Genomic DNA, 72,089 nt, shown 5'->3' with positions numbered 1-72,089 from the left:
CGTAGTTGTTGCTTATTTCTCTAACAACCATTGACAAAGGCAACAATCCTGGTTTTTTTTGTATGTGTAATGTTACTTGCTGTATTGTATATCTGGATGCAATGAAGCTGCACAATACCAGTCGGTTGGTAGTTTGCTGTTTTTAAGACACACCCTTAATTTAATCGGCCACGCCCTTGTAATAGACACTCCAGTTTTTTCATCCCACTTACAGCTCTGGTTAGGGTCATGACAACACATCGAGCTCTGAAAACAGCCTCCCTGACACACCCCATGAGCGGGCATGCCAAAATGGATGCCCTTCAGGCACGTTGCTGCGCACGCGTCTCCGCGTGCGGGAAGAAAGTTGGCTGGAGCCCGAGTGCTGCACCTGCTTGGGGCAGGTCCCCAGCGAGATGATTTCTGTGCTCTCGGAAGATTACGGTTTCCATGGACGCAGCATTGGCAGGTGAACGACGACCTCTGCAAGGGAAGATGACACGAACATCCCTTCTCACACGGCATGAGCACAGTACCAGCCGGACAGAGCACCTTGGGTGCCGAGCCGTGACCCGGCCGGAGACGGACACCGAGGCCCTGGGGGAGACACCTAGAGAGATTACCGCTTCTTGAGGTGAGAGCCAATGAAAGGCGGGAGGATGAGACCACCCAGAGTTCTGCCAAAGTAACTCCATGCATCTTTAACATGTCACGATATGCAACTCCGACAGGACATAGAGACTTTGTTTAACCGCACAAGAAAGATGGGACAAAACTTCGGGCTCCGTTATCTGGGCCATGGATTCCGGTCTGTTAATCGTAGATACCACCATTTTAAAAGCGGAAAGTGTGAGATTAAAACTATATATATATATATCGGGGACTGAATTTTCTCCATTGACATATATTAAAGCAGAGACACATTTTTAGTCAGTAGAGTTAAAATAGACATTTTAGATTTATACGAATGTTTTGCTTTTGTATATGGAAAATTTACTTTCAATAAAAAATATTTTGAAAAAAAAAAAAAATAGAGAGTCTCCCGCCTGAATCGGGTCTATTGGCATGCATGGTTAACCCCCCATAGCCCCAAATGTACCAATACTAGAAGTACTGGTTACTCCAAAAGGGATTAAGCGGATTTTAAAGGGTTTAAAGTGGAAATCTTCGGTGTGCTTGAGAAATGAGGAGTTTCCAGGAATCAGTAAGGGCGTGTCCCTTGCCGCCAGTAATTCTTTATTTCCCCTTGAAATTTGAGACAGTGATATGGGCTTCTAAAACTAACTGAAATCTCTGGGTGAAATGTTTGAGGTCCGCAGTAAAGCCGACCTTGCTTGTCCAATGGGGCACTGACAGGAGTTACCAGCCTCATCAGAATTAACAAGCATTGGTAAATGCATTAGGTTTCGCCTATGTGATTAATAATGAGCTGTTTTTTCTTGTAAGTTGTAGCTTGCACATTAGTTGTGCAATATAAGCCACTGAAAGTCTGCTAAAGTGTTATGACTTGTTTATATACAAAAAAGGCAATATATTGTGCTGTTACTAGGGTCATAGTGCGGGTAATTAATAGCATTTTTTTAAAAAATGAAATGAAAGAGTGAAATAATAGAATGAACTGATGTAATGGCAATGTTTTGTGTTTAGAGGCGTTCTGACAACTTTTGGCCCCAGTGCCACTGCACCTGCTGCATCCTTCAAATCATGCCCCTAGTGCTGCAAGATAACGTCATTTGTGTCTGCCTGTTTAGTAGTAAAATATTAAAATATTTGGTGTTTAGAGGGGTTACTAGAGCTTTGGGCACCAGTGTCACTGCACCTGCTGCACCGTTGAAGACAACTTTTGGCCCCAGTGTCACTGCACTTGCTGCCTAATTAAAATCTTCACCCTAGTGTCTGCAAGGTAGCTGCACTTGTTACTGCTTATTTAGTAGTCAAATATAGCAATATGTGTTGTTTAGAGGCGTTCTGACAACTTTTGGCCCCGGTGCTCCTGCAGCACCATTGAAATCATGGCCCTAGTGCCTGCTAGATAACTGCACATGTGACTGTCTGTTTAGTATTAACATTTAACAATATGCTGTGTTTAGTGGGGTCCCTAGAGCTTTTGGCCCCAGTGCAGCTGCACCTAGTGTACCATTCAAATCAAGCCCCTTTTAACGGAAAGGTAACTACAATTGTGCCTGCCTCTATTATAATAAAATATAGCAATATTAGTTGTTTAGATGAGTTCTGAGAACTTTTCAGCCCTGTGCTACTGCACCTGCTGGACCATTCAAACCATGACCCTGTTGTTCTCAAGGCAACCCATTCCACTCTACCCCAATCTACCCTATTCCATTCTACCCCAATCTACCCTACTCCAAACGACCACACCCCACCCCACTCCACTAAATTTTAGCCCTGCTGAACAGCAGCCACAATGGCTAAAACACCTTGCCAAAGCCAATAGCTCATATCGTAGCTTGACCTTTGGCCGCCTGTGGCGGTCCCTGCGTTTGTCGTCCCACAGCGGCCGCATGTCAGGGTGGTGGGGGGAGCAGGCGATTCCTATGCTTGCCGCCCCGCGACGGCCACAGGTAAGAGCGTGGGAACCTGCTGCCCCCAAAACTCACGCCGTCCAGGTCAGACCGCCCCATTGCCTTCTCTACTTTACTATGTCACTACAATAGCACTAACAGAGAAGAGACATATTGCCTTTGCCAAAGCTTGTTTAATGGAGCGACTCAGAGACCGTATCAGTGCTCTGCATTCCTAACCATTGCATACTATTCCAGAATGTGTTTCCTCTGACAACTTTGCCAATGCACCTCAAGCCATACCTTGTACTGTTCTATTGTTGGGATCCGCAGGAAGATCCCGCAAGGCGTCTTACTCCTTCTCGATAGGCAACACAGTTATTTTAGTTCTGGGACTGACACATGGACGTACCAATGTGCCTCACTCTTGGCTTGAAGGCCCTCCGCCGGTCCAGCATTGAAGCCCACCCACAGCCTTGCCCGTGCACTTCATCCGTGCTCGGCTTCACCCCTGCTATTGCAGTACTGGGACCTACACATGGCTGTTACTGATTCAGCTCAGCCCTGAAATACAGCACCCCCGTGCTTAATCCGTGCCGGGACTCACACGCAGCTGTGCCAGTGCACCACAAACGTAAACTACAAACCCGCAGATACTCCACTAGCTAGCTGAGAAGAAAGCGGGTGTTTCGGCTCCTTTCCTGTTACTACGAAACAGTTTACGGTGCCCTGAGACTTCTGAGTAAAACACGCACTGAACAAAAATAACACGACGACTCCTGGGCTCAGAGCGGTTATGTGTTTGTGACAACCGATGGGAAGGAGGGGTATTCCCGTTCTTAATCTGTGAAGTGGTGTGTCTTTTCGCGTCTCCCTCTGGGGACGCCAGCTCAACGCACAGGCCTAGTCATTCACACAAGAAACTGCTCAAGGGACTGTGTTAAGTTCTGCGTATTGTTTGTGAAACCAGAACCCCATTGTATAAACTTTGGTCCAGGGGGGACATCAGCGAACTTACCTACCCCATTTATTCCCTGCTCTAGCTGTCAATCATAAGGCACAGACCCATAAAATTACAATTATGTGCAAAATCACAGTTGGCAAAACAACGCAGAACCGCTCGCAAAAAAACCTGCGACTCCTGCTGCCGGTGAATAATCCACTGAGCTGCAATAAAAGAATACTGTGACTTGCAGTTACTCCATACCCCTTAAACGAACGCATGGACCTTTCCCCTCTCTTTTTAGAATTCAAACCTGCAAACTACACATTGCTCTGCAGCCGATACATTAATTAACCACCTGGAGTCTGAATCCAACTGGCTGCACAAAGACCTCTGCAGAGGATTCCGTAATTCACACCGGTGTCTCATCAGCTGATAGATTCAGCAGGCAGATTCAACTGTCACGCTTGCTCAGCGGGTTGTTACTCTCACCTCTGGAAATCTGCGTGACCTACCAGCTGAACTTTTGGCCAGTCTAAGGCCCTCATTCCAAAAGGGCGGTAATTAGGGTGATATGTAATGCACCTGATAAAATTTTACTCTACCGAGTCAAAATAGATCGGGTGCGATAAACACCACCCAATTACACGTTTTTGGGGAAGAGCATACACATTATGGTGCTTACCACACTGAAATACGAATGTTACCATGAATATCAGGTATTGTTCCCTCGAACACTGTCAGCACGTTTGACCTGCGGATATTTATTTTGAAATTACAATTGTAATACGTGCAGAAGCAACAGTTATCGCACATATCGCAATTAAACAGGCTTCTTGTAAGGAGGACCTAAGAGTGATAAAATAAGCACCAGTGAATTGGGTAGTAACACTATTTGTTTATATTGATTGTAAACAGCAAGGCAGTGGTACCGAGCACCATGTAAAACAGGGACACAGCTATCAGTAATGCAGCAGGTGCAGTGGCGCAAGTGTAATCGCATTCCAGTAATGGCTGTTTTTTTACTAACAAATTAGGGGAAAGGTGGATATTTTCCTTGCTTGCATTAGGGCCCATGACAACCTTCCTCTGCAAAGTGTGCTGGTAAATGGTGTTTCAGTTTTACACATGCCAATGCACATACTCTGGATTTTGATTTTAACAAATGAGGTAATTCCGTCAACGGCCATCAGGGGCTCACAGCCCAGTCCCTGCAGCAGCGTTGGTCTAGCCTTAGACCCAGGGTTGTGAAGTGCTATTGGAGAGGGATGCTGCATTGTAGGAGTGGTGGGTGACAGGACACCAGCCATCAGATTAGCGGATGAGTTTTTTTCTTGAATATTCATGAAGATATTATTACAATTCCTAACTATACCACCACTTTAACATTTTTTTATCAGTGAGTGTGTGTGTATATATATATATATATATATATATATATATATATATATATATATATATATATACTAGCAGCATGTCCCGACGTTGTCCGGGTATGAATTGCTACCTGCCAGTAGTATATTGTTTTGTAGGATTTCGTTTTGATAGCCTTTCTTATCTGTGACAGGCCTGTGAAACACTCCGATTCACAGTGCACTGCTGATGCACTTAAGAGTGCGCGTTCAGTAGTGTGTGAACTCGAGTTTCCCTACTTTATTTTTCCTTGCAATATTATATAGCGTGAACTCGACAACATGGCATGAGCAAAATTTACATTACAGAAGAACACATTCATTTGTGGTAGGCACGGGGAGACAAAGCGATTTGCCTGGAATCACAGGATGTTGAGCTGATGCCGAGATTCAAACGTAGCTCCCCAGCTCTAAAGTTCGCAATTCTAGAACTTGTGGCAGGAGGTGTGTCTAAAAGTGTATGTCGGTGCTGGCCATCAATGAGAGAGACCTGTGCATTTTTCAAATGGGTGGTGAAAAAGTATGAGTATGTTGCTGGAGATGTGGCCCGCCGTGCCACCAATGTACTTAATGGGGGAGGGTAAACACCCATTATTCCGCAACTTTCTTTCCGCATACCATAACTCCGCATACTTTCATTACGAAAGTACCATGACTCCGCAATGCCATTATAACGCATGGCATTACATTTTATATGCTTTTACCATGCATACATTTACAACGAAATTCATTGTAAATGCATGAATGGTAAAAGCATGTTTTTTTTAATGTTTGGATAAGGTAAGTATGGGTATAGGGGTATATGTTTTGGGGTACTGAGGTATATCTTTTGGGGTGTTTGGGTATTTTAAGGGTTCAGATATAGTTTTGGGTTATGGGGTACAGGGGTAGTTTTAGGGTTTAGGGATAGGTATGGGTTTTGGGGTACAGGGGTATTTTTAGGGTTCAGGGCTCGGTTTGGGAGTATAGGGGTATTTTTGGGGTTTAGGGGTAGGTTTGGGTTTTGGGGTGCAGGGGTATTTTAAGGGTTCAGTGCTAGGTTCAGGTTTTGGGGTACAGGGGTATTTTTAGGGTTCAGGGATATGTTTGGGTTTTGGGGTACAGGGGTATTTTAGGGTTCAGGGGTAGGTTTGGGTTTTGGGGTACAGGGTTATTTTTAAGGGTCAGGCCTAGGTTTGGGTTTTGGGGTACAGGGGTATTTTTAGGGTTCAGGGGTAGGTTTGGGGTTTGGGGTACAGGGTTATTTTAAGGGTTCAGGGCTAGGTATAGGTTTTTGGGTACAGGGGTATTTTAGGGTTCAGGGGTAGGTTTGGGTTTTTGGGTACAGTGGTATTTTTAGGGTTCAGGGCTACGTTTGGATTTTGGGGTACAGGGGTATTTTTAGGGTTCAGGGATAGGTTTGGGTTTTGAGATACAGGGGTATTTATAGGGTTCAGGGCTAGGTTTGGGTTTTGGGGTACAGGGGTATTTTTAGGGTTTAGGGATAGGTTTAGGGATGGGGTACAGGGTATATTTATAGGGTTAAGATGGGTTAGTGTTTAAGGGTGTTGGGGTATTTTAAGGAGTACGGGTGGGTTATGATTATCGGGTACAGGGGTATTTAAAGGGAGCAGGGTGGTATTAGCACATGATATGAGACATGGCATGAATGGCGGAACGTACCACACGCCCCCAGCGTTTGTCACGCCCCCAGCACACGCCCACAGCACAACGCAGACACGCCCACAAGGGACTACTTTGCTGGCACAGTTCTTTTACCTTTTAAATGTATATGGTGGGCGTCTGCATAGCCTATGGCCTTCTGCTGCAACTGCCCTTTCCAACGCTGTATTGGGTGTTGTGATTGGTGTTGTGGTTCCTGAGATTACCCGCCTCAAAGGTTTGGGCTCTCTCTTTATTATGTTAGTATGGATATATATATATATATATATATATATATATATATATATATATATATATATATCGGCTGCAGAAGGTCGACTTGGGATCACCTGTATCTCGGCGATCGATCACAAAAAGACCAACGAATCCCAAATGGTGGCAAAAGGATATTTTATTCCTGACAGAAGTACAGCAGCGTGGCAGACGACGTGTTTCGGGCATTTGCCCTTGTTCACATCAGATATATTACCCATAATGCCCTCTTTTTAACTTAATTTGTATACACCATGTGACAAATGAAAACAAACAAATTACTAGTAGGTAAAAGTCACAATGAAAGCATCGGGGGTTTTCTTGCCATTCTCTACTTACTTGTAAATACATTGGTAATGTTAAACCTGTGTCGCAATATTTTTTGATATCTGCATAAATGCCTGTTTGAATAGACTGTTCTGAAATTGTATCTCTAAAGTGCATTGTAATAGTGCAGTTGCGCATGTGCAAAGTGCAAATAAATGCATTGCAATTTAGAAAATAGACCACTATAAATATACACATAAATGTAAGAAATTCAATAAATATGTATATAAAATCTAAATCATTTCTTGGTTAAAAAAGTAATATTATACATACTTAAAACCAATATAAAAAAATATATTATTTCATTGGATTTCATCATTATAGTAGTTCCATTTTAAATGTGCAATACAATCGCAATGTAAACTTCACTTGCAAATGTACAACTTGGCGCAAAAGATTAAAGTTCTTTCCAGAACTCTATGTTAAAAACCAAAACCTTCATATTTCATGTATTTACAAAATACCCAACATTGGGGACATCGAATTATGATGGCAACCCCTCTAAAAGGACTAATATAACCTACCCAGAGTACATGTGTAAAGTGCAACCTATGTGATGCAGGAGAATCATGGATCCATCACTGCAAAAATGTTATTAAAGAAAAAGAGAACGAAAAAAGTCAATTTTGGGTGTAGGACAGAGACTGTATATAAATAGAACGTATAAATGGATGGCTTAAGTAGAAGCACTATACAGAATTTTGCTTTGGGTCTAGGGTATGCTGGCTGTAAAATGACTTCGGTGCCTGTATTTAAAGAAAGTTGATTGTTTACAGGAAATGGTACAGGTCTTCCGTAGTGTTCAGCCCGTTAGGTACCTTGGAATCTAGTTCTAATATCATTTTAGATTCCAATTGCCGTAGCATCCTATCCCGGTCACCTCCCCTTCTAGATGTTGGGACTGAGGAGAGGACATAATAGCTGAGACATTGGAGGTTATTCCCATGTACACTTTTAAAGTGTCTAGCTACTGGGTAGGAGCTATCATTGTTAATGATTGCCCAAATATGCTGCAATATCCTGGCACCGGAAGCCTGGTACTACCCACCTACCTCAGGCCGCAGGTACACGCCAGGACATAAACAGCATACTCCGTCTTGCAACCGTAATTGCCTTTAATTGGCAATGGTGTAGGGCTGAATGGAGTATTGTAATGTTGGGTGTTAACTCCAAATTTACAGGCCCTGCAACTGGTACATTTGTAAAACCTCAGCCGGGGTGGGAACCAAATTTTCTTTTTTTTTTTTGGACAGTTCTGGGCAAGCATTAGAGATATGTGTACGTAAGGAGGGTCCCCTCCGAAACGTAATATTCGGTAGAGCAGGTAAATGTTGAGACAACACCGTGTCAGTTTTAAATATAGGCCAACTTTTAGTTAGAATGGACCGAATCTTTCTGTCCTGGCAACTATATGCAGTGATGAACCTGATGGTAGATTCAACCGAATCTTCCCTGGTATCTGTATCTGAGGTCACTGGTTTAAACAGTGTTTCTCTAGGTTTTAGTTTCATTTTATTTACCGCTCTTTTTAATATTTTATCTTTATATCCTCGCTCCCAAAATCTGTCCAATGCTACAGTAGTGCAAACCGCCAACTCCTCATCTCTACTACATATTCTTTTCAACCGAAGTAGTTCTCCATAGGGGATATTGTCTATGACATGGCGGGGATGGGCACTTGTGGCATGCAGGGTCGTGTTTCCAGACGTATCCTTTCTATGGAGGGTGGTGGCTAATTTACCTGCTTTGTGAAAGACTTTGACATCTAAGAAGTCCACTGCTTTGTTGCTAATGTTATGCGTGAACCTGAGATTTTCCTCATTATTATTAAGTGTCTTAATGAATTCTTTCACACTTTCTTCATCCCCTCTCCAAATTAAAAACACATCGTCTATAAAACGAACCCACATAACCACATTTGTTGTGAACATCGCATGGTGTGTCTCCATGAGGACCTGCTTCTCCCACCAGCCAACGTGAAGACACGCGTAGCTGGGAGAGAAGCAGGCCCCCATGGCCACACCCCTTTTCAGCACGTAGACATCATTACCAAACAAAAAATAGTTTTGATATAAACACCAACTCACAAATTCAACAAGAATCTTATTGTGGTTGTAACAGTGCACTGGTCTTGTACTCAGGAAATATTCCAGTGCTTTAAGCCCTTTGTGATGGTCTATACTAGTATAGAGGACGTCGATGTCTAACGTGACAAGTAAACAATCATCTGTCCATGCAATGTTCTTTAACTTTTGCAAAAAGTGTCCTGTGTCCCTTATGTATGTCGGCAGATTTGTAACCAGGGATTGTAAGAAATAGTCATTGTATTGTGCTAGGTGTTCCGCTACACTGTCTATGGCTGAGATAATTGGTCTTCCTGGAACAGGAAACCTGCCTTTATATATTTTGGGAATCAAATAAAATCTGGGCAAAACTGGTTGTTCCACGTGAAGAAATTTGAATTCCTCGCTAAAGATCAATCCTTCCCTCCTATACCTGAAAAGGAGTTTCTTCAGTTGTTCTCTAGCCAGATCATACTGTTTTATACTTGTCTTTTCATAACAGACAATGTCAGAAAGTTGTCTGTTCGCTTCTTCAATGTATTGTGCTTGGGGCCAGATGACAATGTTGCCTCCCTTGTCAGAACTGCACACAATAATTTGATGGTCATTTTTCAATTTATTAACTAACATATATATACAAATCACTTCCACACTCCAATCCCTTGTGTCACAAGGTAAGCATGAAAAGCACGAACTCCAGAATTGCATCAAATAAGTTTTATTTGACGGACTTCACGGCAACAAAGTAAATACTCGACGCGTTTCGGGAAACACCCTTGGTCACGAGTCAAGATGTGAATATTTGATTGGTTTAAATAACAAAACATGTGATCACAGTGCAACCTAAACAAAAACAACAGACTAGTCAGAGTGTGCCTTTACAATTTCATTTTGCGTATGAATTTCTGCCGGAATGATTAGTCCGAAGGAAATAATAAATCAGAAAATCAATTACATTGCAAAATCGATTTAGGTAAATTGATGTATATACATTTTTGTTTCCAAAGTAACGGTGCCAAAACATTTATTCAACTTCCGTTAAGCCTGCTCGATTATTGCTCGAGTGGGCAGAAAAAGCTTCAATAAAGATTAAAAAATTAAAATCCATAAATTGTCCAGTGCTGCCCAAGTGGGCAAAGCGCTTACAAATTATAAAGCATTTCAAAAGAAAACACCTGTTACTAAAATAGTATTACAATGTAAACTAACATCGAAAACCTTCTTAGTCATAATTATCACCACAATCCAGCCCAAGTGGGCATAAATCTCAATGTAATCCTCTTGGTCATCCAATGAAATAGTAGTGCAGTATTGCATTCAGGGCACATTCTCTGAAATAAAACCAAAATAATATGTATAAATCACATAATTCATCCAAAATTACATAAAACCACACAAACTTGATATTCAAACAGAGTTAAAAAAGACTACATACGGGTACATCTATTGTTATCAGATTAGGGTTCTCAAGTTGGGAACAAGTGCAGGGCTCCATAGGGGAGAAGGACAAGTAAAAAATTCATTATTCATAAAATGCTCAGCCTGGGCTATTCAACCTAAATGTACTTCCAATTCCTCATCATTGTTGTGTCCTAACGGGGTCATTGTTCTGTATTGTATTATGATTTTGGACTCTAATCTTCTCAAACATTGCATTCTATTGCCCCCTCTTTCATTTGTTTGATGGTATCGAGGACACAGAAGCTTAAAAGATTAGAATTTTGATCATGGTGACTTTGGAAGTGTCTAGCAATTGGATAGGTTTTGTCCACATTTTTAATCGCCCTTAGGTGTTCTAGAATACGCGATTTCGCTTTTTTAATTGTGCTGCCAATGTATGTCTTCTTACATGGACAGAACAATGCATAAGCAGCGTAATCCGTGTTACAAGACGTCCGTTCATGTATAACAAATGGTTGAGCAGTAGGTGATAGAATGGCTATTTTCATATTGCGTCAGTTTGTAGTATGGGCCAAAATGTATTCAAGCTCTTTCTTAACAAGAAAGCCTTACTACTGTAAGTAGTAATACATCTGGTTTTCATATCTTTCTCGGCTTCTTGTTCAGTTTCAGGTTGTAATGTCAGCAGTGACTCTCTCGTTCTTAATGCCACTGCTTTCTGTGCATTAGTGATCGTTTTGGGAGAATAACCTGTAGCAAACTGACCCAGACATCACGAGTAGTGTAGAAACATCTCCCCAAGTAACTTTTAGGAGAGCAAGATCCCTGAAAGATCATTTATGCAGGGCAACAGAACCTAACAAAACTATCATGCCTAAAGTGGAAGGTTTTTACACTTGCAGGAATTGCAAAGCCTGCAAAAATAGTCGCAATATGAAAATAGCCATCACCTACTGCTCAACCATTTGTTATACATGAACGGACGTCTTGTAACATGGAATACGCTGTTTATGCATTGTTCTGTCCATGTAAGAAGACATGCATTTCGGCACTCCAGCCTTCCTCAGCGCCCAACACTGTTCGTATTCCATTGCAGAACAGCATGTCCCAGTGTAGTGTAGTTCCTATTTTCCCAATAGGCTCTGCGCATTGGAATAACATAAACAGCAGTGTAGACGTAGGACTGAGGTCATCTAGGTCTGTACTGACTATGTTAGACTTAATTTAGGTTTGCCAGCCAGCTCAGAGGTCACTAGAAACTTTCTCGAATGAATAGAGAGGGGTTAACTTCCCTGATTTAGACAAGAAGGGATTCAGCTTCTGACAACCGGATAAACATGACAACTTTGCTCCCTCAGATAAAAGAGTTTATCTCTAGAGTCGTGTGAAAACAATAGACGGCTATTTCACTCAGTCAATCGTGCATGCTTAATTTCACCAGAGTGCAGAGAAATAGAGAGACGGGCGCTTTCAATAAAAGGTGTTATTTTATTGAGCAATCTTCTTTCTCATGCAAGAGAAATGAATTGCCACAATTGCAATACTTATCATAAAGTAAAGTGCGTACAGTAAAAGTAGTATTATGAAATAATACTGTAAAAGCATTGATACGGTTGCTTAGCCATATGATACTTTAAAATGGATAAAATATATACATACATAAAAACATTGACTAACAAATTCAACTGGTGTTTTCTAGATACGCCTACCCCAGTGTACCTGACCCAAACCTAATACGTGGGAAGGAGTAAGTGAGTTTGCAGTTTTTAAGTTAAGTTAAGTTTTGCCAAGTATCGGAATCAAGAATTCTCTCTAAGGTTTTAATCAGCTCCGTACCTTGGTTCTAGAATGAAGGAGGTCTTGTATCTCGCTTCTCAGGACTCGATCTCCCAGCAAACCGTGAGGGTGACTTGGGAACACCAGAGCTGGATTTTCTCGGCGTGAGAAAAGGCAGCTTCTCCAGCGCGTCAAAGGGGAGGGGCGGCTTCCTCTGGCTCTCGCATCAGCTGGGCTCCGGATAAGTAGATATCCGCTCTGCTCCACACCACCGTGTGTTTGCTTAAGGCAACGTTGGTATATTTATACCTGAAAGGTGCCGGGTTTGACGTAAAGTTGGACATAAGACGTCACTAAGAACTAACAGTTCTTTCTGGACTCCAGGAGTTCTTGTGAAAATCAAAACAAGAGCAGGGGGGATTCCCGGGCTGCTGGAGGCTTGGTTTGTTTAAAGAACGCAGTGTACTTTCTAGGAGTCTATGGGAGTAGCCTTGCCGTGCTTTGAACTGCATGGGCTATTACTAAATATGGATATGATTCTTATGCCTTTATAAGGATACTATTTATTATAACCACATAAGGGCTTAAATCGGAAATATCGAATTAGGGTCCTAGATAGAAACACAACACCCACGCCACGTATTAATGTCCATCATTACTAAAAACGAAGCAATATTAAAACATATAACGATGCATGTGTGTTTTCCAACCCACTCCAAAATACATAATAGCATTTGAAATGGTGTATAGTCTATACACGAAAATGAGTATTGGTACTGTACGCTTTTCAAGCAGGGTTATCATTAAGTTAATTGCATATATATATCAGCTGAATGAATTGCGAAAATTACACATGCAATAGCTCTGTATACAGAAAAGAAGGTCTAGACCATTTCATCAAATATTAATACGATATTGTACATGTGCTAGAGGCTGAGGCAAATATTGTCTCTAACGTCTCTAAAAATAGAAGCTCTGTTCTCTAAGAATAGTTCTACTTTAAGCAGAGTACCATGTGCCAAAAAAATTGTAAATATTTTTGAAGTGAAAGAAAAATAATTTCGCTTTCAGGGGAAGGGTGAAAAAAATAGTCCCAAATGTTTTCAGTAGCATTGTTTAACAAAACTGAAGGCCGAATTCAGAGTACAGGGAACGCTGTGTGATCATTGTTTTTAATTGTTATTCTCGTTGTTAGGAGAGAACATCATATCAGACAGACTCCCAAAAAATTGGTCTACAACATCAGGTGAAAGTTCGACCAAGTTTGAAAACAGTGCAACTGTGCAATTCTCTGCGTGATTGCTATCATCGATGTTTGGATCAGCAATGCTCACAGAAGGTTGTACCTGTTTGGTGCTGCTTCCCTCTCGTACTTCACCGCCACCTACTCGTAATGGTGAAGTCTCAACGAATGCCGTCATCAGAATAGGTAGCCGCTGGGGACAACACGTTGCATGAGTCGTTACAGGACAAAGCAAAGCGTCGATATCCATTGGTACTGCTGATGGTAGTGTAAGACAAACATCCAACACGCATTCTTCTCCGCATAGCAGACATCGAAGCACAGGTAAGATGCAATCTTGCCAGATAGGTCTGAATGAAAGAAACCAGGTTGTACTCAGATCTCTTAGCCGGGCCAATCCGAGGACCTTTGTGATACGGTCTCGGTATCGTATTGTGATACGGTCTCGGTATCGTATTGCTAGGATCGTTTCTTCCATCGTTGCTGGAGTCTTGTCTGTGGATTGGCTTGCCATATCGGAGCAGAAGGAACAAGAATTTAATTCCTGCCACGAGTCCCAAGATTAAGGATAGGCTGCCAAAGACAGAATGGACCAAATTCGGGAAGATGCACAGAACTGTTTCAAACAGTACTAACAGTCCCGAAAAAATTGTCTTAAATACATGTGCGATGCCACTGGTATCATTTAAAAGGGACAAGGGCACCCAAGGCGCAATATGCTAAGGACCATGGGTAGGTACTATATTGTAAAGAACAAGGGTCCTTAGAGCAACAAACCAATGAAGTGAAAGATAAATATAAACCAAATGGAAATATATTTGGGGGAATTGTCCAGCCGGACGATTTATTTCCCTGATACAAAAGTAATTCTAAAACCAATAGAACACTAGGTGTGATAGAAGCGGGACACCGTCCGGTGTCCGACTAACACACTGAGAAGACATACAACATACAAAATGACAGGCAATAGCAGGACATCTGATTAGAATAAGACATAAACCAGACAATCTAAAGTATACACATATGCAAGAAAAATTATATATACATTTTATGCATTTAGTGTAATGTGTCGACGACGTTTCGAACCATACTTAATAAAGGTTCATCCTCAGGACAGAGGGTAATTGCCTTAAAGTTAGACATTTGCAAATGGAACACGTTTTAGAATGCCCTCGGTGGTAGGGTCCGAAAAACGATGGTCAAGGTACCCTGGTCTGGTATTACAGATAGCAAGACCACAATGGGGATTCTTGCTTGCACCGGGAATCAGCGCGGCGTCCCTATTCAATGCGGGACGCGATGTAGAATACTCTACATCGCGTCCCGCATTGAATAGGGACGCCGCGCTGATTCCCGGTGCAAGCAAGAATCCCCATTGTGGTCTTGCTATCTGTAATACCAGACCAGGGTACCTTGACCATCGTTTTTCGGACCCTACCACCGAGGGCATTCTAAAACGTGTTCCATTTGCAAATGTGTAACTTTAAGGCAATTACCCTCTGTCCTGAGGATGAACCTTTATTAAGTATGGTTCGAAACGTCGTCGACACATTACACTAAATGCATAAAATGTATATATAATTTTTCTTGCATATGTGTATACTTTAGATTGTCTGGTTTATGTCTTATTCTAATCAGATGTCCTGCTATTGCCTGTCATTTTGTATGTTGTATGTCTTCTCAGTGTGTTAGTCGGACACCGGACGGTGTCCCGCTTCTATCACACCTAGTGTTCTATTGGTTTTAGAATTACTTTTGTATCAGGGAAATAAATCGTCCGGCTGGACAATTCCCCCAAATATATTTCCATTTGGTTTATATTTATCTTTCACGCCACTGGTATCAGACATGTTTAAAATTTACTTAACATTTCATACGAAATGTATGGGGCAATTTGTTGATAAAAGGGTATGTATCTCTGATGTTGTCCTTGCAACTTGCAGATCATACGTTTCTTTGGACGACGTCAGAGGCACAGTAGTCTGTAAAAGAATAGACTTCATTCTGCTTAAAGCATCAATTAAAATAGAAGAGATATTCACATGAGGCCATATTGCCGCCTCCATGTCTGGGTTGCTGTTTGGATACAATACTTGCATACAGCAAACGACCCTGGAAGTTACAGTAACGAGATAACATTCTCCTGGCACCATTCCACAACAGCTGTGGTCATTTATTAAAACGTAGCTTTGGTTGGAGAGTTGTCTGAAGAATGGCTCTATCTGTTTTGCAGGAGTGCCTTGCAGGTGATATGAAAGGTTATTTGAAGACCCTTCGCAGGCTCCATGCTAGTTAATACCTTGACACAGAAGTGTACCGCCTAGTGATTTTTTACAATTATTGCCACTAAGGAATACCTCCTTTTTGGCTTCACTATAACGTTTGTGTGTGTAAAGTAAATCCCAGGTTGATTTGATGTATCCTTTACCCAACCTTTCATACTGGCCTGCTGGTATATATTCTTGGCAATTTTTAAACTGGAAAGTTGTTATCGGAATTGTAATGGTTCCGTGTATTATCCATTGAATGACAGGTCTCTCTGACATTGTCAATGGTAATCTCTCAAGTTTTTCAATGCTTAGAATCGTATAATCTGCTCCTTTTTGTGCCAAACTGATTTGTTTATCAGTAAGGTTAAAGATAGAAAATAATGACGTTACGTTGATTAGACGCCATGGCATATAGCCTGAACATAGGTTTTGCAACGTCCAGCCAAGCTGTACAATAGAACGTAATTGAGACTGACCATGTTGTAACATTAGCAAGTCTTGCTCTATTATATCAAAGACAGATGACACAATACTGTCCAGTGAATATATTCTGGAAGAAAGAGTCGTTAACCCATTGTCCACAACAGAAAGTGATTTTTCCAAATTTATACGATCAATTTCTCGTATTTTTTCTGCTGTTTCAATTTGCATTACTTTCCAAGCTTCGTTGTATGCAGCGTATATACAGGCCGCTATGAAACATTTTTGCCGCTGTTTGCGAGGTCCCATTATGAAATCTCGCAAGTCAGCACCTTCCTTAAGTAAATTCAAGTGTTGCTTAATTTCAGCCAGTGTGGATTTCTGTAGCCACTCAAGGCATGATTTCCCTACACTGTATGTTGTAACTATCCCTGGATGTTGTCTCTGGGAGTATCTTGGGTCTGGCCTGGTCATTTTTAACCCCTGTTTTTTTTTTGTTCAGGAACCTATCTTGACAGTTGTTTGTGTCTGTGAGCCAGATCAACCATTTTTTCCAATCAGGATGTGTTCTGTTTTGGTGAAAAATATGGGATACGTCTATTTGCACATCTGTAGTGCTATTATTATCAGGTATGGGCTTCCGAATAGACGGATTGTTTAAGTCTTTTATCTTAGCTAGGCCAAGACAAGTAGTTTGTTGAATGGTGTCATTCAGGAACATAATTTATTCTGAGATCATTCAGGCTCTAAATAATGATTCTAGACCTTGTACCTGCCAATCTTTTGTTCCCCAGATGGTTTTTGTTTCAATGTTGTTTTTCCAGAACTCAAAACCAAATGTAGACATTTTGTCATACATTTTTTCAGAATAAATCAATTTAGTATTTGTCAACATTGTTTTTATTCCTGTCTTATTTAACATTTTAAAATAAAACGTTTCTGGATCACTGTTGTTAAACCCTGAGAAATATGGGAATTTCTCAAAAAATGTCTTCGAACTTCCATTTGGTGGAATTGGACAATGTTCCCATTGATTATAAGTAAAAACATTTCTAGGTTGTGCTGATTTATGCAAATGGTGATGACCATAGTGATTGTAACAGTATAACTCTTCATAATTTGATGAACCCTGTAAACAATCATGTTCTGTGAATTTAGCTGACATTACTAAATCTGACATCATGTTATTATTATTTTCAAAGTCCCAATCATCAGAAAAAGAACTTGGTATCACAAAGTCACTTAAGGAAACCTTAAACAGGTGTGGATACTTCAAGAGCTCAATCGGGCCATAAATATCATAGTCAGTTCTGTCCCATGCTATACCACCAGGTATTGGATTGGCTGTGATGTTTACTGATGATAGTTCTCTTTTCTCGATGTGAGAGGATCTGTGAGATTTCAAGACCAAGTTGATGTTCTGACTTGCTGTGTCCATTGTACTATATTTTCCATCAATGAATCTACCCAGGCACAAGACCATGATGAGCCAAAGCAGGAGAAAAAGTACACCTAACACAGTCCAAAATTCAATCCATGGTGAAATCAGATATGTTTCTTTTAGTTGGTATAAAAGCTCGGTCATTTTTTCTTTGAAAGTTGTTGTGGCTGGCTTGTCTCCATGTTCACTTGGATCATCGGAAAAGTCATCAAAGTTGATAAAATAGCCAGATGCAGTTTTGTCAATTGTTGGGATTGCTTCCGGATTTCCATTGATCTTTGCATTTTCTTTTGTTATGTTTGTGAATTCTGATGCTACATCGTTGTAGATTGGTGTATCATCACGAATTGTTGCAATTTGGGTTTCAAGAGGCACAAGTTCCATGGCTTTATTCCATAGTCCTTTTTTATTTACTGTTGGTTTATCGAATGTGATTAGTCTTTCTGTTTGAACCTCTTGGATTGTAGCAAAGTTTGGTCTTCTGCTATTGCTTGGTAGTCCACTGGGCCTGCTATTTATTATCAGCCACATGATTGTGGTTTCACCAGGTCGATGGAAACAATTCTGTTTTCCTTTTTACCAGCAAGTGGCGGTAGTACTACTGATCTTGTTCCGCTGACAGCTAAGACAGGTACTGCTTTTCTGTAAGAAAGCCCAAATTCCTTCTTCACCGCGATCTTTTCTCTGACCAGATCCCCAATCTTTGGAATCCAGACAGGTCTTGCTGGGACAGGTGGTTCTTCAGTGGTTGTTGGCTTAATCTTTCTGTTACTTAGACTTTTTCTTGTTTCATTCAAGTCCTGTAAAACAGCCAAACGATCTTTGATATCAAAGGTTTTTTCTTCTACCACTGAAGTTTGACGATCCAGATCCTGGTTAGTTATTCTAGTTCCAAACAAAAGTTCATACGGACTGAAACCTTTTAGAGAATTTCTTGGCATGTTATTAAGACTACGTTGGACACTTATTAAATGTTTGACCCACCCATCAACCGAACCTAATACCCTCGCCGTTATAGATTGCTTTATGTCACGTTTTTTTCTTTCCACTACCGCATTTCCCTCAGGATGGAAGGGAGAAGAGTACCGCAATGCAATGCCCATGCTGGTCATGGCCTCTTTGTAAGCTCGAGAGCTAAACGCAGGACCCTGGTCAGAATGTAGCATGCCAATTGCGTATGTGCCGATAATGACTCGCAAATCTTTTATAACAGTTCTGGCGTCAGCCGAGCACTGGTGGTCTACATTTTTAAGTTGATTTTGTCTTAATAATTATGGGGACGCATATCTCCCGTTGGATTTCTGCGTTATAGATCGCCTGATGCTTTCTAATAAAGGTGTCCTGGCTATAGTCTGGTCCGGTTCACAACTGCGATCTCTGTTGCAGTCTGGACAATCCATTGCAAATTTGTATATTTGCAAGCTCATCCCCGGCCACCAGTATTCTGATTGTAATTCTATTAGAGATTTTAAGATCTGTTGGTGCCTCGGACCCAGTCCCATGTGTGCGCTTTCAATCAAGAAAACTCTCCGGTTCGTGTTTGGAATTACTCTATCCCCCACTCCAGGGATTTGAGCAAAAGGAACGGAGTTTGCATCAATTATGTATGTATTATTGAGTGGATAGTTGAGAGTTAATGCTGCATAATCGCCTTTTAATGAGGCTTTTACTGCCAGCATGTTTTCCCCATCTATGTGTTTTTCTGAACGTTTTTTAGTGGCTACGGAAGCCGGTTGAACCGCTTCCGCTGTGGCTGTGTGAGCCAATGAATTCCCTGCAACGTGAACGCCATCACGTTGATGACTCAGTGCGTGTATCACGTGAGTTTTCTGTAGTTCTTTCTGTAAAAGAACTATTTGTTCCCAAAGCGTTTTATGCTTTATTGTGGCACCCGTGTCATCTTTATAACCGTTTTTACTCCATGTCTGCATGTCACTGTTGTATGACTTGAAGCAGGAATGCGAATCACACACTATCAGTGTGGGGAATTCGCGATCGGCATTTTCAAGCGCCATCTTTAAAGATCTTATTACAGCTCGCTGAGCTGAACAGTTTATGAGTGATTCAGTTTTGGTAATCATCGGTTTGAATTTACCAGAGTGCCAGCGACCTTTAACAATCGCGCACACTGCATTGTAGGATTTTTTATCTACATCGTAGTGTTGTGCGAATCTGTCCATATAGATTACGCAGGTATATTGTTCCAGAGGCAGAATTTCGAATGGCAGAGGATATTTTTGTTCATATTCTAGATCATCTAGTTTTTTCAGTTTCGGGTCAAAATAGTATTTAACGTCTTCTGTAGCAAGAGAATTTTCCCATTGCATCCATTTTAGATGTAATGTCACTGTATTCAGATTGCGTGGACTTATTAATGCCTCAAGCGCTGATTCTGCTGTATAAACAGTTATTCTCTTGCCTTTGACTGGGGCTCTTTCTTTTGCTACAGCAGTTTGAACCACTGTCAGAATTTTTTCTGTAGAGCTGAATTTAATTTCAGCTTGAGTGTACAAATGTGATTTGTAAGCTATTGGTACCGTTTCTCCCTCATTAGAGGTCAGGTATGTGAATCCGCATTTTCCTGGGATGACTCGGATTACAAGGTTGCGTATGTTTTCGCGTGTTTGCAATTTTGTTTTAGTTAACATGTCTGTCTGTAATGATCTCAAAATTTCTGTGTGTTTTTGAGTCCAATTTATTGGTTTGAAATCAGGTCTTATTAATACATAGAGAGGTTTAACCCTCTCTGCATAATTTAGAATGTATGTTCTACCGAAATTCAGGAAGCCTAGTATTGATTGTAAATTTTTCAGCGTTTTTGGTGCTTGGAGTGCTGGCCACTTCTCTAGGAAGTTGTCTGCCAGGCTTTTGCCTTCACTTGACAATTCATATCCTAAAAATAGGACTGTTTGGTGGGCAATTCGTGACTTTTTAAAGCTGAATTTGTAACCCTCTGATGCAAAGTATTATGGTGTTCACTCTCTTTAAGTGAGTCTTCAGGTCATCGTCTGTAAGATAGATGTCATCGACATATGATAGTGCCACATCATCATATATTTGTAGTAATTCTGTTACCCTTGCTGAGAATAATCCTGGGCTATTCTTGAATCTCTGTGGGAGTCCGCAAAGTTGTTTTTGCAAAATTGTTTTTGCGACCCCATTATTGAGAAAGCGGTCAAATACCGGCTTTCAGGTGCAATGTTTTGACAAAAGAATCCATTTGAGATATCTAATGTTGTTTTATATTTTTTCCGCACAATGTTATTCATTAGTGCTGCACTGTGTGAGTGTTGTACTGCAAAAGTTTTGCAACAGGAGTGTAAATGTCTGTAGTCCAAAACTAGGCGATATGAATCGTCGGGCTTGGAGACAGGAAACAAAGGATTGTTCATTTGTGAGGTGCATGTTTCAATCACCCCTTGATATTCAAGTTGATCTAAGATCTCCCTGACTTGCTTTTTAGTTTCTTGTTTAACTGGGTACTGCTTTTGTGCAGTGGGTTGATTTTTTAACTGGATTATGTGGGGAGGAGAATCCTCATCCCATCCTACGTGATTTTTATATAAAGCAGGGGCTTGGGCCACTGCCCATTTTCTTGCAAATATGTATTTTTTATGAATTGGGATATGATTTGAGAAGGCAGGCATAATCATTTCTTCGCCATGAAGGCACTCCCTGACAAACTCTGATGGCCAGTCTTTTTCAGCTAACAGGATGTCATAGCCTTTTGAAAGTTTCTCCCAAAAGAGACCTTTTATTTTCCTAGTTTTATCTCCCTCTATACGTAATGTTATTTCATATAGTTTATGGGGCACACTAACTCGTGTGTCTGCAGTTTCCACCTGAATGTATTCATTTGTGTCCACTGTCTCCAGATGATTCATCAGGATCTTGTGAGCTATGCTCACTTCTGCTGCGCTGTCTAGCATTGTCTGGGCCCACTCTCCATTTTTCAGTTGTGTCCTCAGAATCCTCGGCATGTTTAATTTTAATACTTGCTACCTTCTTTCTGGGAAATTGTGATTTTTTACTTTGAGGAGCAGGATCTTTGTCTTTGGACTTGACATGCTCTTCCTTGTGTTCTGACCGTCCTCTTCTTTCCGATTTCTGTGAGGAAGATTGAGAAAGATTGAGTGAGAAGGATCGAGAGGGACGTGTATCAATATCTTGATATCTATCAGGTTTTCTCAATTTATCCCTATCTCTGAGATTATATCTCTTTTCAGAGGGTTCCCTTTGGGGAGACTTGCCTCCTCGGCCAGGAGATCTTTCTCTCCGTTGAGGAGACCTTCCTCTGGACTGGATTCATTTTTCCTTGGGAGTGGATTGTTTATTACCCTTCCAACTCTTTTTCTGAGTATTTAGATTATTTTTAATAAATGTTTTTTCAGGATTTGCAATTAGTTGGGGTTTTACCGTTTTCCCACCCAACCTGTCTCTTCCTAGCTCTTCATAGGATTTTTCTATGATTTTAGCAAGTTCAAATGGTTGGTCTGTTATATCTGTCTCCTTCAATTTCAGGAGGTACTTTATGTCGCTCCTTGCTAATTGAACTAATTCTCTATATGCCTTTGTTAATTCTTTTAGTTTAACTAGGAGTTCTTCGCTTGACATTGTTTCAATGTCTGGGTGTGTTGCGTAATTGGCTAGAACCGGCCCGTGGATCCTGGTCTACCTAGTGGACCGAGCCTGGTGATGTTTTTTTGATGTTTTAGGGCGCCTTTAAACCAGAGCAGGTGCTCTTGGTATGTTAGTGGAATTTCAATTTACTCAAAAGGAGAGTATTCCTCTGGAGCTTCCGCTATTTTGTAGTAGTGGAACTCATGTGTTACAGAATGTGCTACTGGAAAGTTTATCCAGGTATAGAATACTTCTGTCTGCCAAAATTCATGTGCCTCTACCACAAATATGACTGTACCACCTCTTGATGTTAATCCATTTTCTATAAGTTTTATAGTTATGGTTTTCCTTATATTGACCGGGATGAGTATTGCCTTCGGGTCGTTGTCTTGGACTAGTGTATGTCGTCCGCTATCAGTTGAGCTGCTAGTCTAATTCTTTTCCTTTCTTTGTCACTTTCTGCCATTTTTATTGACTGAAGGTTTTTGTTGCAGATCAAGTTTCAAGGAGGCAAAGATTAGGTGCACAATATTTTGGAACAGTGTATCCTTCAACGTTGACTAAACCAAGAACTAATACATAGGATTCTCATCCTACTAAGTTCCGGCAGATATTAACCTTTTACCCACTCCAGACGTCTTTTGGAGTTTTTTTTACGGGAAAAGGGGTCTGTGTGAAAAGCACGACTGAGTTACTCTAGTGTCTTGTGTTAGATTATCGCCTTACCAAACGTTGGGCGCCATGTAGTGTAGTTCCTATTTTCCCAATAGGCTCTGCGCATTGGAATAACATAAACAGCAGTGTAGACGTTGGACTGAGGTCATCTAGGTCTCTACTGACTATGTTAGACTTAATTTAGGTTTGCCAGCTAGCTCAGAGGTCACTAAAAACTTTCTCAAATGAATAGGGAGGGGTTAACTTCCCTGATTTAGACAAGAAGGGATTCAGCTTCTGACAACCGCATAAACATGACACTTTGCTCCCTCAGATAAAAGAGTGTATCTCTAGAGTCGTGTGAAAACAATAGACGGCTATTTCACTCAGTCAATCGTGCATGCTTGATTTCACCAGGGTGCAGAGAAATAGAGAGACGGGCGTTTTCAATAAAAGGTGTTTTTTTATTGAGCAGTCTTCTTTCTCATGTAAGAGAGATGAATTGCCACAATTGCAATACTTATCATAAAGTAAAGTGCGTACAGTAAAAGTAGTATTATGAAATAATACTGTAAAAGCATTGATACGGTTTCTTAGCCATATGATACTTTAAAATGGATAAAATATATACATACATAAAAACATTGACTAACGAACTCAACTGGTGTTTTCTAGATACGCCTACCCCAGTGTACCTGACCTAAGCCTAATACGTGGGAAGGAGTAAGTGAGTTTGCAGTTTTTAAGTTAAGTTAAGTTTTGCCAAGTATCGGAATCAAGAATTCTCTCTAAGGTTTTAATCAGCTCCGTACCGTGGTTCTAGAATGAAGGAGGTTTTGTATCTCGCTTCTCAGGACTCGATCTCCCAGCAACCCGCGAGGGTGACTTGGGAACACCGGAGCTGAATTTTCTCGGCGTGAGAAAAGGCAGCTTCTCCAGCGCGTCAAAGGGGAGGGGCGGCTTCCTCTGGCTCTCACATCAGCTGGGCTCTGGATAAGTAGATAGCCGCTCTGCTCCACACCACTGTGTGTTTGCCTAAGGCAACGTTGGTATATTTATACCTGAAAGGTTTGACGTAAGGTTTGACGTAAGGTTGGACATAAGACGTCACTAAGAACTAACAGTTCTTTCTGGACTCCAGGAGTTCTTGTGCAAATCAAAACAAGAGCAGGGGGGATTCCCGGGCTGCTGGAGGCTTGGTTTGTTTAAAGAACGCGTTGTACTTTCTAGGAGTCTATGGGAGTAGCCTTGCCGTGCTTTGGACTGCATGGGCTATTACTAAATATGGATATGATTCTTATGCCTTTATAAGGATGCTATTTATTATAACCACATAAGGGCATGAATCGGAAATATCGAATTAGGGTTCTAGATAGAAACACAACACCAGAAAGCACTGTGTCGCCCAAACTGGGAAGGTGGCGTGGGATAGTGAGGCAAAACAGTAGGTCCGTGCTAGCACTTCAGGTAAGTGATGAGGGGAGCCTCAGATCATTGGAAAGTTCACGGCTGCTACCCTTTGTCCCCTTCGTACTGCTACAACAAATTTTCACAAACACAGCTGGGCAGGGGCAGTCAAATGGAGACTACACGCCCCATGCAGGTCAAATACCTCAGTCTTCCCATACTGGCTTGTGGTTCCTGGTGGTCCCGGAGATATCGATTCCTCGATCACGAAAAACACTGAGATCAGCGTGGTGCCAGTGTGCTTCCGGGACGCTTGAAGTAGCAAAGCCTGCTGAACTGCGCACTTTGACAAGCACCGAAAATATGACGAAACATTCCCTCGAAAGAAGAATTCAGAGGCCAAAGGGGATTTCAGGGCAACCAGCACGCTTTATTCGAAAGGTCTCAGTGGCGGCGTATGCATTTCAGCACTCCAGCCTTCCTCAGCGCCCAACACTGTAGCATGTCCATTACCTATTGGCTCCATCCTGTTTAAAAGTACCCGCTAGCACCTAGCGCTCCTCCCCCTGATGCGGTCGGCACACCCATAGTAGTTCGTATTCCACTGTATATATATATATATATATATATATATATATATATATATATATATATATATATATATATATACAGCCACGGCCAGTAGAAGGTGTAACTGCAGGGCGGTGACGTGGGGAGGGGGAGGGGCAGGGTGGGGGGTAGTAATGTAGTAATGTATGGATTACGGACCTTAACAGGTAAGTAAACATATAAATAAATAAAACAAAATTTGTTGTGTGCACTGCATCACCAAATGCGATGCAGTGCGCGCAACGAAATTTGTTTTATTTATTTATATGTCACTCACGGATACAATCACTCACACAGCCATGCACTCACCCATACAGCTACTGACACACCCAGTTATTCACATATACAGCCGCTCACTCACGCATACAGCCTCTGAACATTGCCACCCACTCACCCATACATACACTCACACGCTCTCTAACAAACGCACATAACCACTTACATACCCATTCACACATCCATACAACCACTCACACAGTCACTCACTCAACCATACAGCCAGTCCCACAGCCACTCACTCACCTATAAAGCCATTTACACACCCAGTTGTTAACTTAGATGCCTGATAGTTGGCTACCCGGATATGTCTAGGGACAGTGATGAAGTGGACTGATCCTGGACTCAGGTAATATAGAGTGGTTTAACCATAGTGTAGGAGAACAGGGCTTTTTGCAGATGCTATTACACTTTTCTGCCCCCATTTAGACTACTAGATGCTGTTTTTTGACTCTGACAGTGCACTGAAGGCTGCTAATAAGGCCACGGTGCAAGTGCTGTCTCCTTAAAACAGGTTTGCGTAAATAGGCAACCTCAATTGACAAGGACTTTACACCCTTATAAGTCCCTAGTATGTGGTACCAAGGGCATTGGTGGTAAGGTCCCAGGCCTTGCAGTACTGTGTGTGCCACTATGAGAGACACAAGTAAACTAGTGACAGCAGGCCTGGCATTGCAGACTGCAGACACATTGCAAATGGCTCAATTTTGACTCTGCCCTGACCATGTGTGGCAGAGTAAATGCAATGCCTTTATTATGTATGAGTCACCCTAGGGAAGGTCTCCTAAAGCACAGGAGATAAATTCCAGTAAATTAGAGGTGTAGACACGTAAGTGCAAGCCTATATGTCCCTATTGTGCCCGTTGCCATTAAAGGACACTGTAAGGGACTGTCCTTAGTATAACATGGGCCGGTACCAGGGCAAACTAAAGGTTGGCAACTCCATTATGTTACCGCTTAAATATGCTGTGTTTGGTATCAAACAACGTGCCTTCTCACCCCTGACATGAATCTCATTTTGAGGGCGATGTGGCATACACCCAGGCGGCCACCTTAGTGGTTGCCCACCTGGTTGCCCTAGCTTCTCTGTGCCTGGCTGAGACTCATCTTAGGCTATCTCTCATTCCCCCCAAAAGAAGGACACCTGTGGAATCCTGAATCAACCTCAGACTCCCCTGCACTAGTTCCACTAGTCCCATGCATTGTGTTAATCACTTAATGTCCATGTTGGTACTCTGAAATGCTTAACACATGTTACTCTAGTAATGACTTGACTGCTCTTTGCCACACTACCAGGACTGATCTAATGACTTATTAGTGTGAATCCAAGGACCATCTTTGGCGTTTAATACACATTATCCCAAAATCCATCTCCCCACAGGCCCTAGGATATTTGTAGGTGTGCCTCCTGGCAGACCACACAATTAGAAAGTCCCTTTCTTTGCCTATTACCAGACCTGACTCTCCACCACAAAAGACACCTCCTCTTGCAGCACTATGCTTTTTTTGTGTGCCTTGCAAACAGAGTTATGCTGTGGCGGTAAGCATATTTATTTGTTTAAATCTGTAATGTTTTTGTTTCTGACACTTATTTTATGTAGTGCCAACAGCATGACGCTACATCTTGGAATGTGTAGGTGCAGCACGATGTCCTGGTCCCTACATCCATGTGCAGGGTTGGAATGTGGGCATTCCATGCCAGGTGGCAGTTTTTAAAATCTGAAGTCTTTCCCCTTCAGAGTGGGGCAAATTAACGTTTGGTCTGACCCCGGTGTACATGCTATGCTTGATACTAATTCAGAGAATACAGGAACAAGATAATCTCCCGATGTGAGATCGTGTCACTATAGAAATGCCACAAAATCAGTAACTGGTTGCTGGTCAAGTAGAGTTTCACCACTATACTGTCTACAGCTATGGAGAGCATAAAGGCTACCCAAAAAGGCACCATGTAGAGGAGGAGGTATAGGGGGAGAGGGATTTGGTAACCTTATCAAGGACTCTGATACAAAGGGTGTGTCTTCAGCTTTAAATATTTATGCTGCATAAAGAAAAGCACTGGATCCTAATGATGATGAGCAAGACATTGTCCCAAGGGTGAAATATGTGCAAGTTGTACATTTTCAACAGATGCTCATTCATTTTTCCTTAATGTTAGTCTAAGTTGTTGGGTGCCTAGGTATGGGTCATCATCCAAACCCACCAATGATCCGTAGATCTAATGCTAATTCATGAAACTCCTATCACACTAACTTTGATCATTCAATAACAATGTCGTAAATTACATCCACAAAATCAAAATCAGGTTGAGTGAGTATATAGTTCTTTTAATCCACAAGGCTTTCTCCAAGTCCAGCTAACACGTGTTTCGTCGTATGGGCAGGTACCCACGACTTCATCAGGGCTGGGAAAAAAACAATACAAACATATATTGTAGTCCCGCCGTACATCGGGCAATGTTTATACTACACATATAGTTAGTGATCCAAGGTATCATGCAAGTGGATTTATTACTAAATCTTTGTCCATAAATATCAGAATAAAATTCATGTGTAAGGTAAGGGTGAGTGATAGTAAACCATTCAAAATTAGAAATTTGAAGATAGGGAGGATGGGAGATAGTCTTCCCCAATAGAGGAAAAGATACCTCAAGATAGGCAGGTAGATGCCCTCACCATTCGTGTGAATCAATCCATTCACCCATAGCATTTAAGATCCCGGCATCAAACCAGCACACTGCCTCGCCGATAGTCAGTATACCAAGAACCCACATGAGAACTGTTGTTTAGATCTTGGAAAAACAAACTCCCTTAGTGAATAAAATCTAGTTAAAAATCGTGCTCAATAAATGTCCAAGACTGAGCACAACAGCTCAGGCCTACCTGATTTTCAAACGGTGGCGATCTGTATGCCTAAAAATTATCATAAGGTTTCAAATTCGTATATCCTTACTATTGACATATTCTGTTAGAATTGGGGGTCTCTGGTTGGCGCAAGTATTCACTTGTGACAAGCAGAGACCCTCTCCTCTAAGTCAGGGCGAAGGATGACCCATTAGAATTACCCTTGCTCACCCTCTAGGTGCGTGGCGTGAGCAGCCAAGGCTATTCTTCAGGCGTAATGGAGTTAAGCATTTGTAATAACACACACAGTAAAATGTACCAACCCCCCCACAAATGGACACCAGGCTGTGAATATATAAAAATATGTTCCTTTATGTAAAAATATATATATATATCAGATCAGACTTATCACAAGACCAATAACGTTTTTGTTGGGCCACAGGTTGTAAATAGGAAAGCTTTTCTTCTGTTTTTAGTTCAAAAAAAGGGTTTCTTTTCAATTCACCTCCAAAACAGTTCTCTCAGTTCCAGTTATGCAATAATGGGACCTCTTGCCCTGTTCCTGGAAGGTATGGCGCTCCCAAGCGCCTCTGTGGGCTTCGCAGCGCTCCTCTGTGCTCCACACAGAAGAAAAGCCCGGGCCCTACCAATGCTCAGGCATCTCGCGGTGCGCTTTGAATGGAGACCAGAGAGGGGCCTGACAAACCCTGGGCCTTTTCCAGAGGTGGGGGCTGAGCTGTGGAGCAGCAAGCAGGTGATGAGAGGAGCCTGGAGGAACCCTGGGCCTTTTCCAGAGGTGGGGGCTCCTGGCTGCAGTGAGGAGCAGGGAGAGGAGCCTCTTGTGCCAAGGCACAGGGAATGCTGACGGGAAATAAAACGTTGCGGGCCCCTAGCCTGATGTCTTCAGGAATGCTTCTTTCTTTCAGGAATTTGAGCCGAGTCGGGCACGAGCAGCCGACTCGGTTCGATCAGTGCAGAGGGGTCCCAAAGCGGAGGATCTCCGTGAGGCAAGGCACAGCACAGGAGCCCTCAGTACCGACGGTATAGAGGGGGGGCTCCCTTCACAGTGCGGCACTGCCTCTCCTGGGGGGGGGGCAGAGCAAGGCGGGGCGGCCGGGTGCAATCAGATGCACGGGCGGCCGTCCAGGCGGCAGGCTGCTCGCGTCCCCGGGATCCGGCGGGAGGGGCTGAAGTCTCACTCAAGTGCTCCATGAAGCAGGCGGGGGTAGAGGAGCGGCCGGCCTTAGCCCTGGGGCAGAGAGCTACTCCGAGTGGAGCGAGGCTCTCAAGGGCAAGAGGGCAGGTTGGCTCCCGGGTACCACGGTCCTAGGAGGGGGCGAGAGGGGGCAGACTTCACCTCCGGCGGGAGGAAGTACTCGACCTCAGGCAGGGGACGAGCCAAAGCACAGGAGAACCCACTGGTCCTGGGGTTCAGTTCAGGGGCAAGCTCAATCAAGCCCTTGGAGAATGTTTCAAAGCACAAGTCTGCAAAGTCTTTTCAAAAGTCTTCTCCTCTCCTTTCTCAGCAAGGCAAGCAGCAGGCCAGTCCTTCCAGCGTCTTCTTCTCCTTCTAGTCGGGCAGAGGTTATTTGTGGGAAACAGGATTCTGATTTACAAGGAGCAGGGCTCCTACTTTTATACAGCATTTCCTTTGTCTTCTGAGGCCAGGGGGGCCTCTGCATAACTTCACTCAGTCTCTGAGCACTTGTTGGGTGTACTTCTGGCTTCTGCTTTCAGTGTGAGGGGCAGGCACATCAGACGCTCCACAGGAGGTGGAGCCAGCATTGTGTGGACAGGGGCAGCCAGGAGTACCTTGATGACAGTGCTTCGCCCTTCCTGGGCCAGGTGCCGGCTGAGTCATCAGTCGCTCCCCAGGGGGCGGAGCCAGAATTGTGGTGGCAGAGCACTGCCCTATTAAGAGTCCAGGGGCACTCCTACCTCCCACTAAGGTGTAATCCTTGCATTCACCACCTGTCATACCCCAGCCCTGTCACTCACACATCCCAGACAGTCAGATACACATACTAGCAGAGGTGGGCTGAAATGGTTAGGCAAGCAAATGCTAACTTTCTAAAAGTAGCATTTGCAAACACAGGATATTAAAATAAACTTCACTAAAAGAAGTATTTTATTATTCTGAGTTCAGGCATACTAAACTTTATTTTCTACCATGTTCCCTGAGCTTGCTGGGGTTATAGAGTGTAATAATTCCAGCAGCTCATCTTGGCCTAAGAGAACAGGTAGCCTTACAATAGTGAAAAACGAATTTGGCAGTCATTCATGCACCCTGCCCTTGGGCCTACCATAGGGGTGACTAATATGAAGTTAAGGGAAGGTTTAGAGGCTGGCAAGTGTGTGCACTTGCCCAGCCAGCATGACAGTACCAGACTGCACGCAGGTTCTGCAATGGCAGACCCTAAACATATTTTAAAAGGCTGCTTCTGTGGGTGGCACAACCAGCGCTGCAGGCCCACTAGCAGTATTGGCATTTACAAGCCCTGGCACTCCTGGTGCACTTTACTGGGGACTGACAGTAAATCCAATGAACCAATCAGGAATATTAATCACAGTTACACTTTACATTGGGAGAGCATATGCACTTTAGCACTGGTCAGCAGTGGTAAAGTGCCCAGAGTCATTAAACCAACAAAAACAGGTCAGAGAGAGTATTGGAGTAAGGAAAAAAGTTCAGGGATGACCCTGCCAAGAGGGCCAAGTCCAACATATTCTAAATCTAGAAAAGTCAAAATTCTCTGACCCAGAGACGTACCTTCTGGCTGGTTATAATTCCGGACCAGCCTCATTCGGCTGGGTTAAAAAAATCCTTTCACAACGCGGGTCTTTCTTTGTATTCACACTGTGGGAAAATATGTATACAACACGTATTACATATTACCCTAATAATTAATAGTAAGCTATCTAAGCTAAATATCTTATCCCTTTCTTAATAATTGTTCTGCTAATAGAATCACCAAATTCCCCATTGTCGATCTATAGTTGTTTCTGAGACAAATAGTATGCGTCTCATCGCTTAACTCTAGATGGGTAACGCAATATTGTCGCCCGTGTTGTGACTAGGACCAAGAATTGTACAGGTCCAATTTGTTAGGTTGTGTCAATATCAGTACTTCCTCACGTAGGATATATACCTATTCGCACCGTCACCCCAACTAAAAGAGAAACACACATGCGGAGGTACGTTATTTCTTCCGTTTGTGTAATCTCACAAAAAAGAGAACCTATTGTATCTAACGTCTCATTGCGGTAGTCCTCAACTTCGTATTATGAAGTTTCGGGAGATAAGATCCTTGCCGCGTCTGTAAACGGTCTCCCCGTATTCGGAAGAACAGCGTCTCAAAACCCGGAAGTTAATTAAGATCAAACGACCTTTCTGTTTACGAAATCTAGACTGAGAGCACCCGCAGGTGCCGGCATATTAATGCACCATTTTGGGTCAGTCGAAAATAAGTAACTACCCCACAAACGTCTCTTACATCTCGAGTCTGGGCATTACTTTTAATAAACCAAGTTTGGCAATCTATTTAATAAAACACTATCAATTTGACTAAGCTATGACTTCAGTGCTTATGTCGATAAACATAATTATAATTGTTAATTTATGATGAGTCCATACCTCAGAAAACACTATCGATTTGACTAAGCTATGACTTCAGTGCTTATATCGATAAACATAATTATAATTGTTAATTTATGAAAAGTCCATACCTCAGAAATCTATTATTGCACAATATCAAAAAGACGATCATCACAGGGTGTGGCATTCCGTATGTATCAATGAGATGCCACTATATTTGAATTCAAGATAATATCGCCATTGGTGATGTATGAGGGGGGCGTGGCTTGGACGCCGATGGCGATGGTCGCCTGAGAGCTCGGCTCCGGGACTGAGCCCGTGATTATCCTGTAAATCGGAGGCCGTGGGGCACCCTAACCCCCGCAAACCGTTGGCCGGACCGCTTGGGACCTGCCGAGGCACCTGGCGCAACTCGAACATGAGTTGATCCGACGGAAAACCGAAGTTTGTGGACCCGCGGAGTGCGACTCAACATGGCGCCCGGACCTCTTTGTCCCCTTGGACGGGACCTTTAGACTGGAGGTGCATCGCTCGCTACAGCGCACCCTCCACCCTTTCATCTCCCTGTGATATGATGGTCTGGGTGCCGATCTGATTGGACTTTGGCAACGGGGATCGCTCCTGGATGATCGGAGGCCCTCACTATAGTGGACCTCGACCCACGAACGCCTGGCGGCCCTATCTGCGGTGCCGACCCCCTGAGCCGCACCTGGCTGCACCTCCCCGATCGACTGACTTCCATGGGCAGCACGGCCCCTTGGCGCCACAAAATCTCCGGTGGTGTTGGTGGCCCTCGCCCCGGGTCCTCATCGGCCAGACGGACCTGCCCGGCCTGGCGCCGATTGTCTCCGCCTCCTCCTCGGTGCCCTCAGACGACGTGGTGGTGCCGCGACCCGAGGCGGTGGAGGTCTAATAGACCCTGGAGACGGAGATCGCCGGCCCTCGGCCCGAAGGCCACTAGCCAAGAGGGACATAGCCGACGCCCGCACTCGGTGGCGCCTCTACCTAGCTCCCCACCGTGTGATCCTTGCGCCATGGGGAAACCGAGGGGAGCCAAGGGGACCACCCCGGCCGCCTCAGACTCAGAGGCCCCGGACAAAGAGGAACGTGGAGACCCGGAGAGTTCTGGTGGCGCACCATTGCAGCAACAATTCGACCGTGTCCTGGAGGCGATCGCGACCACACGCTCGGCCCTCCAGCAGGACATTGCCCAGGTGGCGACGAGTCTGGGCCTCCTTAGAGCGGATCACGGCAAGCTTTCGGATAGGGTCAAGGAAGTGGAGGGCTCGATAAAAACCTTGGAGCCAGCGCAGAGAACCCTGGCTGCGACAATGAAGGATGCCCTATCCAGGATTGACGCTCTGGAGCGGCGAGCGGAAGACGCGGAAGGCCGTAACAGGCGAAATAACATTCGAGTGGTGGGCCTGCCGGAGAAGATTGAAGATGGCGACATGGTGGCCTACTTGGAAGCCTGGCTACGAGACACGGTGGCTCCGGAGGGGCTATCCTCCTTCTACACCCTGGAGCGAGCACATAGAGTCCCAGCGAGACCACCGCAACAGGGCCGTGCCCCGCGACCGGTGGTGGCGCGGTTATTGCACTTTCGGGACAGAGACCTCATCCTTCATGCTGCCAGACATAATGGCCCCTTCAAGGTGGCGAACAGCCAGGTGAATATTTTCCCGGACTACACCTATGAGACCCAACGCAGGCGGTTCTCATTCCTGGCGGTCAAGCGAGAGCTCCGGAGCGAGGGCATCCAATACTCGCTCCTGTTTCCTGCAAGGCTCCGCATAATTGTCGATGACAAAACTCAATTCTTTGATTCCCCGGAGGATGTTTGTAACTGGCTCGAACTCTATAGAGCCGGGAAAGATGGCTTTGGCTCCTCATCTCAACTAGCAGTGGAGCCTGGACAGCGACGGCGGTCCAAGAGAATTCGGAGTCGCCGTGGCCGGTCAGGCGGACCCTCGACTGCGGAGACGTCGACGGAGCGGAAGGGAGTGTTGGAGGTGTTGTCTGCGCTGTCCGGCTCACGGGATGGTACCATTGAGGAGGAGGCGGACCCTGGTGACGAGGGGGTGCCAACGGATTCGGAGGAATCGGTGACCGATAGCGTCCACACGCCGGTGATCACACCGAAATCGGTTGAGGACCTTCTGGATGGACAGGGTTGACGGGGTGAGCTGCATCCATTTGGGTGGGGGCCCGCAGCGGGGGTGGCGGGGGGGCCGGTGATTGCCCATGAATCCCGGGGAAGTGGGGGTGGGGTGCCTTGCTCGTGCCCTGAGGGTTTCTTTTACGGTTTTGGGCTAGCTTTAGTCCCGGTAGCCCGAGCATCGGGGGCCCACTGCCAGCGCCCAGCCCGCACCTGGCCCTTAAGGCCTTCCTACGGTGGCGACTGCAGGATTAGTCGGGGATAGGGGGTTTGCTGGGGACATAGTTTGGATGGGAACTAGATGGAGCTATTTGGGTCCTGTTCTGGGGAGGGTGGGCAGGGGTTTGGGTGGAATTGGGGTTGTTGTGTTTTGGTTGGGGAAAATGGCCGCCATCAGTGCTGAGTCGATTGTTGCTCTTTCTTTGTTGGGACCCAGATGGGGAACAATGTGGGACAATGGCTGAGGTTGCTAATGTGAAATGCATTACTTGGAATGTACGGGGGCTTCACACCATGTCTAGGCGTCACAAAGTCCACGCTTATTTAGTGCGTAGGGGAGTACAAATGGCGCTGCTGCAGGAGACCCATCTTAACAAGGCGGAAGGGGCGGCGCTACAGCGTAGGTGGAGAGGGCAGGTCTTTTGCACTTCGTACTCCGCGTATGCCAGGGGGACGCTAATTTGGATCAGAGCTGGGGTTCCTTTCCAGGTCATGAAATCAGTGGTGGATCCGGAGGGGCGCTATGTGGCCATTTCGGGGACTTTGGGGGGGAGGGACCTAAACGTTTGCTGTGTTTACGCGCCCAATGTGGACCAGCTTGCCTTCCTTTCCAGGTTATCGGGCTCGTTGGCCCACTTCTTCTCCGGGCCCCTCCTGCTCGGCGGGGATTTCAACTCAGTAGTGGATGTGGAGAATGACCGCTCACATCCCCCTTCCCTGACTCTCCGGTTCGCCGGGTGGCCAAAGGTCGTAGGGACTGGCAGACACACTGGGGTCTGACGGATATCTGGAGGGCGCAATACCCCGACACTAGAGACTATTCCTACTTCTCAGGCCTGCACGAGTTGCACGTCCGACTGGACGGATTTCTTGGCTCGACAGAATTGGTTTCAGCGGCGGTCCGGTCTGAATATTTGACCAGGACCATCTCTGATCATAACCCTCTCCTGCTGGACCTTCGCTGGTTTCCGGGGGTGCCTGCGGTGCCCACCTGGAAGTTGCGTCCCGAAATCTTAGAGGACAGTGTATTCAAAGCGGAACTAGGAGATAAGATCTCGGAATACTTCGCGTCCAACGGGGGCACTGCGAGTTCGAGGGCGCTGGAATGGGATGCTTTTAAGGTGGTGGTAAGGGGCTTCTGCATCTCCAAAAAGGTAGGCATGAGGCGAGTTATCCTTGACGACTTAGATACAGCTGATCGGAAACTCCACGAGTTGGAACTCCGCCGCCCCGGGTGCCCTGAACTCCAGGAACGCACGGCGGAGGCGAAGGAGGCGGTTGCGGCGGAGGTCGAACGGCTGCGCTGTTTCGACTATAAGGCCTATACTGTTAGGTCCCTCGCAGAGGGGGATAGATCGAGCGCATTGCTGGCATGGCTAGCTAATCCTACGCGCCAGACCTCTCTGACGACGTCCATGCGCACGGCGGACGGGACCGAAGTCCACACCCAGCCTGAGATTCTGGGCTGTTATCTGCACTACTACGAACGTTTGTACCGCAGTCGTTCTGCCAGGGACCTTGACCTGCTCGATGATTATCTGCGACCCCTAGAGCTCCCAATAGTGGAGCCTGACGTAGCGAAAGCCCTGGGGTCCGACATAGAACTGGGGGAGATTTGCAGCGCCATTAAAAAGATGGCGAGGAATAAGACCCCGGGACTGGACGGCCTTCCTGTCGAATTTTATGCAGCTTATGCTGATCTCCTGGCACCGAGGTTGCTGATAGTATATAGAGAGGCGAAGCGGCTTGGTCGGCTCCCCGGCTCGATGTGCGAGGCCTTAGTGGTTCCCCTCCTCAAACCGGGAAGGGACTCGTCTGATCCGGCATCCTACCGTCCTTTATCAATGCTGACGGTCGATTATAAAATACTGAGCAGCATCTTGGCTTCGAGGCTGCTAGGTCACATGAGCTCCCTGGTCCATGAGGACCAGGCTGGATTCATCCCCAGGCGTAACACGACCATGAATATCCGTAGGTTGTTCCGCTTGCTGGGAGAACCGCTCGTGGACGCCCCATGCCCGGTAGTCCTATCAGTAGATTTGGAGAAGGCTTTTGACAGCTTGGAATGGGACTACCTGCGCACAGTGGTACTGCGATTCGGCCTCGGCGAGGGTTTCGTCAGATGGACCACGGTCCTATATACCTCGGCATCGGCCAGGGTTCGGGCAGGCCAGCTGATCTCCTCGCAATACCCGGTGGAGAGAGGCACGAGACAGGGTTGTTCATTATCCCCGCTTCTCTTCGCGTTAGCGGTGGAGCCACTGGCGCTGCTGCTCCGATCGGGGGCCCACTACAATGGCTTGTGGACACCTTCGGGCCCACACTACATCTCGCTGTACGCCGATGACCTGTTGCTCTTCCTCGAGGACCCGGTTGCTGCCCTGAATGGAGCTGCGACGGCGCTCACGTGGGGAGGTCTCGGGCCTTCGGGTGAATTGGGCTAAGACCTGTCTTTTCCCGGTTCGCAAGGGCACACCCAGCCCTGATATCAGTAGAGAGATTAGGTGGGAACCTGACTGCTTTAAGTACCTGGGGGTGTACGTCTACCATGAACCGTCTGACCTCCTGGATGGGAACATAGCTCGCAGCACTCGAGCGCTGCGGGGTAGCATGGACTTCTGGGCTACTCTACCGCTCTCGTTAGCAGGGCGGATCGCTTTGCTCAAGATGGTGGCGCTCCCCCGGTTGCTGTATTGTTTAAGGGCGCTACCGATTTGGGTCCCGCCAGCCACATTTCGACTGTTGAAGTCATCGGTGGTCGGTTTCCTCTGGGGTTCGGGCCGCCGAAGAGTGGCCCTCAGGACCCTGATGAGGCCGAAAGCTGAGGGGGGACTTGCGGTGCCGGACTTCGAAAAGTATTACTTGGCAGCGCAGCTGCAGACCCTCACCCAGGAGGTCGCCAGGGAATTCCGAGGTCCGGAGGACAGAAGGGGCACGGGGATGGCCAGGCATGTTCTCTCCTTCATAGCGCTGCGACAGCGTTTGGCCTTGCAGGACTTGACGCTTGAGGAGAAGACCATTCGCCTGTGTTGGAACCGAGTCCACGCCCGGGGCCAGTTGCGAACACCGTATGCACCCGAAATACCTTTGGGCATGCTGACGGCCCTGCCTCACGGCGGTGATTGGTCACGGTTGGCGGACTGGGAGGACGCGGGCCTACAATTGGTGGGTGACCTCTACGAGGACGGGGCGCTTTTGCCCTTTTAGGAGCTCATTGATCGCTTTGAGGTTCCTCGCGGCGACTTTCTTTTGCACTCGGCCCTGGTCCGAGCGATCCAGGCGCACTGGAAGCACGGGCAGGAAGAGCCTCCTACTTCTCCGGTGTGCCAATACGTCATGATGTCTGCGGGTACGGTGAAGGCGGTCACTTGCCTATACGGTAGACTGCTCAATGAGGGGTTGGGCCCCCTCACTACTTTAAGAACCCGTTGGGAGGAAGACATAGGTAAGGAGATCCCAGAGACGACTTGGTCCCAACTCGTGAGGCGAGCCTGGAAGGGCACGCGCCACGCCCGCTTTCAATTGGTCCACTATTATGTACTCCATAGGGCATATTTGACCCCGGCAAAGATCCAACAGTACTTTGCCACGAGCTCCGCGGACTGCCCCAGATGCCAAGCGCCTGATGCAGATCTCCTCCACATGTTGTGGTCCTGTCCGGGACTTTCCTCCTACTGGCTGGAAGTGGGGGAGACCCTGAGGGAGGTAACGGGGAGATCCTTATCGGTTGATGCGGCAGTGGGACTCCTACACTGGTTTCCACATACCCCCAGAAACAAAATTTCTAGTAAATTCATTGACTTGGGGCTTCTCCTTGCTAAACGAGAGGTGACCAGGAATTGGAAGGCACGGGTTGGTCCGACGGGGGCCCGATGGCACAGCGAACTCTTGAAATGGGCGGCGGAGGAAAGCACGCTGAGGTACCAGGTAGCTAGGAGACAACACAGCGAGAAGGCGCAGGAGGCAGCGTTAGAATGGGAAACATTAGTGCAGGCCCTCAGAGATTATTGCGCCCCCAGCGATTCCGAAAGTGAGGAAGCAGCTCGCCCCGAGTCCCGATAGGCGATTATACTTTACAGGTCTGTTGCTTTCCTCGTGGGTCCTCTCACAAATCCTATTACGGTTGTTGCTGTGCACTGATGGCGGGGTTGGGTAGGGGCTAATTTGGTTCATAGTGTTTTGAGGGAGGGGTTTTTCTTTTGGTTTTGTAGGATGGTTTAGAAAAGCAGATGACGGACAGTGGATCATCCAGACCAGCTTTGACTTCCTGCTGAGTCCCCATTGGACATCGCCGCCCGACCATTCGGTTGTGGGCTGAATGGCTGTGTAAGGGTTCATCCTGCTGGGGGACGGAGGGTTGTATTCCACTGATTTTGATTGATCTATGCTGCTGGTCCGATATGTAACGATGTACTAATTCCTGCAATAAAAATATATTAAAAAAAATAAATAAATAAAAAATTGGTGATGTATGACACAGAAATGTGGGGTAAGTTTAGTACATGTAGTTGAGACATGTGACGGAACATTGAGCCAGAATATTATATTCACTATTCACATATGTACTAGCAAATTTGGTGCAGAATTGGCGAGGCATCCAAGTATACAACATCTCTTGGCACTAATATTCATGTAAGAAAAACTATTCCATACAATATTGTCTGATATGCCTATGGCTCCAGGGCATGTATGACTTGACTATGATTGTTATTTTTGTACCTCATATAACAATCACATTTCACTATTAAGTATAAGAAATTTGACATGCAGACATACCCATCTGTGATGGTGTTGACAGTTGTTAACCCAGAAAATAATGTAGTTCCTGATCTGAGTTCATCCCATATTCCACCGCCCACATTGTTAATATCCATGTTGACTCTCTACGGCGTAGAGACAATTCTCTATTATCCCCTCTTGGGTCCTTTCTGACCTGGTCAATGGCACAGAAACTGATGGTTTTATTCGTTCCTTGACTGGGACATTCATTTACATGTGTGGCAGTATTGTATCTTGCGTCATGATGTCGAATCGCTCTTACATGTTCAAATATCCTATCTTTGAGCGCTCTTTTTGTACTGCCAATGTAAAAGCTTCCATACTTACAGGTAATCATGTATACTACAAAGCAACTATTGCAATTGAGCATTTGTTTTATTCTGAATTCTCTACCTATGTAGTTGCAAAATGTTTTAGTTTTGTTCATTGCCATAGGACATAGTTTACATGTCCCACATTTGTAAAAACCTATGCAACTCTGAGTCAACCAGTCCGGAGCTGTCTTGGCAATTGTTGGATAGGTGGGGCTCACCCAAGATTTGATGTTCTTACCCCTCCTATATGTGATTGTGATCAGGGGCTGTTTGGCGATGTGGTTATTCAGGGATTTATCATTATTCAAAATCCACCAGTGATTCTTCATGCTGTTCCTTAATGTGATTGCTGCATCATCATAATTAGTGATGAGTCTAATTTTTGTGTTGTCACTGTCTACTTTTTGTTTGTGTATCAATGTAGCATCCCTAGGTATCCTGTCAATTCTTTATACAGCCTTCATAATTATGTCTGCATCATACCCTCTCGCCCTGAATCTATTTCTCATGTTGATCTTACATTCTGAGAAATCTCTGTCTGTGCTACAATTCCTCCGTGCTAGTGTCAGTTCTCCAAAGGGAATGGATTGGATCTGATGTTTTGGATGTGAGCTATCAGCATGCAATATAGCGTTACGTGAAGTTGGTTTTCTATATAGTTTGCTCTGTATTTTGTTGTCCTCGATGAATAGTGTGAGATCCGAAAATTCAATCTGAGTCCTGCTCATGGAGTGTGTGAAGTGTATTCCCATCTCATTGGAGTTTAAATATTCACAAAATTGTCTCAAACTGTCCATATCTCCTGACCAAATGAGTAAACAATCGTCGATGTAACGACCCCAATATATGATGGATTCACTCCATTGTGTACCACCAGGGCCCCAGATCCACTCCTCCTCGAACCTGCCCATGAACAGGTTTGCATAGGAAGGAGAGAATCTGGACCCCATGGCAACGCCATGTTTCTGTCTGTACCAACTATTCTCAAATAGAAAGACATTATTTTGTAAGATGAGCTCCATCATCTTGATTAGCATCTCAGTGTGAGCCCACTGAGATGCGGGTCTCTTATTAAGAAATTTCCTAGTGGCAATCAGCCCCAGATTCTTGGTATACTGACTATCGGCGAGGCAGTGTGCTGGTTTGAGGCTGGGATCTTAAATGCTATGGGTGAATGGATTGATTCACACGAATGGTGAGGGCATCTACCTGCCTATCTTGAGGTATCTTTTCCTCAATTGGAGAAGACTATCTCCTATCCTCCCTATCTTCAAATTTCGAATTTTGAATGGTTTACTATCACTCACCCTTACCTTACACAAGAATTTTATTCTGATATTCTGATATTTATGGACAAAGATTTAGTAATAAACCCACTTGCATGATACCTTGGATCACTAACTATATGTGTAGTATAAACATTGCCCGATGTACGGCGGCACTACAATATATGTTTGTATTGTTTTTTTCCCAGCCCTGATGAAGTCGTGGGTTCCTGCCCATAAGACGAAACACGTGTTGGCTGGACCTGGAGAAAGCCTTGTGGATTAAAAGAACTATATACTCACTCAACCTGATTTTGATTTTGTGGATGTAATTTACGACATTGTTATTGAATGATCAAAGTTGGTGTGATAGGAGTTTCATGAATTAAGATGCTCATTCATATATTAGACATTTCTTGTGATTTTTAATTTTGTAAACTCTTTTTATTAAACAGTTGCAGGAGACATCAATACAATTTGACACAGATACAGAGGTGTAGACGATCCATGCTACATATCATTACACAGTGAGAGGATTTCGCTTGCAGTCCTCCCTTCTCCCACCCTGACACGGGCAGAATAAAAGAAGACTATTGATTGAATAACCAGGTTTTCAGGCTTTTGCAGTTCATATAGATGGCCTCTAACAGTCTGGTCCTAGGAATTAAAAATTTGGCATGGGTGAAAGAGCGTAGAAGGCGAGGTGGATGATAGGGATGGACTAGGATGTTAACATACTGTGGCACCAGTTTTGATTTTATGCATATAACCCAGGGCTTTGAATTTGATGTGATTCTCTACCATGAGCCAGTGAAGGTTGCGGTGCAAGCCTGAGATGGAGGCCCTTCTAGGGATCTGACAGAGTAGCCTGGCCACCGCATTCTGTACTACCTGTAATTTACAAATCATCTACTTGTTGGCTCCTAAATACAGGATATTGCCATACTCCAGCCTAGAAGTAATAAGGGCCTGTACCACAGTTTTTTGCGTAGGACCAGGAAACATCCAGAGGATTTTTTTTAGCCACTTAAGGATGGGGAAACAGGTTGAAGCGACTTTGACTGCTTGCTGCTTCATTGACAGCTGGTCATTAATGATAATGCCTAGATTGCGAACCTGTTGTGCAGGTTGTGGGAGAGCACCCATTTGCGGAGGCCAGTGCTGGGGGCACCAAAGATCTTTGTTTTTCCCAAATATTAATACTTCACTTTTTTCTCCGTTAAGTTCGAGCAAGTTGGCTTGCATGCAAGCTGCTATATTTTGTAGCCCTGCCGGGAGAGAAGATCGCTTAGATGCTTCTTTGGTGAAAAGGGAGAAGATTAGTTGGGTGTCATCGGCGTAGGAATAAATAGACAACCAATCGCCTTCAGCAATTGTAGCCAGAGGCCTGACGTAAACATTGAACAATAGTGGGCTGAGAATGGAGCCCTGCGGTACTCTGTGAGGAGAGGCATGGGGCTTGGAGCTGGCTGACAGAGAAAAGACCTGAAAAGTATGGTCGTCAAAAAGTCAGTGAGCCATTTGAGTGCTGTCCCGACAACTCCCAGTGATTGTAAAGCTTTAAGTAGGGTGGTGTGAGGCAGTGTCGAAAGCAGCACTTAAATGAAGCAGTATCAGTGCCACAGTTTCACCCATATCCAGGTGGCGGCGCAATTTTTCCGTGACTCCTAACAGAGTGGTTTCCATGGAGAAACCGGTTCTGAAGCCAGACTGTGATGTGTGTAAAACTTTTTGGAAGTTAACGAAATGCATCAATTGTTGGTTGACATGTTTTTCTATTATTTTAGAAAAAGCTGGAAGTAAAGAGATCGGGCGGAAATTGGATGGTTTCGCCAGGTCCGCTTTGGCTTTTTTCAGGAGTGGGAGGACTATGGCGTATTTCTATTCAGATGACACAACTGCCTCCGGAAGGGATGCATTGAGCAGCTCCATGAGTAGCTGTAGTGATGATGGCTCGAGTTTCTGAAGTATGGCAATGTGAAGAGGATCTCTAGGAGAGCCGGTTTTTAGGCAGGTTAAAATACGTTTAAAAGAGCTGGTATCCATAGGTAACCAATTTCCTAAAGTATTAGATGGTGCAGGAGTCTGCTTATCCAGTGGAGCAGGGCTGACTGATGTAGGGGGAAAATTCACAGTTTGCTGCCCCATATTGGAAGTCCCTACTTTCAGTGCTGAGTGGATTTTCTCTACTTTATCAATGAATAACTTGGCTAAGCCCTCACATTGGCCTTTGGTGAGAACAGGAGGACAGGAGGGATGGGTTGGCAAGCTGCGCCCGAAAGGTCTTTAACTAGTTTAAACAGGGTCTTAGGGTTGTTTTGTGCCGATGTAATGGTGTTCCTCAGATATTCAGCTCGGGCAGTATTGCATAGGGAATGGTACTCCCTTTTTTGCTAATTTGTAAGCAAGTTTAAGTTCTGGCGCAAAATCCTTCCTCCAGCACCATTCTAGCACTTTACATTTGGATTTCTCTGTTTTTAGCCTTTCAGAAAACCATGGGGCAGGAGTTTGGTGATTGTTCCCTTTTTTACTGGATAGTGGGAGGCACGCATCAGTGGATGTAGCACTCCAGGAATGGATGGTGTCAAAGTCTGCTAGATTGACTGAAGAGATAGCAGGGATGTTATTAGATAAGTGCTGGTTAAAAGTATCTATGTCTAGTTTCTTCCAGTTTCTAGACCTTGATTTGGTGGCTAAGGTGGACGTGCACACTGCAGATCCTGCCTCACCCCAATCCCGACCAAAGATGGATCGGACCAGAGTACTGGGACAGCTGCCTGGCATGAAATGTTAGATAGGTTAGAGAAAATGGGGTATCGTAGATGACTCGCCATGTGGGTGGGACCTGAACTGCAAAGAAGAATATTAATTGCTGCCAGATCGGCCGTCAGCGATGTGTTAGTTGTGCAGGTTGGGTCATCAAAATGGATGTTCATGTCTCCCAGAATAGTGAAGTTGGTTGCGTCCAACAATAAGGGGGTGATAAGTTCAGGGAAGGCTACAGCCCACGGCCCTACTGGCCCCGATGGGCGGTAGATCAAAATCCCAGAGAATGTAAATTGAGATGTGAGGTAGAGTTTGAATGAGCTGACTTCGCAATCTTTGAAGGGATACTCCCTCCACACAATCAGGAAGAACCGTGGTGGACCGGGGAGCAGTGCTGCTCAAGTGAGGAAGCAGGTAAGTGAAAATAAATGCGGAGCAATTTAAAAGGAAGAAACTTCAGAGGAAATTTGTTTTCTTAAAAAACAGTTAACAGTGCATACGTAAAAGTTGCAGAGTAGCGCTATAGTTTACCTGCAGTCTGTGCGCGTTCACCCCCATGCCCGAGCAATATTCCTCTTTTTGATTGCTGAGGCCAGCATGAACCAAATGCCGAGATATTTGGGCCACCGCTATGCCAAGGATATGCCACCGTTCCAGTGGGACCCGGAGACCTATGGCCGCAGCCTTGAACCCATTTACTCCCTCCCAATAGCGCCAAACACAGGGCACATCCATATGATATGAAAGAAGGATCCTTCCTCCCTGAACCCTAGGGCGCAGTGGTCTAAATTACAACGTCTCCTTCTGTGTAGTAGTAACCTAGAGGCATATTACCCATGCAGAATGCAGATATGTACCAATCTGAAGCACGCCTGAATACCTATCTCTCTAGGGCACCGCAGGGTCTCTGCCCATTTGTCATCATCTAAAAGCCCCAAGCCTGTCTCCCTTACTTCCCTCAGTGGGCCCAGAGGGTTCGGGAAGTTGTTAAGAAATGTGTGGTAGGTGCAGAACATAGCTTTTTCCTCTATTGGGTAAAGGAGAAGCCGGTCCTCCAGTGTGGAGCTCTCGGGAATCAGTTTGCAGCAGGGTAGGTAAGCAGCAACTTAGGGCATGGTGCAGCTGCAGGTACCAAAAGCACTCGGTGTCAGCCATTTGATATTCAGACTGCAAATCTTCAAACACGATCATTGGCCCCTCCCGACAGATATCTCCCAGGTGATCAATCCCAATGACACTCAATCGAGTGAAGTCTTGTAGATATCCTACTTCTAGCAGTCCATCAGTGGAGTTTGAGTCATCAGTTTGCCCTCCCAGCCAGCAGTTTTGTGACATCCCGCCAGGTTCACACTACTGAGTAAATGCCGGGAGCTCCCTCTCTAGACTCTTCCGATATAGCACTCCCCAGTTGCCCATTGTTCTCATGGCATTGCGATCCAGCCAGTATGCCGGCTCGAAGAAGTCAGAGAACACCCAGCCATTTATATTTATAAGTTGGGAAGCCATGTAGTAGCACCTGATATATGGAACCGCAAGCCCTCCATCACATAGTCCACGTTGGAGCTTCCGCAAAGCTGTTCATAGGGTTCCACCCCCCCAGCAAGGTTTGCAGTCCATCGTCTGTAAGATGCTAGGTGGAATTCTGTGGGGAGTGTTCTGAAGCACATACAACTGGTGGCACAGGAGGGCCATTATCTTGAACAGGACGGCCATCCCCATCAAGGAAATCGGCAGCCACGGCCAGAGGCCGCATCCTCCAATAATCGCTGCAGCTGTAGTAGTATATTGAGAGATATGTATCCGCCCTCTGAGTGGGTAATACTAATGCCCAGGTACGAAACCTCGTCCTTCTACACCAATGCAGCACAGTCGCATGTTGGGTGGGGATGTCCTCAGACTGTGGAAATTCCGGGGTTTTGTCCCAACATATCTGGTATCCAAAGTAAAAGCTTGAAACTATGCATGAGTCGGTGGATTCATTGTCTGCGTGCAGAGTTATACACTCCTCCCAAATCCCATGCTTGCGATACCGTATTCTAGTGGATCCATGCAGCAAGTGGCTCTAGGGCCAGTGCAAAAATCATAGGAGAGAGGGGGTCACCCCTGACGAGTGCCCCTGTGCAGTAAGAAAGGTGTAGACATTATCCTGTTGACCCTGACATGCGCCAATGGGTCCCGAGATAAAAGTATGACCCAGTCACAGACTTTTGCACTGAAGCCTTTAACGTAAGGACCATGAAAAGGTAGGGCCACTTAATACTGCCAAATGCCATGCACGTGTCTAACGAGAGCAGCACTGTCGCCTCATGCGGCTGTGATGCCATCATTTGAATGACTGCATATAGCCGCCAGAGATTGAGCCTTTTGGTCCTTTGCAGAATAAATCCGGACTGATAGGGTTGCACAACAGAGGCGATAACTGGGCGCAATCTATTAGCCAGGACCTTGGCTTCAGAATTTAGCAGGGAAATGGGCCTACAGGAGCCACATTGGTCTGGGGGCTTGTCTTTTTTGGTATAGCTACTATTGTGCCCAGTCGGATATCTTTGGGTAGCTGCCCGGTGTCCCTAGCATTTTGAAACATTTTGAGCATTGGCTGTGCCACCTTATCTGCCACGCATTTGTACAATTCCACGGGTCTCCCGTTGGGGCCTGCCGCTCTCTCGGACTGTACGTCCCGAATTGCTCTCCACATATCCTCCGTTGTCAGGTCCTTATCGAGTTCAGCTCAGTCTCCCTCTGAGAGTTCCTGCAGGAAGACATTTTGGAGCAGGTCCGTAGAGTCTTCCCCAGATCTATTCACCACTGACTGACACTGTGCCTTGTAGTAATCTGCGAAACCCTCTGCTATGTCCCTTCCAGTTGTACATAGGGTTTTGCCCGGGGCTACAGCTCCAGCCCCCTGTCCCTGCCTCGGTCTCTCCTTTCTAACCATGCTGTCAACTTCTTTGCCATTCATATATACGCTGTTGTTTAGCAATGGCGTGCATCCAAGTGGGTTCTCCTCCAGGTTTTTCAGTTCTGACTGTTTGAGGTGCACAGTGTGGCTCAGTGAGCATTCCAGATCTCCCTCCCACTCCATCTCGGACTCCAGTGCACCAACATCCTTTTCCAATGTCTCACACTGAGCGAACCTCTCCTTCCAGCCCTCCCCAGCACCACCAGAGCATGTCTCCGAACCATAGGCCTCCCATAGGATGCAAAAGTGAGTCTACAGACCCTGAGTTGTCTAGGAAAAAATGTTCAGCACTGTCCCGTATCTTATCCCTGAACCCCTGGTCTTTAAGATGCCAGGAGGCAATACGTGACAAGAGGGTGAAGTAACAGGTTGGGCCCAGGAGTTGCACCTTGACCGAGGAGCGGTCCGAGATACCCCTAGCTCTCTGTCATGCCCCCAGGAAAGAACCCTGTATTTGTACATTGTGTAAGAATGTAGTCTATGTGCGACCCAGTGCTGTGTGCCATCAACAGGTGTGTGTATTTTCAGGCTGCGGGATTGTGCGCCCGCCACAAGTCCCATTGCCCCCACAGAGCTCAGTAGCAGCTCCTGGACCCTGCCCCGACTTGAGGGCACACTCATGTCCATGCCAAGGGCCATCACAGTGTTTATGTATCCTCCCATTAGCAAGACCCTTTGGTGCAGCTCCATCAGAACCCCACTAAGCTCTGGGAAAGTGTCTGTGTGTAATCTTGGTGGTATGTATACAGAACAGAGGTGAAGAGTTAGGCCCTATCAGGTCCCAGTGAGTGCAATATATCTACCCAAGGGGTCATGTCACTAGTACCTAGACAGGAAGGGGATTGAGTTTTTCACCAGGATGGCCACTCCTCTGGACCCGGACGGGAATCCCACGTGTGCCAGGAGGATCTACCCAAATCTCTTCATTACCAGGCAACATTTTCCCTTATGATGGGTCTCCTGTAGCATGACCACGTCCGGGGACATTCTGTGTCAATATCGGAGGACTGTGGTATGCTTAATTTTATTGTGAAGGTCATTGACGTTCTTCGTCATGGCTGTTAGGACAATCACTGATTGTACGCCCATAGCCTGCCTAAGGTGGATTGGGTTTCCTCTTCCCATGATCCACTCCCACTCTCACCCCTCCATCCCTTTCTCTGTGTCTGTCTGTCTCCCCCACATTAGTCCTGTGTCCCCATACGATCAACTGTAATCATAATCTTGTAACATACCCCCTTGTAAACACCCCCAGCCAGCTACCCTGCACCATAGGTCTATAACTACCCACTTGACCAATTTCCAGAGCGCCTGTTGCCCAGAAAAGAGCAATCAGCATAACTTGGGGTTGGCTAGTACCGTCTTATCAAACAAGTTGGCGGACTCTACCCCCTGCATGTCCATGCAACAATTTGTGTCCTTTTGCACCCTGGTTATAAGGTCTGCACTTACATATATATCAAAGTGGCATGAAGTTCAACATTTGTGCAGAGAGCCAGTGTCTTGAGGAGGTGTCTATGGCAGCCCAGCCAAAGCAATGCCGAACCCTCCTCCAAAGCAGGTGCATTCAGTTCTGGATCGGGACCCCAGTGGATGGGGACCCCAGCGGTCTCCTCAACAGGCTTGGAGAGCGCACCATTCGATCCAACATATCAATGGCATCTGACTCTTGGGTGCCCCACGAGTTGCCCTCTTCACAATCTCGTCGCCGCCTCCTCAGCCTGTCCCTTTGGCCTCATCACTCAGCCTACTCAAACCAATCCCACACCTCCTCCGGTGACTTGAAGTACCAGGACCGTCTGTCCTCGAGCACACAGAGCTTTGCCAGGAATAGAATCATGTATTTCAGAATCTTCTCGGAGAGCCCTCTTGATCTCTTAAAAGCGCGTCTCTGTTTCTGCACCATTAGCGTGAAGACTGGGAAAACCCAAATTGTGGCATTGTCATGGTTCAAGTCCCCTCTATATCTCGGGCCGCCTGCAATATCACATTCCTGCCCCTGTAGTTGAGGATTCTTGCTAAAATTGTCCAAGGAGGGGCTCAGACTTTGTCAGTGGAATCAGTGTTCTGTGCGCCCTTTCAACCGTGAAGAAGGTAGATAGCCTTTTAGGTGTCAGCTTCATTATATCTAGTTCCACCAAGAATAGATCTACCCTGGGCCCCTGTGAGCCTTCTGGAACCCACACTACTCTGATATTATTTCTTTGGGCCCAGTCTTCCTGGTCTTCCAGCTTTGCCGCTACGAGTTTGTGCTGGTGAGTCAGTTGTTGCACCGCTTTTTCCAAGAGGAGCAATACACAAATCAGGGGTTTGGGCACAGATATTTATACCCCAAAAGTCTTTGTTCTAAAAAGACTCTAGTCACTGAACCCAGCCAGAACCAGTTCTGCTCAGGCCTGGAGCACTTCGTTTACCAGGATATATTCTTCCTTTCAGAAAGATGGGGTCTGCCATCAGACGCACAGTAGGAGGTAGAGCCAGCATTCACCTTGCCAGGCACAGCCCTATTCAGGTCAAGGAGCTACCCCTCCCCAGTACTCAATGCAGATCTTTTTGTTCAATGCAGGTCTGACTCAGCCTGCCTTGCTCCTCTAAACCCAGATAGACAATACAATCAGCAGCAGAGAACACTGGAAGGCTGAGGCAAGAAAATAACTACTTTCTGAAAGTGGTATTTTCAAACACAGAATATTAAAACCAACTTTGCTAAAAGGTGTATTTTATTAATCTGAGCTCAGGCATACTAAACTCTAATTTCTACCATGTTCCCTGAGTCTGTTAGAACTATAAGATGTAATAGTCGGACTGCCCATTCTAGCCTATAGAAAACAGGTATCCTTGCAGCAGTGAAAAACAAAATGGAGTGTAATTCACTACCAGGACATACTACACATATCATGCCATGTCCTACCTTACACACACAATGCACCTACCATAGGGGTGAATGACATGATGCCAAGGGAAGGCTCTGGGGTTGGGAAGTGTGGGCACTTCACAGCAAAGATGGCAGTTCTGGACTGCATGCAGGCACTGCAGTGGCAGGTCAGAGGTACCATTTACAAGCTGCTTTTGTGGGTGGCGCAAACCAGCGCGGCAGGCCCACCAGCAGCATTTGGGTTACCAACCCTGGGCACATACAGGCCACACTACTAGGGACTAACAGGTAAACCAAATAAGCCCATCAGGGATATATCAATCCACAGTCATATTTACATACGGAGCATTCGCGCTGTGGCACTGAATGGCAGTGGCACAGCGCCAAGAGCATCTAATACCAGCAAAAACAGAGGAGACAACAGCGAAAATTGGAAAGGGAAACCCACGCTAATGGTGCCAGGTCTAACAGTAAGTAAAAGATCAGCCTCCACTCCTGGCTCTCTTGATTCTTGGGACATGGAGCAGCTCAAGGTTACTTGCCCTATTGGCTGATAGGCAGAGTCCAATTGCTGAAGAGCAAGAGGACCTGTGTTGTGCTTTGCCCAATGAATAATGCATATTGCCTTGAATTGTACCCTGCAGCTTAAAGGCAGCCAGTGAAGAGTTTTGGGCACTGCACCTACCAAGTGGATTTTCGGAAGACCTAACAGAGTCCAGGCAGAAGCGTTCTGGATAATCTAAAATTTTTTAGTCACTGATTTTGGACTACCTAAATACAGCGAATTGTCATATTCAAGACGAGACAGGATCACAATTCTACTTGCCTTTATCGGGAAACATTTCAGGACCTTTCTCAGGGCTTTCAAGAGGCAGAAACAGCTGACAGTCACCTTTTTTGCCTGGGATCCCATGCTTAGCTGATTGTCAAGGATAATCCCTAGGCTCTTTACTTCTGACTTGGGGACTGGATTTTCCCCTAGAGGGGATGTCCAGATGATATGATCCCAGTGTTTGATTTATTCCGTAGTGCCAACACCTTCGCTTTTTTGTCATTCATCTTCAATCAACTGGCTGCCATCCACTCAGACACCTTTTCTAAACAGCTATTAAACCCTACAGCAATGATGTCCAGGTCTGGTACCAGTGTGACAATCAGCTGGGTATTGTCTGCCTAGGATAATATCTTCAGGCCAAAGGAACAGATAATATCTGACAATGTTTTGCTGATCGTAGGAGCCAGAAACCACAAGTCCCAGGGGGCGTGCTGTTGAGCCCACACGTGAGCCTGCTTCACGGCTGACCGGCGCCTACATAGCACATCGTCACATCCGCTGCACGGATTGCGAGCGGATTGCGGGGGGACTCGTGCGGGGCGAAGCCCGAGCCAAGGGAGGGCCCGTTTGAGCCTGTTCGAGAACGGCTCGAGGACGGGACGGGGCCACTCTCCAATATTGACTCGACAAGGTTAGTTCTTAATTATTATTTGGGGTTTTCCTCGGACTCGTAGTTTGGTTAACCGTCCTACGAAGGTGTTTGTTATCAGCACATGATATTAAAGGCGCATTACATATATCGATATAATGTCTTCCAAGGCAGTGAAGGGAGGAAAAACGACAACTACTGGCACAATTATGGGTACGCTGGATGAATTTATTGTACGGGCTTCGTCAATCCTAGCACAGGAAATACACCTCACAGAAAAAAGACTGTCATTGGACCCTGTTTTCAACAAAAGGTCTTCAATGGGAAGGCTGGCTCGGGTGGTGACTCCTACCACCCTTCCCGGTCTCGATGCTCCTCAAAGTGAAGGTGCTGGGGTGGACCATGGGCTACATTTTGTGCAAGTTGAACCTGCCCGTCCAAGCTTAACTCAAGGAAATATGTCTGATGTGCGAAATGTCTCCCCTGAATGCAGCATCTTGTCTGACCCCCCGGAGAGCACTGTAAGGGCCCGATCCACAAGTGGTGCAAAATCAGGGCAACCAATATTGGTTACCAAAAGGAAACGAGGGGGAGCTGCTCATAAGGGCAGAAAAGCTAACGTCAAGAAGCCAAATGCTGTTTTAGAAAGCCCTGGGGTAATATCGACATCATCAAAAAACAGTACACAGGATTTGATTCTGACGGTTGCTGTGGTGGATCCAGTAACGACATCTAGGATAGAGTCTCCATCGGAATGGAGCCAGGACATTTGGAACAAACTTGAACAGCTATTTTATAGGTCCTGTATCCCCATCTATAACAGACTGGACACCATTGAAAATAGACTCACAATCCTGGAATCAGCTAGGGCCAAGGACAAGGATAATAGCATGCCTGGGTCTGCTGGCGGGACTAAGTGTGAGGATGTTGTTGTAGGTGATTCTGAGGCTAGAGATAGTCTCATCCCTCCTACCCAGATATCGAAGGCTGCGGCCCCTATTAGTTATTCCACCACGATTGCTAGTGATCCTATCCCTCAGATTAGCATGTGTAGTGCTAATGGAGTGCGGCAATCGAGTAGTAAAGGAGACGTGGTGGGAGGGTTGAAATCAGGGACCCAACATCCAAGCAGTAGGAACAGGGTGTCTAATGACCCACCTTTAGATTGTCTACCATGCATAGATCTCCCCCAGGCATACCATATGTGTCTATTCTAAACGGGGGTTCCTCCATTGAGACCAGGCCAACGAGAGAACTATGCAGATTTGAAGAACAAGTGCATCCACTGGCTCAATGTGAACTGGCCACTACCCCCTAGGGTGTCGGCCGAAATTTTATTTGCAAGAAGGGTGGACTGGGTGGGGCCTAGACATAAGACTGCCAAGTGTGATAGTGTTATCATCAATTTTAGGGAAATTAGAGCCGCAGAGTACACATGTGGATGGGAACATCAATGTACGGATTCCTTAATCAAATCACTCCCTTTAACATACTTTTATCCAGCTAATTATCTGGGCTCTTCGAATGCACCAGCAGGAGGGACTGGGTCAGCTCAAGGGCATTGGGGAGGTTTCGGTATCTGTACGGGGAATAGGTACAGAGAGTGTGATTGACATCAAACCACCCCCAACCATTGCGTTCCCTCATGTACCCCCGCAAGCTGACATCCCCTATAACCTTGGTCGTAGATTGGGTGACCTGGCATACGTTGAACCTAGTTCAATTAATTCTCCACCCAGGAAGAGCCTCATCTTGTGCAGAGAACATAGGTCAAGTCCCTGTAGATGGCAATCAAATATCTACTGGTAGAAATGGTGTTAATGAATTGTTGCCGATCATGGGGTTGAATAGGAGTCATGGACCGCCCTCTACTCAGGATGGCTCTCCGTTAATATTGGACCCATGTACTCAAAGGTCCAATACTGTGTCACTTTTATCCTGGAACATTGCACCACTAGGGCTTGAGGACCAGTGTCTCATGGAAGAGGAAGACGCAAAGTGGGGTATACTTATCCTTGAGATTGAGCCAATCAAAAAATGGACAGAGGCGGCCTTTCAAATGAAGGGGATGTGCATAGGTCACCAGATGAGGGCCGCAAACGGGGGTACACTGTCCGACAGGATGGGGGTTGACACTTTTAACAACGGCCACAGGTCTAGCCGAATTGATTATGTGCTAGTGAGTCTAGCCCTGTGGCAGTTTCTTAAAGACATGGTTGTTATTACCAGAGTTGAAAGTGATCACAACCCCCTTATCGTTACAATGGTTGGGTTGCTAGGCGAAGCTCTTCCCAGTAGGGAAGAGGCAGTGGCCAGTGATCTGGTACTGTCCAATGATACCCGCCATCTGAAATGGAGTAATGTCATAGAACACTCGGAAACATTGCTAGCTATGAACAACGAGGTAGATAGGGTACTAGAAGTCTTGGGTACTAGTGAGGAAAGCCAGACCCGACTCCCCAAATAATTGAGATGCATATTACGCTTTTTGATCGTCTAAAACTATTCTTCTGTAAACCTGCTAACAACAAGAAAGGCAGGAATAAGAAACCGGAAGAGTGGTATAACGAGAAATGCTGGCACTCATGGAGAGCACTGGGGGTAGCCCTAGGTTCTGGGGATTCAGCTGGAGTTAGGTTGGTGCGGGACCTCTACATAAAAGCAGTCAAGGAAGCCAAAAAGCTCTGGGACCAGGCAAGATGCCAGGAGCTTAAGGAAGCATGTGAGTCTCGGAATCCTAAATTATTTTGGAATAAGTTCAAATGGGACAGGGGGGGTGCCCAGAACCCCTGCAGAATAATGTTGCCCACCACTTATGGGTTGAATACTTCAAACCTCAGTATGCTTCTCTTGATGATGAGCGGGATATTGATTCGTTTGTTTATACTTTTTTTTACCAGTGGGGTGTTTACACTAGAGGAGGTGGATAGGGCGTTAGATACCATCACACCTGGACGAGCCCCTGGAATTGATTGTTTTTTTTAATTACAAGTCATCTTGGCGCCTGTATATTAGACATGTAGCAAATGCAATTGTATGTGGTGCCCTAATCCCGCCTTCTTGGAAAGGGCCGGAGATAATTCCAGTTTTTAAGAAGGGTGACAAATCAGTGGCAGCTAATTATAGGCCAATCAGCTTTATAGACTCTATTTAAAAAGATTATGGGAAGGCTGATTTTACATAAGGTCCAGTTATGGATAGAAGATAAGCAAATCTTAACCCCACTCCAGGCGGGTTTTCGACCCCTCACAAGTACCATAGATCAGGTCTTCTATTTTATTACTATCTACTGGAAGACAGTTGTTCTGGGGAAAGGGGCTTTGTACGCGTTATTCGTGGACTTGAAGGCAGCCTTTGACCTGGTGCCACGTTGCAGGCTGTGGTGTGTCTTGAGTGAGATGGGGATGGCTCCCGAACTGCTATCCCTGATTGTCCGCTTACATGAGGACAACCATGCACGTGTCCGGTGGGGATCCAAGGGCGAGGTTACCGAGTCATTTGCCATGGACAGAGGAGTGCGTCAGGGATGCATGCTAGCACCTACCCTGTTCTCACTCTTCGTAAACGGGGTGGCCGATTTCCTCTCAGTGATCCCCACCGACGCCCCTATGCTGGCAGATGAATATATACCTATCCTCATTTTTTCGGACGATACTTTGATTATCTCCAAGACACCTAGTGGCCTGCAAAAAGCCCTACGTAGGTTTGAGGACTTCTGCTCCATTCGGGGCCTAGTAATTAATACGGCAAAGACAAAGTTTATGTCTTTCAATGAACATAGATCATTCCGGGGTAAGGTATACATGAACAATGCTCCCCTTGAAAAAGTCAACGCCTTTACTTATCTGGGAGTTACCCTACAGGCAGATATGAGATGGTCAAACCAAATTGATGTGGCCACATTAAGGCATAAACAGCAGTCAGGGATCCTTGCAGCTAAATTCAAATCTTCCCTCTCCAAACCTATTAGCCCAGTGCTGGAGATTTATAGCATGAAGGTCTTAAGTTATGCTTTGTACGGAGCCGAACTATGGGGGTTCACGAATTTAAACGCTCTAACTGCAGCAGAAAATTCGTTTTTGCGTAAGGTTACCAGTGCTCCAAAAAGTACACCCATGCGACCATTATTGCTACATCTGGGTAGAAAAGCAGTAATGGACCTGGCGAAACTTCGCCCCCTTCTATACTGGCGAAGAATGTGGTGCACGGTTGAGTTATCGCATTATGCCAAAGGTCTCAAAGATGTAATGGACGCAGATCGTTTCCACAAGGTAAATTGGTTGAAGGAGATTAGGTCGCTGTTGGTCAACTTGGGCCTGAGCGAACTGTGGGACGACCCTTCTAACACTGCCTTCCCCTCAAAGAAGATCCTGAAGGCAAGGTACTGGGAAATGATCAGGGTCACAGTATGCTCTAGTGGATCAACAAAGCACCTAACAGGCCGGTTCCTAGAATTCAAGCCAAGGCCCGCTTTGGAAAAATATTGGGATGCCATTGAGAAACCCTTGGACAGGAAACTGTATTTTCAGCTGAGGGTTGGAACCCTACCCGTCCGGTCATTCTCCAGTAAATGGGCAGGGGCCATTAAGGATGTATGCCCAAGGTGTTCAGATAGACAGGAAACGATTAGTCATCTGTTGTTTTTTTGCCCATTATATAATAAACCCCACACTATGTGGGTTATACCCATCTGCAAGCTATTAGGCTTTAGAAGGCATGAAGAGGTGTTGAGAGTCCTCACTACGGACCCAACCCTACCAATAGCAATTGCAATGGCCAAGTTTTTGGGATGGGCATGGTCTATTCGATCTACGGTGCTTCCCTAGGCCTACACCAAATGATAACTTTTAAAGTTACCCTGTAACATAAGGAATGTATTGGAGTTATGAAATGGTACTGGTGGCTTAATGATGATTTTTCTGGTATCGTAGTTTTTAAATTCGTTTAGATACAACTTATTCGTCAGTTACCAAATGATTTAATAACTTCTTAATATGTTTTAGGTCTGGATTATTTATGTAATTTTAAATGTGTATGTTGTAATGTTTATGTTGTGCTTTTATGATACATCTGTTGAATAAAGCTTTTTTGAATTTGAATTTGAAATGTTAAAAGATGTAGGGCTCACAGATGAGCCCTTCGGAGCTCCACAGAGCACCTGATGGCTGGGTGACATCAATGACCCCTCACTAACCTGAAAACTGCATTTATCCGAAAATGAGGCAAGTCACTTGATGGCCTTTCCTGTAACAACAACTTCTTCCAAACTCTGGCGTAGCTAGGGGGTCGCGGGGGGGGGGGGGGGGGGGGCGGTCCACCCCAGGCGGCACCATTTTTGAGGCGCCCGCGGCCTCGCGGGCCGGCACTGGAGGCCCGTTGCTGCCGCGGCGGCCTCTGTGACGTGAGGTGACCTGCTTCGGTAACTGCAGGCTGCCGCTGCATGCAGTGCACACAAACGCGGGACTTAGTTTTGGCAATTTAAAGTCCCGCGTTTGCACTGTGCGGCTGTGCCTGCAATAGTTACCGTAACCGCAGGTGAGGTCAGGAGTGCATCAGTGCAGCCTGCCTAAGTCAGTGAGTCGCTCCGACCATTGTTAGGCCCCCCCCTTGTCCCAGCCTCGTTCGACGCACAGACTAGTCCTCCAGGGCCGTCAATAGGGGAGTTGACAGGGAGGTACGAAACACGCTTGGCAGCCAGAAAAAGAATCATGTAATCCATGCATAAACTTTAATGAAGAAAACAGATTTTGCTTCAAACAAAAATGCATACTTCATATTTGAAAAGATGAGGAAATATGTAATTTATGTTCTTATAATTTATGAGAAAATAGCATGGAATTCGTTTTATCCAAGTTTGCCTCGGTGCAAATACAATTTGTCTACTACGCCGTAACACAAATTAACTGGTCTTTTGCTATTGTAAACACTGACATTCCTCTTACACGGCTGCCTTCCAGCATCAAGGACACAGTCATGGACTATGTTGTAAGTGAAGGCAATTAGTGGGGCTAAATCACCAACAATAAGTAACCTAGCTTTCAAAATAAAAGAGACAAGATATACTAAATGTATGTGCAGCGCCACTAAGATGGGTTCTCTTCAGGCCCCGGTGACTCCTTGCAGTCCATTTGTGAGTAGAAACAGTTCTCCTTGGGCTTTCAAGATAGTGGCGCCCTCTCTGCATGGGTAAGCGGCCCTAGGGTGCTGACGCATGTGGAATCAGTGGAAGCACCAATGTGCCAGTGCGTTTGTGAACCCCCTGTCAAACTGGAGGCTGAGCGATCATGTTGGGGGTCTGCGCTGGTAATAAGGTAACTAGAAGGGCACATTCGCAAGGGGATGGTGATAAGCAGTCATGGTTACTGCCTGGTGCTTTCACCAGCACTGACTCATGGGGATCCCATGAAGACAGAATGTACCACAATCACAATAAACAGAGATTGTAAGAGGCTAAAAGGACCAGGCCTACAGTCAGACTCTGCAGTACCTGCATAGAAGCTGTGCGCAGTGTAGGTAGATTTACCACACGTCTTGTGCCCAACCCATGCAGCACAAGGCCGAAAGCATTGCATTGTTGGCCTCAGTAGCACAAAGGGAGGACATATTTGAATACATGTCGGAGACCATTCTTGCCTGCTTTATACTTGCAGGCACGCACCATTTCAGACTCAGACTATAATTCATAAGAGGTGAGAGAGAATTTAGAACCGTCCTACCTATATTGTATTAGGTGGTTTAATTAGAATGATTGCACAACAGCACCATATTGATGCAGGCAGCTTAGTTTTAGTTTTTTATTTATTTACAAAGAGGCTAGAGCTGCAGTGCCAGCCCAGGCCTGCAGTGTGTCAAGTTGTCCTGAGAGGAGTTAGCGCGCAGCATTGATTACACACACAGAATTTGTATATGCATTGTGACTGACCGTTCAGCCAGGAATGTATGTGTTCCAGCACAGCCTGGGGTATATTACCACTCAGGTCAGGTGCACACACTACCTCATGCCACACAATGCATTACAACAGCAGTACACACTCTTTGCTATCTGCCGCTTCAGAGTTTGTTTTTTATTTAGTATGTAGCTAGCGAGAGAAGGAAAGACCCGACGGCCCCCCTGGGGCCGGCAGGGTCCCGCTGTCTCGGAGTGTCTCCAGTTGCTTTAGAACCGGCCGGGCTCCGGAGCAGCGCCCAGCTGCCTTCCCATTGGTCGCCCTGACACATGCCATGATGCTGCACACAAGGACATCATGACTCCATAGATTAATACTACAAGACCACAGATAGACACAGTGACACTGCAGATGGTCACTGTAGGTCTTTAAGGGTTTCCTCCATCCTCTTTGCAAATTCATGCATCATTTGTCCTGGGCTGGCTGTTGTCTTGCATTGCTATAAGTGCACCTTTCATAGTGCTTATTGGTTGTCACTTGTCAGATCGAACTTCTTGGGGAGTGCGTCATTTGCCATCTGGTATGTGGCTACTTCCTCCGTTGGGAACTCCTTGAATGCCCTTTTGACCCCATCTCCTGCTAGGTATTATAAATATTTGATTATCTTTGTGTCATTTCTTCCAGTGCGTCGATGAAGTAATCAAATGTTTGTTTCGATGATCGAGTCGGATAACTTGGTGATAATGTTTTGCTTCTTTGTCATGCTTAAGGATGGGGAGGTTGACCTTCCTGACTTGTAACATAATGTTTGCTGGGGCGGGCCTGTTGGTTTGCATATCTTGATCTTCTTTACCTGTGTGCTTTTATTCCCCTGGCATTTTTCAATTTTGCTGCGTGGGGTTTTGTGGTTATTCGCCCAGGCTGATCTGCCTAGTGTGTAATGGCGAAGCTCTTCCCTCTCCATAGTGTTTGTTTCCAGTCACTGAAGTCCAGTGGTTGCACCTTGAGCAGATGGTGAGCATCTTCCCAATTCAAAACGACTACCGCAGTGGCTGCAACGTGTCTGGGGCTCTTCCCATCTTAAAATGGCAGCCATCAAGGAATATGTGTCTGCCTGGGCTGGGCCTCTAGTCTCTATTGGATTCTTTGTGCTCTGCAGAGGAGCAATGTCCCGCTCTGTTTGGGCGGGAGACCTTTCGGGCCATGTACATGGGCTGCTTGGATGCACTTTCCCTTTTGTGATGTGCCTGCTCAGAATGTGAGGCATTTGAACAGTCATGGACCGTTGGCACAAGGTTCTGGGGTACTCCACTCATTCCTGACCTATGTGGCCCAATCTGCATAGGCTATGGACGCAGAGATACCGCAGTTGTATGTGCATGTAACTTGCATGATCGAGGTAACTATTAGCAGCAATACTACGTGTCTCGCGGACATCTTTCAAGTGCTCACCATCCTTTTTCCCCAGCACACCCCTCCAAGGGGCGGCAATCTGAGGGATAGCCCCGGGCGCCACAAGCTCTAGCTACTCCCCTGCTTCCAAACGATGAAGAAGGATAGAGTACAAACCCATATCAAAGGCAGCACTCAGGGTCAAAAGGATTAGTGCCACTGATCCACCATGGTCTATAATCATTTTAAGAATCTCTGTAGCCCTCACACAGCTGTTTCTGTGCTGCAACCAGCACAGAAATCTGTCTGGGTTGGGTAAAGAATAATGTTAGTTTTCAAATAATCTATGATATTTCTATAATTTCTATAGATAATTTCTTCCAGAATTTTGCTAACACAACCAACCAACCAACATCATCAACTGCGCAGATGACCTCGCCCCTCTGAAGAAACCCCCAGGCAAGACTAGCAACAGAAAAACCGCATGGTTCACAGACGCCCTCAAAATCGCAAAGAAATCGTGCAGAACCCTCGAAAAAGCCTGGCGCCACAAGCGGACGCAAGAAAATATGACTCCTCTCAAAAACGCCACCCGCGAATACCACCAGATGATCCACACCACCAAAAGATCATCATTCAAAGAGCGGCTGAACAACAACGCCCACAACAGCAAGGAACTCTTCAGTATCGCCAAAGAACTCTCCAATCCCAGCGCCAGCAACAACAACATCTCACAGTCACAAGACCTCTGCAACTCCCTCGCCACATTCTTCCACCGCAAGATCACAGATATACACGACAGCTTTGGACCACAGACCACTCCCCCAACCACCAAACCAACGACCCCCACCTCCAGCCTCAACGCATGGACCCCCATCAGCACCGAAGACACCACCCGCGTCATGAACAGCATTCACTCCGGCTCCCCCTCTGACCCATGCCCTCATCATATCTTCAACAAAGCCAACACCATCATCGCACCCCACCTCCGGAACGTCATTAACAACTCCTTCACGTCAGCCACATTCCCTGAAAGCTGGAAACACGCAGAAATCGACGCCCTACTGAAGAAACCAACAGCGGACCCCAAAGACCTCAAGAACTTCCGCCCCATCTCTCTCCTCCCCTTCCCGGCTAAAGTCATCGAGAAGACCGTCAACAAACAGCTGACAGCATTCCTCGAAGAAAACAACTCGCTCAACCCATCCCAGTCCGGATTCCGAGACAACCACAGCACTGAGACCGCCCTCATCGCAGCCACCGATGACATCAGGACCCTGATGGACAACAGAGAGACAGCCGCCCTCATCCTCCTCGACCTCTCAGCAGCCTTTGACACCGTCTGCCACCGCACCCTAATAACCCGCCTCTACAACACTGGGATCCAAGTAAAGGCCCTGGACTGGATCACATCATTCCTCTCCGACAGAACCCAGAGAGTCCGCCTCCCACCCTTCCGCTCCGAGGCCTCCAAGATCATCTGCGGCATACCCCACGGCTCCTCACTCAGCCCTACCCTCTTCAACATCTACATGAGCCCCCTCGCCACCATCGCACGCAAACACAACATCAACATCATCTCTTACGCCGACGACACCCAACTGATACTCTCCCTCACCAAAGACCCCCTCACCGCCAAAGCCAACTTCCAGGACGGAATGAAAGATGTCGCAGAATGGATGAAGCTCAGCCGTCTGAAGCTCAACTCTGACAAGACGGAAGTCCTCATCCTCGGACAATCCCTATCAGCCTGGGACGACTCCTGCTGTCTCACGACGCTGGGCACCCCACGCCCGCAACCATGGATTCATCCTGGACTCCTCCCTCACAATGACCAAGCAAATCAACGCAGCCTCATCCTCATGCTTCAACACCCTGCGCATGCTTCAAAAGATCTTCCGGTGGATCCCCATCGAAACCAGGAAGACAGTCACCCAGGTCCTCGTCACCAGCCGACTGGACTACGGAAACTCCCTGAATGCAGGAACCACAGCCAAACTTCAGAAACGTCTGCAACGCATACAGAATGCCTCCGCAAGACTCATCCTTGACATCCCTTGCCACAGCCACATATCTACCCAGCTCAGAAACCTGCACTGGCTCCCCCTCAACAAGAGCATCACGTTCAGGCTGCTCACCCATGCACACAAAGCGCTCCACGACACGGGCCCCGAATACCTCAACAACCGCCTGTCATTCTACACTCCCACCCGCCAGCTCCGCTCCACCAGCCTCGCCCTCGCCACCGTCCCTCGGATTCTCAGAACCACCACTGGAGGAAGATCGTTCTCCTGCCTGGCAGCCAAGACATGGAACTCCCTCCCCGCACACCTATGAGGGACCCAGGACCATCTCACCTTCAGGAAACACCTCAAGACCTGGCTACTCGAGCAGTAGCGGCACCTCCCTGCCCCCTCCCTTCAGCTCCTTGATACCCTCACGGGTGAGTAGCGCGCTTTACAAATTTATTGATTGATTGATTGATTAACACAAGACAGTAGGGAAATGGGTCTGTCATTGCTTATCATTTCACAATCTAGATTATGTCTCTTTAGTAATGGGTGGATGATAGCATGTTTCCATTCCTCTGGAGTACTACAGTTCTTCAGGGAAAGATTATACAGATCAGTCAAGGCGGTAAGCATCACATTGCCCCATCTCAGCAGAATGTCAATCGAAGCTTGATCAAGTGGTGAGCCTGATTTAATTGAGGTTGTCTATACTATCCATATAATTTGAAAAGTCTGTTAAAGTGTCATAAATGTCCTACACTTTCTCTAGAAAGTGGTTCGCAACAGACTCATAGCGGTCTGCTGATGCCGTAGGCCCTGTTCCTGGTATGTCGTAATTTAGAAAGAATTCACTATTTTGAAAATTTCTCTTGATGGAGTGGCCAATTGCTTGGTCCTTTCTGTGAGACTAATCTCACAGGCTCTCCAGATAGCTTAATGATATTTTTTCAAAGACACTTTATAGGTCTGCGCACACTTGTGCAGAGGGGCTTGCTTATCGCACATCTTTGGTGCACCAGCTGCGCATCAGCTGCACGTCCTTGCGACAGCAGCCATTAAATAAAGTGGTCTGGCTGAATACTAGAATGCCAATAGACTGAGGCGACTTGCAGCAATGGAGAAGAGACTACCAGAACTGAACACTGCCAGATAGTCAATTAACAGAGCACCCAGGCAAGGTTTTTCCTCAGATCTCTAGCCCTAAAAATGCAATGTGCAAGAAATAGTATTGACAGCAAATACAATTTAAAATGTAGAGATGACCCAGAACAATAAATAAAAATACAAGGTTGTGATTCTTATCTTTTTTTCCTTTCTTTTTCATGAAGATTTACACAACTATAGTGCTTCTAGCTGCTACTCTGGTCCTGTTTGTAAAGCCTCCTTCTAAGCTTTCCAGACAGAGCTGCTAGCTGCTACTCTGGTCCCGTTGGAAATTCCCACATTTTAAGTCCTGAAGGGAGTGCTGCAGTAGTAATTCCTCATTCTTAGTCTTAGGCAGTGCTGCTAGCTGCTTCTCTGGTCCTGTTGGTAATAACTTATTTTTCGCCATTTAGACAGTGCTGCTAGCTGTTCTCGGGTCCCGTCAGTAACTCCCCCATTCAAAATCCCCTATACAATGCTGCAGCTGTGTCTCTGGTCACAGTGGTAATTTCTCATTCTTAGTCCTCCAAGCAGAGCTACTAGCTGCTTCTCTGGCCCCGTCGGTAATTCATCATTCTAAGTCCTCTAGACAGTGCTGCTAGCTGTGTCTTTTTGTTTCATCAGTATTTCCTCATTCTTCTAAGTCCTCTAGACAGGGCAGCTAACTGCTTCTTCGGTCCTGTCTGTAAAACCTCATTCTACATCCTCTACTCAGTGCTACAGCTACTTCTCTGGTCCTGTCTGTAATTCCCACATTTATGGTCTTATAGGCAGTCCTGCAGCCTCGTCTCTGATCCCAGTGGCAATTCCTAATTCTTAGTCCGCTAGACAGTGCTGCTGCGTCTCTGGTCCCATCAGTAATTCCTCATTCTAATTCCTCTAGACATTTCTGCTTCTCTTGTCTCATCTGTAATTCCTCATTCTTAGTCCTCTAGACAGTGCTGCAGCTGCTTCTCAGGTCCTGTCAGTAATTCACACATTTTAAGTCCTCTATGCAGTGCTGCACTGCAGCACTATTTCTGTTCCCAGTGGTACATCCTCATTCTTAGTCCTCTAGGCACTGCTGCTAGCTGCTTCTTGATCCCGTCGGTAAATCCTCATTCATAGTCCTCTAGGCAGGGCTAGTAATTGCATTCTAAATCCTTTAGACCATGCCATTAGCAGATTTTCTGGTCCTGTCGGTAATTACTCATTCTAAGTCCTCTGGCCAGTGTTGCTACCTGCTTCTCTAGTCTCATTGGTAATTCCTTTTTCTAAGTCCTGTAGACAGTGCTGCCGCTGTGTCACTGTTTCCAGTGGTAATTTCTCATTCTTAGTTTTCTAGACAGTGCTGCTAGCTGCTTCTCCGGTCCCATTGGTTCTTCCTCCATTCTAAGTCCTCCAAGCAGTGCTGAAGCTGTGTCTCCATTCCCAGTGGTTATTCCTAATTCTAAGTCCCCCAGAAATTGTTGCTTGCTGTTTCTCTGATCTCATCAAGTAATTTCCCCATACTGAGTTCTCCAGACAGTGCTGCTAGCTGCTTCTCTGGTCCCGTCGGTAACCCATCCATTCTAAGTCCTCTAAGTAGTGCTGTAGCTGGGTCTCTGTTCCCAGAGGTAATTCCCCATTCTTAGTTGTCTAGGTAGTTCTGCAGCTGCGCTTCTGTTCCCAGTGGTAATTCCTCATTCTTAGTCCTCTAGGCAGTGCTACTAGCTGCTTCTCCAGTCCCGTCGGTAATTTTCACTTTTGAAGTCCTTTAGGCAGTGCTGCTAACTGCATCTCTGGTCTCTTCGTTATTTCCTCATTCTAAGTCCTCTGCACAGTTCTGCAGCTGCTTCTCTGGTCCCAGTGGTAATTCCTCATTCTAAGTCCTCTAGAAAGTGCTGCTAGCTGCTTTTTTGGTTCCATCAGTAACTCCCCCATTTTAAGTTCTCTAGGCAGTGCTGTTAGCAGCTTTTCTGGTTATGTTGGCAATTCCTCATTCTAAGTCAACTAGACAGTGCAGCTACCTGCTTTTCTGATGGACAGCGGTAGGGTCTACTGACGCTGCTTGGATTTAATGACTACGAGATTCTTGTTTTAGCGCGCATTTTCTCCCGCACCTTACTTTAAAATTGTTATTTTCGGATGCATTTTAATCTTTTAAATATTGGTACCCTGTAAACGTATTTCACTTATTCTTGTTCTTTCCTCTGCCTCTTGTTCTTCCGTCGCGGCTGCACTGCCGTTTGCGTGGAGGGCAGGAAGGGGCTCTCCTGTTCATTTCCGTTTTCACTTCGCTTCCAGTGGGTGTGCAATCTAGTCCCCGCATCCCACCGCTTACTTAAACGATGCCAGAGAGGACGCGCAGCGGACAGCAGTACGGACTACTGACACTGCTTGACTTTAATGTTGAATGACTACGAGATTCTTGTTTTTGCGCACATTTTCACCCACACCTTACTTTTACATTTTTATCTTTTGGATGCATTTAATCTTTTAAATATTGGAACCCTGTAAACATATTTCACTTACTCTTTTACTTTTCTCCGCCTCTCGCCCCGTTTTGCCGCGGCTGCATTGCCGTTTGCGCTGAGGGCAGGAAGGGGCTTTCCTGTTCACTTCCGTTTTCACTTCGCTTCCGGTGGGTGCTCAATCTAGTCTCCACATCCCACCGCTCAATTAAACAATGGCAGAGCCCAGTGGTAATTCCTCATTCTTAGTCCTCGAGGCAGTGCTGCTAGCTGCTTCTCTGGTCCCATCTGTAATTCCTCATTTTAAGTCGTCTAGACAGTGCTGCTAGCTGCTTCTCTGGTCTTATCGGTAATTCCTCATTCTAAGTCCTCTAGACAGTGCTGCAGCTGCTTCTCTGGTTTCGTTGGAAACGCCCACATTTTCAGTCCTCTAGGCAATTCTGCAGCAGTGTCTCTGTTCCCAGTGGTAAATCCATATTCTAAGTTCTCTAGGCACTTCTGCTAGCTTCTTCTCAGTCCCGTTGGTAAATCCTCAGTTATAGTCCTCTATATAGTGCTGCTAGCTGAATTGTCAGTCCTCAAATCAGTGCTGTTAGCTGCTTCTCTGGTCCTATTGGTAATTCCTAGTTCTAAGTGTTCTAGACAGTTCCTCTAGCTGCTTCTCTGGTCCTGTTGTAGGAAAGTAGGATCTGCTTCTTATGGTTGCCCCCACTTTTTGCTTGATGTTGCCCTGTTTTTGACTAGTCTGACTGGGATCCTGCTAAATAGACCCCGTCTATCTGCTTTCTCCTTTAAATTGTTACACATGTACTTTGGTACACTCCAGATTAGATACTGGGGTACCCGTATCAGTCCCTAGCATATGGTACCCATGTACCCAGGGCATAGGTACCCCAGAGTCCGCCCATGGGCCGAAGCATGTATTATGCCACCCATGAGAGGCCATGCAAAATGGAACTACTGGCCTGCTACTGTAACCTGTATAAACTGGCGCTTGCACCACTTACTTTAGATATAGGTTCACTATATCTAAGTCACCCCTGTAGCAGGCCTTATCAATCCTGAAGGCAGGGTACTGGGTTTTTAATGAGAGGGTGCCCCTGCTGGAGCAGAGCCTCTCAGCTTTCGGAGAACATACTCCCGGGTTGTCTGTGACTCAGCTGGTCATATAGGTAGAGGTGCATTATAACCTCGCAGCAAATGCTATCTCGAAAACGGATGCATAGAAACATATTGTGTTTGGTATCAAACACCACCGGTGTGGGAGATATGATTCCACCCTTCTGAAGTGAGCTTCGTGGGGTCACTGGTCTAACCGGTGCTAACCTTCTTGACCAGGTCAGCACAAAATGGGTGCTGCCGACCAGAGACACATTTCTGCCCTCCAGCTGCTGAGCCAAGCTCGAACAGAAGAAGGCAGCACAATAGGCTTCCTGGCACACAGAGGTGTGACCACCTCCCAGATAGGATTTAGTGTACTGGGGCTGGGTAAGTGCACTCTGGGAGTGCCTGAAAGTCTGCACTAGGGGCACATTTGGTGTCCCTGTGCATAGTCCAGCTCAACCCAGTTCTGGGAGCCATTGGCTCCTGCTCTGGTGCAAAACTGTATAAAGGACATGGGTATAACCACCCCTCTGTCCTGAGCTTCCCCTTGGAGGGTCTCCTGAATCTGTACACCCCCTTCCAGTTGGTACAAAATGGCTTACTGGCTGTAAGACTTTAGATTTTATGTGGACAAGATTCTACTAGAAGAAGCCACTGACCTTCAACCGTCTGCACTCTGTCTTACCTGGACTTCGACTTGGGCACAACTTTGTCTTCCTCTCTGTCCAAAACGTTGTCTGTGCCCTTGCACACAGGAGGTGGGTTTTCAAAGGTCCCTGTGGTCTCTCAGCAAGATGGCGGCCACTATCCCTCGTGGGGGCTGCATAACCTGAACCCCTGTGCACCCCGTCTATTTGCAGTTGCATATGCTTGTTGCAATTTACAAGCTTGTGTATTGAACTCCTGACCCTGAGAAGTATTTGCACCAGAGAACTCTGGCCTCCTCTCACCGAGTGCTCCGTGGGCTGGTACTTTGCAATTCGGCTCGAGGTCCCCTCTCGACTCCTGGACATTTGACCTGAGGGTCATCTTGATTTTGGTTGGGCTTTCCTGATTGCTCCACACATGCCCTGACTATTGCTTGGTGAGCTCCCTGGACCTAGCTGGTCCACACTGTAATCTGCTTGACCTTCCTGCGTGGGTTGCTTATGCCAAGGCTTATTGGTGCTCCAGCCAGACCCTGACCCCTCAACACTTGACATCCTTTGTGGGACAGCTCACCTCCGGCTCCTGGTTGCCTTCAACGTTTCCTGGTCCTCATGGCTGCAGAGTCAAGCTTCCCTTCTTCGTACCTCAAGCACCCGACATTGGAGGACATTCGTCTAGCCAGCCCCTGGTCACTCTGAAGTGACCCAGACTCTGTCCCCTCTGCTTTCAGGTTCCTTCCTTCCAGAATCCAGGCTTGGAATCCACCGGACCCATTTTACCTTCACAGCAGCAGTACTTATTCACAGACCTCCATTGACAACGACTGCGGTTTCCGACATCACTCCAGACCTATCCTTCTGGCTCATCTGGGATAGGTAACTAGGGTACTACGGTATCCACGGGTGGGATGGCTCTCTAACCTCTTAAGTTTCAAAGGGTTTGCTCCAAGTCCTCCTAAAATGGTTCTTAACCCCTTCCATGCTCATGACGAGCTCAGCTCGTCATGCAGTACAGTGCTCCTGTGCTCATGACGAGCTCAGCTCGTCATGACCACACCCATTTTTATTGCTGTCCAGCACAGCAGAGGAATCTCTCAAGCAGCGATGTTGTTAAACTTTAAAACTGTAACCGCGACTTCCCTTTAGAATTGCATAGAGCCCGTGGTCGTGTTAGCACACAGCACTCGTCCTCTGTGGGGTCCCTATCTACTCACCATGGGTAGTTCCTTGTGGTCCCAGAGTTTCTACGTGCTTTAGACTTTGTCTTGACCTGAGTTGTGGTTATTATACCACTATTTTAGTATATGGTTTCCCCCTGGAACACACTGTGCATTGTGCTACTTACAACTGTTCTATTGATCTCGTATTGTGTGCCATGTGTTCTGTCCTTGTGTAGAGGATATTAGAGAGTGTTATATTAATAAATGCATATTTTTATATAACTACTGTGTGGTTCTCCTTTCATTTAGTCAATGTAGAAAATGATATTCTGGTAAAAAAAAGCTGCTTTACATTCCTTCAAGATTAAGCCTGAAGGCGCTCTCCACAGCTACCACTATGATAGCTTTGTAAAGGTTATCTTTGACCTCATAAATCATAAGGGTCGTTTGGACTGGTGCAAGGGGCCCACTTTAATTAGTGGACAGCATATACCAAGCCAACTTCTCACACTTGTCAGTAACTTCTCCATTGTAAGTTCTCTAGATAGGGCTGCAGCTGCTGCTCCTGTGCTTGCGGGTAACAGGGGGAACGCCGATGCAGTTTTGAAAACCCTGCCGACCTGCTGAACTTTGCTTTGGGCGGTGCTGTGCTAGCCCCGAGCAGGGAGAGAGCCTTGCCTGACATCCTTTAGTCCCCCCCGCTGCCGCACCTTGGTAATACCTGCGGCCGCAGAGAGAGGGGACTACACCTCCCATAAGGTACAGCGGGAGTTGTAAACGGCCGCACACGCCCACCTACGCGCCAGGAGGCGCACAAAAGACCAGCGCTCCTGCAGAGGAGCGGGAGACGCTGTCTAATTATCTTCACCTGTGCTTGCGGGTAACACAGAGAACGCCGATGCAGTTTTGAAAACCCTGCCGACCTGCTGAACTTTGCTTTGGGCCGTGCTATGCTAGCCCAGAGCAGGGAGAGAGCCTTGCCTGCCATCCTTTAGTCCCCCCCGCTGCCGCACCTTGGTAATACCTGCGGCCGCAGAGAGGAGGGGCCTAGTGGTATTTCCACATTCTCAGTCCTCTAGGCAGCACTGCTGCTGTGTCTCTGTTCACACATCTACTACACTGCAAATAAAAACACATACATAAAAGACATTGTCATTTACAACGCCAATAACTCAAACTAACAAATGCGAGACCTATTGCATTGTAAATCTTGTTAAGAGTGGGCAATGCCTGCTCTTAAAAAGTATTTGTTTCAGCATTCACAAAGGGGAAGGGGTCTTGTTGGGACCCCTTTCCATTTACAGATAGTTGCCACCACCCTTGAGGTAAAAAATGAATGTTTTACAACTGTAATTTGGTCGCAAAACATTCATACATACCACTGCAATTTGGTATTTGGAAGGGACACTCTAAGCACACCCCTTCCAAATTCCAAATCGCTGAACATAAATTGCCATTCAGTGACATCGCCATGTGTGCTCTGTACCTATGAAGAAGCATTTTTGCGCTTGGTAATGTTTAAGACCGCAAAAATGCTTTTGAACATGTGCCCATAAGTCATTACCTCCTTGTGTACTGTACAGCTGCGGCCACTGCTGGTAAGAGTGGTGGGGCCAGGTGAGAGGGGATTTCGAGAGACAACCACGAGGGAAAATTAATACTGTATAGTTATCTCCTTCCGTAAACAGCACCTCAAAACCAAAAACTTAACAAGACTTGTGCAACACTATGGGGAAATCTGCAGGTTTTTGTTGCACAAACAGCTAGAAATTGTGTATTGTGGTGTTTGTTTGCTACGGCATGCGGAAATTATGTAGTTTGCTACACTCATACTTAAAATGGCTTGCCTATGCGAGCTAAATATGCAGCAATGTGTATTATAGATGTTGCGTCATTGTAATTGTTATCTGTCAAATATCACTGGGAAATCCGTAGGAGAATATTAATAGAGACCTGATTGCACTAGTGCGGATAAAAACAAGTCCAACTCTGTATTTCATCATGAATTTTCACGTCAAGTGATAATTCTTTTTTTTCCTCTTTCAGAATTTGCGCATATTGAACATTTGTCGTCACTTGGTGGTTGCTATCAGTTCTTCCTGCAAGAGATTATTGGCAGGAGCTCAAGAAAAAAAGGTACCCATGATTCTGTCAAAGTGCAGATGTATTTATTTTGATAAGTCAACTTGAAGATTCCTGTCCAGACTCTAGCCCGACATGTGACAGCAGAAAACAAACAATGGAAAAACTATAGATCTCGCCTTTCGGATGTTTTGGTTTTTCCAGAGGTCTTTGGTGATGCTGTTCAGTATGGCCATTAAAAAAAAAGCAAAAAAAAAAGTCGCAATGGTGTCATTACACATGAATGCCTACAAAATGATGCCGGGAATCATTTGTTTTCCATACCAATGCAAAATGGATTAGTAAATAAAAAAAGAATAGCAGCAGAGGAGCTAGAAGCAATTTGCTGCCTGGTTCTCCTCCGGTCCCCTCCAAAAAACCAGGGGGCAGATTTATGTTAACTGGCGCATCCCCAGGGATGCGCCAGTTAACATGCGCCACAGTGCGCCACAGCTCCGCCAGCCATGGTGCGCCGCATTTATAATGCGGCGCACCATGGTGCAAAAACGGCACAGATGCGTGACGCATCTGTGCCGGAAATGTGTCGCATTGCTGGAGTTGCGTCGCAAGCGCGACGCAGCTCCAGCAAGGCTCGGGGGTGCCCCATTTTAATAATGCTGCGTCAAGACCTACGCCTGCTTCAAGCAGGCGCAGGCTTTTGACGCAGCATTGGCTTAAAAGTGACTGAGTGAAATCTCATAGATTTCACTCAGCCACTTTTGCGAGGCGCACCTGCCCCGGAACGCCCACCCTGCGCCGGAACGCCCACAAGCGGCGCAGGGCTTTACAACGTGACGCATCTGCCTAGATGCGTCACGTTGTAAATCGTTCGTAGGGATGCGCCACGTTTACGCCGCCTTGCGTGACGCAACAGCGGCGTAAACGTGGCGCAAGGGCCTCATAAATCTGCCCCCAGGTGTGCATCAGGCGTAACGGAGGTGCGGGTTGGGTTGGGGTCAGGGCACAAGTCCTAAAAAAAGAAGTGGGGGGGACGCTGTCACCGGAAGTGACGTCACAACAGGAAGTGATGTTACGTAGGTGCCGAGCTCCTCGTCCCAGAGAGGCCAAAGAGTGAAGTCCAGCTGTTTGGTAGGGGGGACGGCGTCCCCCGGTAAAATAAGTGGGGGGTCGTCGTCCACCCGCGTGGTACCCCCACTCGAGCACTGGTTGGGGGAAACAACAGAGTGTGGTCAGAGGAGGAGAAAAGTGTCAAATGAGTGGGAGCAACACAGGGACAGGGGCACATGTACGGAAAAGCAGCACAGAAAATGGTGAAAGGCAGAGAGTTTGCTGGAAGCAGCACAAAACAGAGCTTGCAACACGAGCGAGACAGCAACACAGTGGAGAGACACAAAAAGAGAGAGAGAGGTACAAAACGCATGCGTGCTCATGAAGTGCTTAAGAAAAAGAAAAACCTTCCCTAAGAGTAAACAGTGGACGGAGAAAGGCCAGGCAGTTAGATAGACTGTAAAGAGGCTATGCTCCAGATGAGGGACAAACACTTGATTGACAAGCTGGAAGAAAGAAGGACAACGAAGGAAGTGCTCCAGAAATGTTTAGGTGAAGTTGTGCACCGGCGTCATGTCTCTGGCCAGGATCAAGCTGATTAGGTGTGGTACCTGGCCCTCACCAATGCCTCTACCCAGTACCCACACAAACACATATATAGTAGTAGTAATAATTTATTGTTTTAGTTTTATAAAAACTATGTAAAGCAAAAATACTAAATATACATATATTATAAATCCATCTTACCTCAGAAATACCTAAAATATATTTTAAAAATAAACATTTCAAAACATAACTATTGAAAACAAAATCTAAAACCATTGCACAAAATGGGAGCCACTTAATGACTGACAACCCCCCACATTTAGCCTCATTTAAAAATCTAGTGATCAACCCAACATGTTTAGGTTGGAGCCTTTTAACCAGAAAAGGGTTGCTGCATTTATAGTCCTGATACCTTCTGATTTACACACTGGCCTTAGGTACATTTTTCAAAGATCATATAATGATGGACATATACAAAGTAAAAGCTCCAGAATATCTTCAGCCTCATTGCCCAGTCTACATACACGTGATGAGCCACTCATGCTATTTCAAACACAATCAAATTGGTTAAAAGGCAAATACAACAACCTAAGGCGCAGAAATGGCTTTTTAGGTCTCGCAGAGAGACCTATTGCCATCCATCCACAGAGCTGACTTTTACGATGAGGATTTTCAACAGTTCACGTGAATCACGTGACCACAAGCTCCTCGTGCACGAGCTTGCATTCGATCATCAAAGGCAGCCCAGTCTCCCTCACACAAGCTTCTGCCAGCAGGCAGCCCACCCCCCTCCCTCTCCATATGGTCACTCGAGTTGCAGGCAGCCCACCCCCTCCCTCTAATCTGACATCTGCCCCGAGCCTTCTGCCTATCAGCCTCCCTCCCACCTCCCCCCTAATTGCTTTAATTTTCACGGCCTCAAGGCCGTGAGCTACTTCAAAGAGAACCGATCCGTAGCTAATCTGCCTGCCCACCCCCTCCCTACATCTGACAGAACAATGCAAACGTGTTCTGCAGAACTTGTTAAACTTGGTAACACTCTCTGGGCATTATTTAACACCCAAATATAGCAATAAGCAACAAAGCTAGCCCCTTCAGCTTTGCAAAGGTCCTTCCACTGTGCAGCAACACATGTCATATTTTTAGTTACTTTTGAAGTGTTTGAG

Source organism: Lissotriton vulgaris, chromosome 7 (assembly GCF_964263255.1).
Source record: "Lissotriton vulgaris chromosome 7, aLisVul1.2, whole genome shotgun sequence".
NCBI lineage: Eukaryota > Metazoa > Chordata > Amphibia > Caudata > Salamandridae > Lissotriton > Lissotriton vulgaris.
Note: the sequence above shows the minus strand (reverse complement) of the source record.